At 37.6% G+C, this 72089-nt stretch overlaps 3 protein-coding genes across 3 annotated transcripts; 2 read left to right on the top strand and 1 right to left on the bottom strand.

Moving 5' to 3' along the window:
- Window positions 1–31364: 31364 nt before the first annotated feature.
- Window positions 31365–41677, top strand: LOC149797757 (cGMP-dependent protein kinase egl-4-like). The gene is made up of 4 exons (XM_089960802.1): window positions 31365–31530; window positions 32953–33038; window positions 40083–40170; window positions 41534–41677. The coding sequence occupies exons 1-4, from the start codon at window positions 31399–31401 to the stop codon at window positions 41675–41677; spliced, it is 450 nt and encodes a 149-aa protein (XP_089816928.1). The 5' UTR covers window positions 31365–31398.
- Window positions 41678–43156: 1479 nt separating this feature from the next.
- On the top strand, window positions 43157–53508 carry LOC149797756 (cGMP-dependent protein kinase 1-like). The gene is made up of 6 exons (XM_089960476.1): window positions 43157–43236; window positions 44618–44759; window positions 47381–47544; window positions 48606–48734; window positions 50075–50189; window positions 50864–53508. Exons 1-6 carry the CDS (start codon window positions 43190–43192, stop codon window positions 50966–50968), a joined length of 702 nt encoding a protein of 233 aa, XP_089816602.1. The 5' UTR covers window positions 43157–43189; the 3' UTR covers window positions 50969–53508.
- A 9347-nt stretch (window positions 53509–62855) lies between these two features.
- LOC149797755 (uncharacterized) lies at window positions 62856–67009 on the bottom strand. Its single transcript, XM_089960801.1, is given in 4 exon segments — window positions 62856–63364; window positions 63396–63627; window positions 63805–63937; window positions 66963–67009. Coding segments are annotated over 4 exon segments (921 nt in total).
- Window positions 67010–72089: the final 5080 nt, after the last annotated feature.

Raw genomic sequence — 72089 nt, 5'->3', positions numbered from 1 at the left:
AGATGCACCTGGAATATGCCAGGCGGATAGTAAACGAACTATCAGCGGAGGCTATAGTAGAAGAAGCAAGAATAAAGAAGGAAGAAGAGGAGAGAAGACAGAGGGAAGAGGAGGAAAAGAAAAGAGAAGAGATGATGTCGTTTAATATTCCTGAAAAAGAGGATTGGGGTGCTGAAGCGAATCATCCTCCCTCTGCGCTCCCCAGAAGAAAGGTGAAAGAAGACTGGGGAAGAAGATGCGTGTGCGGCGCCAGGCCAGGAAGGTGCAACCATTAGATAGGTGCATCTGGAGTTTAAAAAAACAGCCCTTTTAAGGGCTACCCAATACTCTAGAAAAGAAATAACTATTAATTTGCCAATGTGTGTAGGTAGAGTAGTGTGAAAATAAACACTAACTCTTTATTAATAGTGGAAGTGTATGTGTTTGTAAGAGCTAAGGTATGTTTGTGTGAATAGTAGATTATGGGTTTTTTAGCAAATGTGGAGAGTATAGTTAGGGTTATATTATATGAAATGAGAAAGTAGGGGGATGTTTTCCTTCACGTCCGCGCGATGTTGGGTCATCATCTAGGTAAGATCCATTTTATGTTTTAGAGGGATGTTTTCCTTCACGTTCGCGCTTTTCGTATAAGAACCCACAGTATTCGTCGTTCAAACCATTCTGCAAAGAATACAAAGAAGATGGCGTCAAACGAAATGGACAAATTACAAACCTTGCAAGACGTTTTAGACAACTTAGGAATAATGGAACAGATGCTATTAAGACTGGTTGAAGACCATTATTCCTATAGTCCCCATCGTGTAAAGATGGAAATTAACAATTTAAGGAAAGCAAAGGACAAGATTAGTGGTGTCATGAAAGAGATCAAGGAGGAGAAGGAGGATGAAGAGGAAAAGATAAGAATAAGAACATGGAACGAAAAAATTGAAAAAGAAGAGGAAAATGAGAAGAGGAAGAAAGAAGAAGAGGAGGAAGAGAAGGAAGAGAAGGAGAAAAAAAAGAAGAGAAAGAGTGTTGGAGATAAAATAAGAAGTTGGTGGAGGAAAAGAAGAAATTAGAAGAAGAAGAAGAAGAAGAAAACCCAAAGGCCCTTTTCAGGGCCAGCCATATTTCTCGAAAAGAGATAGTCTTTGAATTGCCTACCCCTTTTTTAAAAAAATTTTTTTTAAAATTTAAAAAAAATCCCATGTTAAATTCCCCTTGTACGTAGAGTGACCCACGATTTATTCCCATGTTAAATTCCCCTTGTACGTAGAGTGACCCACGATTTTTCGCCATGTTAAATTCCCCTTGTACGTAGATTGACCCACGATTTTTCGCCATGTTAAATTTCCATTGTACGTAGATTGACCCAGGGGTCCCTGTAATGCTAATTCCCATTCTACGTAGGGTGCCCCACTTCACTACTTATGGTGAGGTCGATTTCTGATAGTGCACCTTTGACTGGGTCTAATCTTGTTCCTGCTCCGTTGTTAAGGATAACTAGATTGGATTCAGTTGTCCATTTTTCAGGCAGTTTTCCCCTTAGATTTTGCGTTATTCCTCCCCATATTACGTTATGGGCGTTAAAATCTCCGCATATGATAAGATTTTCCTCTTTGACAGTGGTCATTTTCGCATAGTGATTAATTGTTGTTGGATTATCTCCCCCTGGGTTATATACGTTTAGCAGTTTTATAGTATGCTGGCCAGCGTTAAACATGATGGCTTGAATTTCTGTTTGTTCAGATGCGTCATGGTTTTTATCTGGGGTAATTTCTGAGGTGTTTGGAAGTGAGTCAGTAATATAAATTGCTAGACCGCCTTTAAATTTACCGTTTGTTCTATTTTTAGTGTATACAGTTGAGAATCTTAGATTTTGGGTGTGATCTTAGAGGCCTGAGTTAGATGGGTTTCTTGTAAGCAGATAATGTCAGGTTTAGGTTTGTCGGAGTTTATTTTTTGGATTAGCTCGGGGATATTCTTAATGATCCCGCGGCAGTTCCACTGCCACATTATCAAGCAATTACGTTGCGGGGGATACATTTTGATTATTGATATTTAATACTGTTATGATTTTGGTATGGTTTACTATGATCTTGAGTTTTGACGGGGAAAGAATTTGTTTAATAATTTGGTTAGCACTTGATGAGTCATGTCGATTGGCACATGATCTTTCTTTGTATTTTCTACAATGCTATTAGCAAATTCACTAATAAACCGGAGGACAACATTTGTAGAGTACCTTTCTGATTTGGTGGCTTGATTATTCCTTTCCTCTGGTGTGCTAGTGGATTTGGGTAATTGGTTTGTTTAATATCTGGGTGCCTGATTATTATTATAATGCTTACTAGAAGTTATTGTAGGGGGTGTGATTTGTTTGGGTGGTGCTGTTTTGCTTATGCTAGTTTTCCTGGTTTCTTTATTCTCATTTTGGCTATTTCTTTTTATTTTTTTTTTGTGGTGGGGGGCTGTTTTGTTTGATTGATGGTAATGTTCAGTTCTGAATTTGCGTTTGTTTGGGGATTGCGGTTTTCTGATTTTGAATGATATTTAGTCTTGCTTCTTTGCATGATGTGTGGTTCGAATCCATACGTTGTACTATAGCAAATTCGCAAGCAGTTAGGGGGGCATTCATATGATTTAGGGTGGAGCGGTCCTGTATAGTTAGCGCATTTAATTTTGTTCCTCCTGCACCGCCCCTTATGCGTTCCCCCACAGTGGTCGCATTTTAAATTGTTTTGGCAAGAGCTAGTGAAGTGGCCCCACCCTTTGCAGTTTCCGCAAAAGCGTGGTTTGTTTTTGTATTTTTCCAGTTTGTATAGCTTTCAGTAGCTAATCTAACCATTGGTTTTGGGTGGGTATTCAATTTGATTATAGCAATTGGTGTTTCCTGTTTTCGGGCATTCTTGAGTTTGTAAACCCTGTTTATATTAAACCCGTAATATGCAAGCTCTTCTTCGAGGTGTTTGATTATTTTGAGTTGTTGTTCTCTGGGCAGCCTAAGGACTTTTTTGTATACTGTTGCTGTACTGTTTTGGGTTGTGTTTTGACTGATCTCAGTACTAGTGTTTGCAGTTAGTGTAGGTTTCCTGCTTCCCATGTTTTCTTTTATTGCTGCATGTCTAGTTATAGCAACTCTAATTTTTGCAATTTGTTCAATTTCCATATACTTATTTACTTGTTTGATTGTGCTGCATCTGATTATTATATAGTTTGTGTTGGGCTTGATGAATTTTGAGTTTTTGTTAGAGATAAAGATTGTGAGATTGATGGGGTGAAATCTTTGCCTATGTCGTTTTGCTCTGATTTTGGGGTAGGTTTTGGGTCTGGTTTGGTGTTTGATTTTGTCCCCTGTTTATCTGTTTGGTGTTTTGGTAATTTATGGTTTGGTTTTTGTGGTTTCTGATTTTGGGTTTACCTGTTTAATTCATTTTCGTTAGTGTTGTTTGTGGTTATTTTGGTTTGATTTTGTTCATGATTAGTCAGTGTTAGTGGGTTTGTTGCGGGTTGTGTCTCTTTGTTTAGTTCTTTCATGGGTAGCTTCCCTTCACCTAAGTATGTTTGCTTAGTCACTTGTGTTTTTTTAACTTTTTTGTTCCAGAATTGACTATCTAAACTATCTAAGAATTTTGTCTATTCCCTTTTGTTAATTTTGTTCTATGGTTGTGGTGTCTTTTAACGGCCCTGGAGTTTGGCTGCAATGAATGGTTTCTTTTTTTTTCTGTTTGTAAGTTGTGTCAGATTGTGCGGTTGTTGATTGAGAGATTGATTCTATTGCTGTATGATTTTCCTTGGTTTCTGGATTTTGGATTTTGTAGGTTGGTAATTTTGATTGTGATTCGTGATTTTCCGGCGGGTGTTAGTGAAAGTTTTTGGTTGATTTCGTCTATCTTGCGTTTGACTTGTGTTATTTCTGTCCTTGCTGAGTCATTAATTAGAATCGGGAGTGTGTCATTTAGGTCAATATTTTCTGGTTCTGTACCCGGGTGTAATTTGGAAAAAATGAAGGGTGAGATAAAGGGAGAAGTTGAGATTGGAGTGCTACTTGCGGGTTGAAATGCAGCTAGCTTAGGTGAGTTCGTCTGTGGGGGTGGGGTGGCCTTGTGACTAAAATTTAATGTTCTGACAAAGTTGTCCATGGTGGTGGTTGGGCTGGTGTCTATGCTCCCAATATATGTTATGGGTTGATTGTTTGGCGTAGTTTTCTCGTGGCTTCAACGGAGGTCATTAGGGGTCCTGTTTGGTGTTAGGGTTTTGACCGTTTTGTTTGATTGGTTGTTTTTTCTCCTATCCGAGTTAAATTTCATGAATGAGGTTTTATATGTTGGTTCTGGTTTAGACTTGTTTGAGTGCTTAGTATTTTTACTTTTAGTTTTGTTATTTATTTATTAGTTTGTCATTAAAGTATTTATGTGTTATTTATTTATTTTTCAGTTTCATAGTCATTTAACAAATGTTTTAGTTCTTCATATTTGGTAATGTTATATGATTCTTTATTGTCAACTTCTGAAAATGATTTAAATTTAGTTTGCAATCTAAAATATTCTTGTAATCTTTCCATATTTCTTCTTGTACAGTATACTTGGGATTTTTTAAAATATAAAATATGTCACCATTCCAAATCTCATTTTCTTTAATACTTTCAGCAAACTCATCATCAGGTTTCTTGCAATAATAAAATATGGCCCATTTTCTCTTTAGATAGTTATAAAGCAGACTTTAGTTTATTCAAATCACGCAAGCCATTTACATTTAGAGATACAATATTTAACGCCATGATAGTGATGGGTCTATTAAAAGTATTAAATATAGATGAATGTTTTGTCATTTCTCAATAGTTTTTCATAGCATGCTAAACATTTTCAGGTTAGGTACTGGATTAAACTTTCTCCTCCTCCTCTGTACTACCGTGAAATTGTCTATATTAGTACCGTTTTCTTGACATCTCTTAGCATCGTTTGATCTTTCAACAACGTCTTCAACCAACATCCTGTCATCACCTGAATCTGTCACCGATCCATCACTAATAGTATGATTATTGATTATTTCTATATTTCTTCACTGGTCATATCAACTCTGCTTCTTTCATTTTCTTCCCCTCTTTCTCCACCCCCTCATTATCCTGTATTGCATTCTCAACTTATTTGTCATCTTCGTCACTCTGTATCTCCATTATTTCTTCCCTCGTAACATCATCAACCTGCAAATTGTATGTGTCATCACCAAGACAGCAACGGTATATGTGTAAACTGAGCAAGCTGTTCGCTGTAATCCCCAAAGCTCCGTACCCACTGCCACAAAAGAACATGCTCTCACTCACACACACACGAGAGAGAGAGAGAGAGAGAGAGAGAGAGAGAGAGAGAAATGTTTCTATGTACTAGTGCACACATCACAATAATATAAACAATTGTACATTTTTCCCTTGGAACAAAGTTATTTTCGTTTAAAGCAGTAATGCCAACCCAAAACCCGAAAACTACCAATGATACAACAGATACAAGTTAACGAAAATTTTAAAAATTATAAATAAAAAGCACCTGGAGAATCCGGGTATCGATTCCGTTACCTCTCACATGCTAAGCGAGCGCTCTACCATACGAGCTAATTCCCCCTTTCATCTAAGCAAATTCCATGTGTCATTACCAAAACTGCAACGGTATCCATGTAAAATTAGCAAGATGTTCACTGTAATCCCCAAAACTACGTACCCACTGCTACAAAAGAATGCGCTCTCAGTCACATCCGCACACACACACACACACACACACACACACACGAGAGACAGAGAGAGAGAGAGAGAGAGAGATGTTGGGATCTATGTACTATTGCACATATCACAGTAATATAAATAAATGTACATTTTTTCCCTTGGAACAACATGGTATTTTCGTTTAAGGCAGTAATGGCAACCCAGCCCCCGAAAAATATCAGTGATGCAACAGATGACAGTTAAAGAAAGTTTTCCAAAAAAAATCAGTAATACTTGCCTGGAGAATCCGGTCATTGATGCCGGTACCTCTCGCATGCTAAGCGAGCGCTCTACCATTTGAGCTAATCCCCAACTCTTTTCAACAAGCTCCATGCGTCATCACCAAGACAGCAACGGTATCCGTGAAACGAAACAAGATGTTCACTATAATCTTCGAAAAGATATCGGCGAAGCAACAGTTCCAAGTTTTAAAATGACAAAGTTTAGAAAATAATTTTGTATAATGTGGAGAATCCGGGTATCGATCTCGGTACCTCTCGCATGCTAAGCGAGCGCACTAGCATGTGAGCTAATTCCCCAACGGATTAAAACAAGCAAAATGTGTCATCTCCAAGACAGCAACGGTATCCGTGTAAACGAAACAAGATGTTCACCATAATCTTCAAAACTACGTACCTACTTCCACAAAAGAACGCGCTCTCATCATCATACGAGAGAGAGAGAGAAAGAGAGAGAGTGAGAGTGAGAGAGAGAGAGATTGAAGAAAAGTCTCAGAGAGAATACTGGAATAGGTACTGGAATTTTGAATTCGAATGCGAACTGAAGAAGAAGAAAAAAAAAACCATTCGACAAATTTGATCACCGATCTCTCTTTCTTGAAGTACAGACTTGACAGTAAAATATATTTGTAAATCTTTCCTTTACAGACAGTATTGGAAAAATTTCGATGTGTAAAAATATTAACACAAAATTTAAATTGCGAGCTTGTAACAGAAGACTTAAAATAGAACCAATCTGGAGATGTATAATATGTATCCCAACATGCTAAGCGAGCGCTTTACCGGGTCAGCTAATTGCCTGATTCCTGTTTATAGCATAATAAATGTGTCATCACCGAGACGACACATATCAATACTCAAGTTAATTATTATAAACAAATTTGGAGTTAATGAACTATCTTTAAAAGATAGATATTTTATTATCTCACATCAGAATTGTAAAAATAATTATTTTAATAATGGTGTATTTTTACATATCAATGTTCGCGAAGAATGGACACACATAATAACAAGATGTAGGAGAATAAATAAAAACAAATCTTGTTTAATTGTCTTGAAGTACCATAATTATAAGAGTGTTGAAATACGTTCCATGCCTGCATGAGAGTTGTTTGTTGTTAAGAAAACTGTTCTATTGTTCGGTATGAAGAGACAACAACAAAATAAACCGTTAAATATCTCCGCCCTCATCAAAAGTAGCATTCTCGTAATTTTGCATTTTATTACTTTATTTCCTGGGTTACTATAGATGCAGTAACCATGTGCGAAATGAAGCCATTTATTTTGGCACCTCTCGTAATGGTTATTTTATGAATAATAGTAATAGGGTTTCTATTGAATCTTGTATTCTTACACGGTGTAATGGTTATTTAATGAATAATAATAATAATAATAATAATAATAGGGTTTCTATTGAATATTGTATTCTTACACGGTGTAATGGTTACTTAATGATTAATAGGGGATCAAGGTTTCTATTTGATCATGTATTCTGACTCGCTTGTAATGGTCATTTGAGGAATAAGATGAGAAAGATTTCTATTTGGTATTGTATTCTTGCAGTCCTGCAATGGTTATTTATTTAGCCTCTTTCATTCATTTGTAAATTCATTTATTTCATAATTCTCCTATTTGTATCTGTTTTCGAGTCATTCATTCATTCATTCATTCATTCCGGTGAAACAATGCTTTCACAAATGCAACGTATACATGCGTACTCAGGAAAGACAATAATAATAATAATAATAATAAGAAGAAGAAGAAGAAGAAGAAGAAGAAGAAGAAAATCCTGTTATGGTGTCAAGAATAGTAAACATAATTGAGTTTCCTATAGAAAGCTCGTATGAATGAATAATCATAACATAAAGTATTGCCACACCGGCTGATGTGAAAACTAATTATAGGTTGTTTAAAACAGAGCAACACTGCCAGGCGTCAAAGCTAATTATAGGCTATTATGAAGCTACTGGGTAAAGTTACAAACTTATTACCATGGCGCAATAATATGCATATATAAACAATCTGGTAACTGTGTGCTGATGGGTCTATTCCTATAGATCAATAATAATAATAATAGTAATAATAATAATAATAATAATGAGAATAATAATGAGGACTTTGTATAGCGCCTAATCTTTAGAAGCTCTAATGAATTTAAAACATTAGACAACACCTATAAGATAAGAAAGAAACTTAATAATATTATTGCAAAAACAAACAACATGAAATTAGAAAAACATTAAAAAAACAAAACAAAAAAAACCCAAAAAAAACATGCTGAGAATATTTCAGATAGGAAGCATTAATAGGTCTTTAAGTTTGTTCTTGCTGTCGAAATAAATGAGTTTTGAGAGCCCTCTTGAATGTGATCACTGTGTCTTTGTGTCTAAGTTCAGTGGGCAATTTATTCCACGTTGCTTGGCCCTGGTATGCAAAAGAACGCTGTCCATATGACTTTGTTTTCATAGTGGGAATAATGAGTATACGATTGTCAGAAGAGGAGCGTAAGTATCTTGCTGGTGTGTACACATTGGTGAGGTCAGAGAGGTATGTTGGACTAGAGTCCGACAGTGAAATGTAGCACAGAGAACAAATTTTGTGTTTGATTCTGGATCGAATGGATAGCTAGTGTAGGGTACAGAGCAGCGGGGAGGTGTGCTCTGATCGTGGTACTCTAAGTATGATCCCAGCAGCTGTGTTTTGAACTTTTTGAAGTTTCTGGAATAGATATCGAGATGAACCAGACAGATTTGAGTTACAATAGTCCAGTCTTGAAAGTACTAATGAACACACAAGTGTTTTAGTGGCATCAACTGAAAGATATTTGCGAATGGAGCTGATGCGTCTCAGCTCAAGATATGCAGCCTTGCATGTGTTCATGACATGTTGGTGCAATGTGAGAGTACTGTCCAGAGTAACACCTAGGTTTCGTACTGATTGTGTGAATTTAATGTTGGCGTTGCTGATATTTATTGTTTGAGGTAAAGGATGTGAATGAGAACGTCTTTGTGTTGTGATCAGAATGGCCTTAGTTTTATCATCATTCATCTGCAGATTGTTACAAGTCATCCATGATTTCACATCAGAAATGGAGTGTTATCATCATTCATCTGCAGATTGTTACAAGTCATCCATGATTTCACATCAGAAATGCACCTCTCTACACCTTGGATGGTAGCATCAACTTCAGTTGGGTGGCTAGATTTGTATGTTTGGGTGTCATCAGCGTACAATTGGTGAGACAATGGATGATGATCTATGACACTTGAGAGCGACTGAGTGTACAGAATGACGAGAACGGGACCAAGAACAGACCCCTGTGGAACACCACAACATACATCAACTGGGCTGGAGTGTATTCCATTTGCAGATACAATTTGTGTCCTGTTGACCAAGTAGGACTTGAACCACAGTAAGGCTGTATCATGAATGCCAAATACATGCTGGAGACGGTGAAGTAATATATCATGGTCTATAGGGTAAGGACTATAATCTTTCCGCTATCCAACGCAGAAAGAATGTCATTAAATACTTTTAGAAGAGTAGTTTCAGTACTGTGGCAAGGGCGATATGCAGATTGTACATTGCTAAAAAGACTGTTTTAATTTAGATGAGATACAAGCTGGGATAGAACAACCTTTTCTAAGATTTTTGAAATGAATGGGAGATTAGAAACTGGGCGGTAGTTTTTTAAATCGTTATGGTCTAGTGTTGGTTTCTTCAGCAGAGGCTTTCCAATTACAGTTTTGAAAAATGATGGGAATTCCCCAGATGAGAGAGATAACATCAGTTAGTGAAGGCAATACTGGATCTAAGCACTCAAGCAGCAGTGATGTTGGAATTGGATCAAGTTCACATGACTTTGGTGCACTCGTCATCACGACTGTACGTACGAAATCCATAGAGACAGGTTCAAATGCTGCTAATGGTTGCCGCTCAAATTCTGTATCCCAACTGTATGGTGACGACGAGTCAATTGAAATTGTGGTGTCAAGCTTATCTCTAATGGTTTGTACTTTGTCACGGAAGAAATTTGCAAACATGTCCGGAAGATCGACTGGAGAGAAGGTAGTTGGAAGTGGTATTGATTTGTTCCTTGACTTTAGCTTGTTAGTAATCTCGAAAAGCTCTTTGCAGCTGGAACTTTCCATGATCTTAGTAGTGTAGTGGGCTGATTTCGCTGCATGGACTATATTTGTGACATTCTTCTTAGCGACCTCATATATTTGCTTATGAATAGTGAGTCTGGTGGAAAGCCAGAGCCTCTCAGCTTTACGGCGGTCTCTTTTAGCAGTGCGAAGCTGGTCCCTAACACTGCTATACCATGGCGAACACTTTTGAATTGATACTCTGCACTTGGTAGCTGGGGCATGTTTGTCAAGTAATGAACGCAGACAGTTATCGAGTTGTTCCGCGGTAGGAGGTAAGCAAGTTGTTAGCTTAGCTTGGATGTCGTGCATTAGTTTGGTTCTATTTATCATACAGAGGTTTCTCTTAGTAGCAGATAAAGGTGGAGGGTTAGGGACTGATACGTCAAGATGGCATATAATGCAGAGGTGATCTGATGCAAGGTCATGAGATACCAGGGAGGTCCGTAGAATGTTATCATCAGGTCTATGAAGAATCCAGTCTAAAATGTGACCATGTTTATGGGTGGGCTGGTTAACTGACTGTTTGAGGTTGAAAATATTAATGGAATCTATGACTTTTGACGTATTTGAGTTTCCGGGACAGTCAAAGTGAAAGTTGAAATCTCCAAGAATAATCAGGTTGCCACCTATCGAATTTCCATAGTCCAGGAGATTCGGAAACTGCTCCAAAAAGAGAAAGTCAGCCAGCTTGTTTTTTCTACTAGGAGGAGGGCGGTATAGGCAGAAAAAATGGACTGACCTTTGCTCCAGTGTGAGTGTGGTTTGGACTAGTTCAAACGATGTGTAGTCGAAATTGAATGTTTTGGTGTAGTTAAGACGTTTGATCATGAAGTTCTTTGTGATGACAGCAATTCCACCTCCGCGAGAATTACGGGGTTACAACTTGATGGAGTAACCAGTGGGTGTTCGATCCGCACACTTGGGCTCATAGCCTGATGTTTTTAACCACGTTTCTGTCAAGAAAAATATGTCAACGTTTTAGTCGTTGATAAAATTAACTATTTCTGTGCACTTTTCCGGTGGTCCTACTGACTGGTCATTGAATAATGCAATGCGCAGAGGTATTTCTTGGATAGTTAACACAAAGGTTGACGAATTAATTGGGATTTGAATTAGGTTATCTAAATTAACGGTCGAAAATTTTTTTTAATGGTTGTGCCGAAATAAGGGAGATAACTGGAATTCTTCTTCCTGTTCTACGCCGGCCAGCTTTGAAACAACGTTTCTTTTTTCGCTTCTGTTTACATTTAGGTAATGATGAATGTAGTCCCAGTTCGTTTAGTCTAGAGCACAATGTAGTGTGGAGAGCCAGGGAGTGAACATTTAAAGCAATTAATGAGGGTCCATCGTAACATAAACGGGTTGACAGGGGAGTATCACGTGATGGCGGTTTGTTCAAAAACAGTGGAGCAAGACAGCTGAGAAAAAGTCTAATTATTCTCGTTTCCAAAACAAGGAGATGAAGAAACACATACGAATTTAACAGCCATTACAGAATGAACACAATAACGAAGATGAAAACAGGCAAAAAGCACAAATATCATGAAAACGGCACTAAAAATCGGAACAGGTGCTTCAAGCCGGTTAAGCGATAGCGGCCATCTTTCTTTCATGATGAATTTCCAATCATTAATCATTAGTGAGATATGAAAATAACGATAAATAGTAATAATACTTCCCTTTTTCTAAATGAATTTAACATGGTACACAGTCTAAGCTCAATCCCTTCTTTTTTCCGTTTTCCCCTCCCCTCTCATGCACAAGGGACAAAATGCGCATAAATCTGGAGTAAGAGAGAACAAGAAATTGGGCTGGATACAAAAACATTGAAACTGAAATTGCACCAAGTGACCTACAATATCGTTCTTCATAACGGTATGTTTACACTTCCCTTGTTTACATTTCCCTTGGGACCTATCTAAAGTGTTTTTATATTCAATGATACAACGTTGCTATCGCCGGTCGACACAGTCAGGTAAATGTTTTGGTTATGGGGCACAACTATGTACTGCATTTAAAGCTTTGTTGATGCTGTTGTTGTTTCTTAAACCTAATATAAGGTTCTAAAAATCGATTATTAATAGTCAAATATGAAAATATCCAAAGACCGCGCCTTCTCTCTCTCTCTCTCTCTCTCTCTCTCTCTCTCTCTCTCTCTCTCTCTGTTGACCATCGTATCAAGATAAGAGCGAAAATCCACAAAACGACTAGAATAGAGGATTTTCGCTTATGTATTACCACATCTCTGGATCTATGAAGAATGATAGTAAATGTTAAGTCAAACCGACCAGAGAGAGAGAGAGAGAGAGAGATTGGTAATACTGTTAATTAAAGCAGAATAATGACTTAGATCAACTTTAAATATATTAAAATATTTTAATTACCTATTGCTAGTTCGTCGTTTCGTGTTGATTCTGCTCACTCTAATTTTCTTGCGCTTGTACGTCAATGCATTGATGAGAATTCAGTATTCAAGAATATATGTGTCTGTAGGCCTAGTGCTCAACTTTCTTCATTAAAACCATCTTTCATGTATAAATCATATGTGCAATTTATACTGATTTAATCAATGTGGATAAAAATAGAAACTCAAAAATGAAAACAAACAACTTATCAATATGAAAAGGTAATTGTGAATATGCACAAAATGATAGAACTACATTTTGTAGCGGACACACTCGGCAGGGGTAAATGGTGCACTTTCCACTTTCATTATCGCTCTGTACGTCTGGCCATTAGTTCTTCGCTCTATTCCTCATTCATCTTTATACATATAACCCGTCAAAAATCAATTTTTTAAATATCTTCTTTCGTTTCTTTATTCTCATGTTTTGTTTACTCAGTCATTGTTCCTATTTGTGTTTTATATTTCATTTAATAATTGCAAATCTTATATTAAGAGCCTCTTACTTTAACAATTTTATAATTACATATTTTTGTGATCATCCGCGATTTAATGAGGTTTATTCACATGCATTTAGAACTTTTATATCGTGAAAGGATGGTTGTTTGGTGTTTTGGTTACAACGACACTTTTAACGTTTTATTGGCTATATCACTCGGATTATATTGGGAATTAGAGCTAACTAGCAGCGGGGGGGGGGGGGGGGGGGGCGAATCCGACATTTTGTCCAATCGTTATTTTGCTTAATTATTACTTTCTGCACTCAGCGGATCCGGTGTAGTCAGCGCCGGTAAAAAAAGACGACGACGGTCCATCCTACACGACGGTGACGTCATTTGGTTCTGCGAGCCGATCCCAGCGTCGTCAGCGTCCGGTAAACACAGCGACGACCGCGTCGATGTCATTTCCCCCCCTGCTGCTAAGGGGCTATTTACAATGAAAATTATTTACAACTAACCGAATATTTGGTCAAGTCCGATACGATATCGTGTCCGAGGATCATGTAAATTTATCGTTACAAATCCATGTGGGGTCGACTGAGCATGACTAAAAAAGTTTCGAAAACCATTAAAGTCCATGTCACCGCTGCACCATGTCTGCCAAATATTTCGTAGCGTGTGTGTATCAACGCCGTTGAATACAGCAAGAATATTACAGTTGTCTCTGATTACTTTTGGAATCTGAGTGCATCGTTGAGTGACATATATCACGTCGGTGTTTTTATGCCTGCCTCTGGAAAATATCCTAGCTGGGTTTTTTTGATTGTCTAACATAACATCATCGTACACGACTAGATTGTTAACGTCGCCATCAATATCATCAATACCTGGTGCATCATTGATATCTGTAATAAACTCAATAACATTTTTTTCAGCGATCGCTGATGCATTCTCGTTAAAATCTTTCAACACCTCGTAGCATCGTTGATCATCCACGCTAGGGGCGATTAAATACAACTTATCCCACTTCATCCATCTCATTATTAAATTGAGTAACAATTGCGTCTTGCCGGATCCAGATGGTCCGATGATAATCATCCGGATCGAGTTTGGTAACGCTGCAACATGCTTAACTGGTTCTCTTGTTTTAGTCGCCGAAAAATCAATTATATTCATATCTCTATACATAAATTATGGATCTATATTGTGTGAAGTGTAGAGTGCGTACTGGCACAAATGATATGACAACCGTTACAACGAGAAATAACAGATCGGCGCTTACTGGTAAGTGTGCACGATGCGGTACAAAGAAATTTAGATTTATTTCTATTAGACCCGGGGATGCTTTAAAAGCGAGGAGGTGATATTGCAGCCAAGTTATCAAAACTCCCCGGAACACCGTGGGCAAAGTATCCAGGAGAAAAGCACCTCCCAGGATATAGCTACTGTGGCCCCGGAACACGATTAGATATCAGACTCGATGATCAAAATCAGCCCAAACCCGGTGAGTATCCAATAAACGCTATCGATAAGGCGTGTCATGCTCATGATGTTGCTTACTACAAAAGTAGCGATCTGCAACAGCGTCATATCGCGGATGTAAAATTAATTCACGCGTTAAATGCTATTCCTGATAAATCATTCAAAGAAAAATTGGCTTCATGGTTGGTAAAATCGGCTATGAAAGGTAAATTAATGATTGGAAGCGGAGCTTCTCGCGCTGGTAATTGAAAACGCTAGCGTTTATAATAACAACATGGAATCCATCTATTATTCTCCGAGAGGATACTGGAAGGGGAAGGCCGCAATTGGTAAACTCGCAAGCGCTGCAAAGGTAACAAAGGCCACTGCGGCTAATTGGTTATCTAAACAGGCTATATGGCAAATTTATCTACCACCACCTAAACAAATCAACTTCTCGCGCTTTGATGTCAGCGTACCTAATGAAGTTCATCAGGCTGATATACTATTTCTGCCGCATGACAACGGTTACAAATACGCGCTAACCGTAGTTGATGTTGCGAGTCGATACAAACAAGCGGAGCCGTTAAAAACAAAGTCAGCAACTGAAGTAGCCAATGCGTTTGAGCGGATTTACCGAAGGGGTCCTCTGCGCTGGCCAAATCTATTACAAGTTGATCCTGGCAATGAATTTCGCGGCGCTGTTTTATCAACGCTGAAACATCATAGCGTCGCGATACGACGAGGTCATACTGCGCTACATCGTGATCAGGCAATTGTTGAACGATTCAATCGGACTCTTGCTGAACGGTTATTTGGATATCAATACGCGAAAGAATTCATCCAGGAAAAACGATCTCGTGAATGGGTTAAAAGATTACCAGGCGTAATTGCAGCGTTAAATAACGAGATTACCCGAGCAATCAGCATGAAGCCCAGCGACGCGATTAAAAAAAAGTATATACCCGGAAGATCAAAAATAGATAGCGTTTCCAAGCCGATTCTCGGCGATGTCACTGTTAGATATCTGTATGAACCAGGAGAGCTTGAAGGCGGTAAAAAAAGAGCTACTGATCCTATTTGGAGTGTTACCACACATAACATATCAACGATAACACGATCAACTGGTAGACCACCGATCTATAGACTGGATTCAACTGCCCCACAGCGGGGGTTTACACGCGAGCAACTACAAGTGATACCTGACGATACTCAATTGCCCCCGCGTGGTCTTAACTAGCGCCGTTGCGTCTATTGCACTCAAGACAGGTCAACCTCACATTGTTTTTGACATGACCGAGACTGTTATCGATCCTGTCCACGGTAAATTGGCGAGCGTCTTTATCCGAATAACGCCAGCGCATTACACAATTGCAACTCGCGCAGTGATTATTCTGTTGTTGTCGTAACGCAATTATTAATTCGGCATCAATATCAAAACGCCGCTGTTTTTTTTTATCCTGTTGGCGGTAACCCGAGAGTTTTCTATCAATGACGCTAGCATCAATAATGTCATCGTTGTCACTGGCTTCGTCAATAACAATTCTTCGAAGCTGATTCATTCTCCGTACTCTGGACACTGCAAGATAGACTAGATTTGACCATTCGATGCGATTATCAACCATCCAAACAATTGTATCCGTGAGAGTCAATCCCTGCGAGGAATGTATTGTCGTTGCGTATCCTAGCGTCCACGGGGATTTATCAGCACGTAGCGCGTCCTCGACGACGCTGATATCAACGAGCACAATATCATTCAGCACAAGAATTTGTTTTTTTGTCCCTGACGCTGTCGGGCCCGGGATTTCAACTTCAATGTTCTGCCGCCGTGTATCCGCGGGTCTATAACATAACGGCACTGGGCGCGTTGGAAACTTTTCCTTATGCAACGTAAACAACTTCCGCTGAAGTGTGTCTCTGACTATCTTTCTACTCGCTACAATTAAATCGTTTGGTCTCCATGTTTCCCAGAATTCATTTAACGGCGTTTCCGGAATCACCTCGCGGATTATTTCACATTGAACTCTATCCGGCTGTAATCTGATTAATTTTTTAACCTCGCGCAGTTGTTCATCAAGTGTTCGGTAATCAGTATCGGTTTCTTCATAATAGTCCACAAAATTCTTTAACCAATCATGTGGACCCTCGCCGACAAATGGTGGTGGTTGGCCATGGTCGCCACACATGATTACCGCTGTATTCGCGCGCAGCAACCACTCAAGAAACATTTGTAAAGTATCTAACGAAACAGTACATATCTCATCCCAGATGATAACCTCAGGAATAAATTTTTCCCCCATTCGATCAGGAGTCCACTCACCGCCGCTGTATCGAAAAAAGCTGTGATAAGTAACGGCGTCAACATTTCGTTGTTTTATCTCTCGCGCTAGTCTATGAGTCGGTGTAAGCACGATTATACTTGCCCGCGTTCGAAATAATTCAATTGCCCGAGTCGTCATTCCTGACCCGCCACAGCCGCTTAAATAAACTGTTTTATATCTACAAATTGGATCAGAACACGGTGGTGCATTAGACCATTCTGATAAATTATCACCGCGTAAGTAATTGTTTTCAACGGTGACATCTGCTGACGGGGAATAATCGCGTCGTATTTCATTTTTAATTCTCCATATACCCCAACTCTCGTCGGGACTAGTAAACTCGGCTAAGTTTCCCTTGTACTTTACGTCTATATAAAATGAATCAACGGCTACTCTAACCGCGGTGTCGGGAAATCTATTTATCATCGAGAATAAATTGATAGCGGCGTAACCCAACATAGACGCCCTCAAATGTGGATACGCGGGGCTGTCTCCATCGAAGTAGGTAACAACTGTACCCAACTTTGTTCCATTGGACAAGAAAGCTGTTTTGCAGTTCACGTATCTATTTTTTGCCACTGCATCCTTGATTACGAAATCATATTCTGCGTCATCTATAATCAGCCGTGAGCAATATCGTTTGTAGTCGCAGTTTTTTCCACCTTGTGTGAACTTACCGATTATTCTTCTACCGAGATCTTTTGCCTCGCAGTTTCGTTGGTTGAATATCTTTTTGGACCATTCGATGATATATTCCTCGTCGGCATCAATGTGTTTTCTGGATTCGTCAATTATGCTATCTAGACGCTCTGGTTCTGGTAACCAGACTTCAGTCTGCGCCCGATATGATATAATCGCGTCACTGACAATCAACGATACAAGCATGCTACAATCAATCATATACCGTAGCAGCGCTATTGGCAGCCACTTCTTTTCAGCCATGTGTCTACCGATCCAAATATAACAACAGCGATGAAGTCCTGCCGCGAATTCAAATGATACTATGCGAGCGAATCCGGTTAAATCAAAATCAGGCAGTGGTCCATTAATAGCAACACGAGTCATTTCATGTCTGGGGTGTCCAAATCGTTTGAAGTACACAGCGGCGGATCCATACCCGAGAAAACTCGCTGGATAACAGGCAACCATATCAACCGAGATCATAGCGTCGCGGTTGTATTCAGTGTTCCATAGTCCACCGTGATAATATTCCAAACAACTGGATTGTACATCCGGTAGAAATTCCTTGCGCGTTGGTCTCCACGCATTTTTCCTTGCTGCAACATGAGCCGCAACCGATGGAATCGTAAAATAATTTGTTAGCAGTTGTTCATCATGCTCTTCAAATTCCATGGCGGTTTTTTTCATCTTGTTGTGAAACGCTTCAGTGCGATATAATTCACCGTTTGGTCTTACAAACTGATCAAAGGTATCCATGTCGTTTTCAGCGCTGCGAAGTAACCACACTGATACAGGGTCATTTTTACACAAGCAGGCAATAGCATCAAATAGTTTCCTCTCCGCGAGAAAACTATCCTCTCCCAGGAATTCCCCCGGGATATACTTTACTGTTCTATCCCGTGGAAATATTGTGACCGCGGTCGTCCACGCGTGTTCGTTATGATCAATAATTTTGATTGGGGCTCCATTTGATTTATACTTTGATTCGTATAATACTTCATCGGTTATTGTTGTAACGGTTATTGGAAATCTCAGCGACGTTTCTAATCTCGCTATGTCGCTGATGGTTGCTCCTCGCTCGCACACTGTCTCCCCCCATTGGTTTATTTTACTACGTCGTAAATCAGTCAATTTGTTTCCTCGACACGCATTTGTAAAATGCTCTATTACTCGTTCTGCTACACAATTTATCCCCGTTGACTGTTTCATCGGCGCTAGTTTTCCGATATCAGGTTTCTTATTTAACGGGTATATTCCATAGACAACTGCTGTTTCAGGATACGCTCGTTCATAGTATGGTCTGTCAACTCCGGTTAACAGCCCTGGCTTGGAGTCGCGGCTAACAATAACTGTTTTCTTGTCGCTGAGAACCGGTTCAAATTTATCACGTATGATCCAATTACCTGATTCCACCCGGACAATGAATTTTACTCTGAAGAAATACTTTTTACCGTCAAGTTGTGATATTATCGTTGCCGCGCGGTTGTCGTTCATGGTAGCATCAACAACACCATCAATTCGAAATGTTGACCAACTATGAGATGCACCATCGCGCTTGAATTCATTGATACAGTCGCGTATTTTATTCAACAGGGTTCTATCGTTTATTAACGCTTTTGGTGCGTCCTTGAGGACTCTATCGAGATTGAACTTAATATTTTTCCAGGGCTTAATTGGTGCTAATCTCTCGAACTCATCCATATAATTAAAACAAGTATTTAAATGAAAGAATATAGTATAATGAATCACTGCAAATGGTTGATGATTGGGTCGACAACCCCGTGCAATAAATCATGTAGAGGTGAATTCTGCGGGTATCATTTACAAAGCGTTCGTAATGGTTCTCTTGGCCCCCTACCGTGCTTGGTTTGCCACGTTGGGGTGCGTGGTAAATCACAATTATGTATCAATTGTGGCGGCAAACGATACAGGGAACTAAAACGTTATTATGATAAACGAATAAAAAATGCCGTCATTGACCCCACCGCTGACTCAGTCATTAAAACTCCTCAGGACTACATTGCAAGGTTTATAATTAAACCAAATAATGAATTAGACATGTAGTATTATTATACAAATGAACCAAGAATTTCAGCCGCATCCCGTGCTCGTTAATTACGAGGAATCTCGCGACGGCGTTGTTAGAAATTGTAGACTGAAGAAGCCGGTTGGTACCGTAAATAATCAGGGGTATTTGATGTTTGGTGCCGGAAAGAAGAAGTATTATGTTCATAGGGTGGTATTTGAAGTATTCAACGGATTAATCGAGAATGGGCTTGTGATTGATCATATTAATAATAATAAGACTGATAATTCTCTTATAAACTTGCAAGCCATCTCGCAAAGTCAAAATACCAAAAAAGGCCAAACTGGTAAGTTTTCAAAGCAAGCAAAAAGCGTAAAGTCATTTGATACAACAACGCACGAAGAAAAAATATTTCAGTCGATGAATGAGGCAGGAAAATATTTCGATATTTGTAGAGCCTCAATACGATTTGTTGCAGAAGGAATACAGAATTCAGCGATCTCAAAAAAGACGGGTCACATAATTCGATTTTCATATGTAACAGAAATCAGCGAGTGACAAGGTCACCGTGACGAAGTCGCCATGACGAAATACTTCATACTAGATAACACACCTCGGGATTGATACGCGGGGTTCATTTTGTAAAATAATTTTTTTTATTATTTAGAAATCAGATGTTTTATAAGAATATGAATATCGAAGACATCAATAATATATTAACCGAGATTTTAAAATTAAAAAATCAAGGAATTGAATTATCTGATAAGCTTGATAACCAAAAAATATTGTCCGATTATGAAATTATTAACGAGCAATCAAAGAAAGGTCGATATACCTTGCCACGCGAGTATTCTTTTATAAAGCGATTACAATATACGATCAATGAAAACTTGTATGGCAATGACGTAAATGCATTTATTGGACTATTTACTGCCGTTGAGACAGTACGAAAAAAACTCGGACAGGCTTTTGAACGACGTCGAGAAATCTCTAATAAAATTAAAAACATTAGAAGGATTATAGACGAAAACTCCCTGGAGCCCCTGGGACATATCCCCCCGCCACACTCGGCGGGAAATTAGAAACTACGGAGCAATTGCAATAATGGTAGGCGAATCACTTACTACTCGGCTAGCCAGAGAGCGGCTAGTAGCGCTTAAAAAGTTCATACCGTTACGAGACAGGGTCCGAAAACAACTTCAAACGCGGCAACAACTACAAACTGATTTTGCTGTTGGAAGCGAACAGCTCTTTGCTCCGGTAACTAAAGCGACCAAAGATGTTACGGCGGCAACTGTGCCCGTCCTCGGTGCGCTTGAAAAGATAGCGGCTCAGACCGAGCAAACAAAAAAGTCTCTGGAAACACTCCCTGCGAAAATAGCGGTTGCTACAACACGGAGGCCGCCACCACTCGCCATAACGGACCCACAAGAACCTTATGTTACAATAGCCGATGAAGAAGAACTAGGCGCCACCGCAAGAGAACCAGAAGAAGAAATACCGGAAGAAATACCGGAAGAAATAGAGAAAGAGGGGAATATACCCCGTAATGTGCTTAAAAAGAGCACAATAGACACAATTAGAAATCTCGGCTACGAAGAATTAGTTGATTTTACTGTTACAAATTTTGCTAAGGGCGCACGAGATGAGCATGTCAATAGCGGCTACGAGAAAAATATAAGGTCGTTAAAGGACTGGACAAGAATAGTGTATTTGGCAAGTAAATATAAAAATGAATTACCACCGCGTGATAATAATTATATAATATTCCACAATAAAGTAAAAAGTGAAAGACCAAAACACGGAAAAGGATACTCTGTTGGTAAAGACGTTACTTGTCCTGGTAATGTTCTCAGTGATATATCACGGCTAGAAATACTAATCGGAGGAAAACGAGCCGGAAATAACTCTCCGGAAATAATCAATGAGGCCGCTGATATTTGCAGGCGGTTATTTGCCGGTGGTATCATGGACATTAATGTATATCGAACGCTCATAGACGAACTCGTGGACCACGGTCATTACAGCGATTGACCAATCACTGGTGATCAATCACTGGTGATCAATCACTAATTGGAAAACACTGGTGTTTTTTATAATAAAGATGATTATACACTACAATCATGATAAACCAGTCAGCGTCTACGTGGTAAACTCACGATTGCCTGTATACCGCGCGTGGTACGGAGACGGTCTCGGTAGCACCATTGCGGGGTTATTTACAAGAATGGCTCCAAAAGTAGCGCCGTTAGCCAAACAATTAGGAATGAAGGCCATTGATGTTATTCGTGATAAGGGAATCAGCGCTATTGGAGATGTTGCCGGAAAGGCGTTTTCTGCAGCAAAGGACAAACTAATGTCGTTGGTAAAATCCAAGGGATTTTCACGAAAAAGAAAACAGAAACCACCGGTGATGCCATCAACGACAGTGATGCCTGCAAATGTCAGTAAAGTAATAAATAACGCCGTGGAAGAAAAACTAGCGTCGTTGGTAAACAATAATCAAGATGACATCGCAAACATAATAGCGGGAAGTGGTTTAAAACCACGACAAAATTCGAAGAATTTAAAACGACGACGATGATTTAGATCCATCAGCGTATTATTAAATAAAATGTTTAAACGAACAGCTGACCCGGCGTTTGATATGGACGCACCAGTGCACAAGGATGATTCTGTCCGTAATTATCAATTTTATTCCTATCATGCAGTACAACCCAACATACGATCGCGAATTGAACTTCAAGTCCATGATACCAGTAAATACTTTTTGCCGTGTGAAGCGTTTATTGAAATCGAAGGAGAACTTGTAACAGAGGCCGATACTCCTGCTGTACCAGCACCGTATCCAGATGATACCAAAGTTGGCTTAGTCAATAACGGCGTAATGGCGCTATTTGAGAGCGCAAAATATCTCATTGACGGGCGAGAAATTGAATCAATAGAACGTGATGTTGATGTTGCTACAACAATAATCGGGCTAGCAAGATATTCCGACGATTATACAAGATCAGCGGGTCCATCTATGATGTTTGCAAAGGATACTAGAAACACTGCTGGAAACTCGCAATTTATGGTAAGACGACCAAGAAATAATGCTGATAGCGCTGACGCTGATGTTGAGAATATGATTATAAACAGCGATCCTAATTTTAACATCGGAGCTGCAACACGCATATTAATGTTAACAGGGCCGCGTAGATCTTTCTCATGCGCGATTCCACTGCATCATATATTTGGATTTTGTAGGAACGTGCGAAAAGTTATCTACGGAGCAAAGCATACCGTGGTGCTTGTGCGAAAAGGTGATGATAGAAATGCAATTTGGAGAATTCCAGCGGATCTTGCGAATCCAAATAATGACCCTGGTAAAGTCGTTTTAACTAAAATATTATTGTGGATGCCAGTAATGACTCCATCCATTACCACAGAGGCACGATTGCTATCCTTTATGGAGCAGGGAGGAAAATCATTACTAAGTTGGCTAACAACAACAACAGATACTAAGCAATCAAATATCAATGGTATATTTACATGGAACCTGGCATCACAACAAGGCATTTCGGCTCCGCGTCATATATTTGTTGCGTTGCAGGATATGACGAGAGTTGATAATCAACTATCCAGCCATATGATATTTGATCGATTAGGCGCTACTGACGTCTCGCTGAGAATAAACGGCCAGCAGGAACCATCTGAGGATATACAACTTAATTACGGTCAAAACCATATTGCACGCGTGTACCATCGGTTGCTGTCGTATATGAGTCGTGATCAAAACGTCGACACTGGTTTGCAAATATCACAACATGATTTCAAAGAACTATATCCGATCTATTACTTTTCGCTGGAACATCTTGATTTAACAAGACAATCCGTCGTTGATATACACTTCAGAGCTAATGTAACTCGCGGCGTTATTGCCAATTATAGAGCGGTTGCTGTCATTCTCAGCGATAAATCAATGCTGTTGGAAGGCGTTGGTGGACGAATGAGAATCGTTGATGCACCAGTGGAAAACATGTAATTGAAAACATAAACGCGTTTACAATAAAAATGTCGTATAATGTTGTCGATGTAGAGTTGACCGATGGTCAAGTCAAGAAATTACGATCAAAGTCGGCTAAACAATGTGGAACCACAATAACGTTAAAGCCGTCACAGATGGCAGGTGGTAATCATAAGATATCGTTGACGGCGCGTCAAATAAAACATTTCAATGATGCGATGAAGAATAAAAAGGGTGTTCAAATAGATTTCTCGGCCGCATCGATTAAAAACATGGAAAAGACCGGTGGGATATTTCCGCTGTTAGCTGCGATTCCAGCGTTGATTGCCGCGGCGGCCCCAGCAGTGGCGAAGGCGGCGGCGTTGGGGGCCGTTGGTACCGCGGCGGGAATGGCATTGAAGAAGGCAACCGGGAAAGGCTATAAAAAAAAACGACCAGTAGCCGGAAAGGGTCTAAGACTACCGGGAACCCCGTATTCATGGTACTCGGGGAAGGGTCTAAGACTACCGGGAACCGTTTAATGACTCCTATGTCTAATTTTGATTTAATAGATGCCGCAAACGCGTTAGCGATAAAAAACTTCAGAGGTGTTTTTATGAGGGATCAATTACCGACAAAACCAAGGAATATTGAAACCAGTATAATTAACCTCGATAAATCCTCCGGAGCGGGGACTCATTGGGTTGCGTACGCGATTGATCCGCGTGCGATCGTCTATTTTGATTCATACGGGTTAGCCCCGCCAAACGAGTTCATGCGGTATATCCGGGCGTGTTCAGCCCCGGTTTTTTATTCCACGCTGCCAACACAGCAATTAAGTGACCCACCGATATGCGGCCGTGAGGTATTGAACGTACTCGCGGCGATTTCATCATCGCGGAAACCACCTCATGTGGTTGTAAACGAATACACTAGTGGGGTCGTAGAGGCCCGGCGGGTTAATTAAAAACTGGTTTTTTTTACAATAATAATGATTGATATCTGGGGACGACCGGTTTCGGCGCTGAAAAAATCCACGGAAACGCTCGCCACCGATGACATAAAAAAACTAATTGAGGATGAAATCGCTGATACGTTAAATTTAACCAGTGTTGACCCGGGCGAAATAGTTGTATTTCAAGACCGCCAGGGTAAATTGAAATCCAGTAATGTGTCGCTGGATGACGTTTTAATACGACAGCGTGATGCCGCCGAGAACAATATCGCGTTGTATACCGATGACGGACGACTTAAATCAGGTGAATCCATCTTGACGATAAATGGAAAAATAAATACACTTGGCGACAATTATATATCCGTGTCGAATTCGTTAAAAAATTTCTATGATAGACTTAATGCGCAAGCAAATCAGTTCGAGGGGATACAAAAGTCTGTCACCGATATACAACTCACTACTGCTAGTTTTTTTGGAACCCCGACGGTGACCGAACCGAATCTTGTGGGGATAAAAAGTACTATTTCGGAGTTTACAACGCTGTCGGGCCAATTTTACACGTTACGAAAAAATTTTAACAGGGCTGATAACACCATTGATAAATTCTTTGGTAAAAAAAATACCAGACCGGATGAAATTACAATAACTATAAATGATATCACTGCGTATGGACAGGAAATAGAAACAATCAAAACTAATGTTGAAGCGAACAAAAGGAGTGTAGACGTGCATGAGCGGGAAATAGAAATAATCGGCGCTAATGTTGCAACGATCATAAATAATGTAGACTCGCATGAACGGAGAATAGAAACAATCAAAACTGATGTTGCAGCGAACAAAAAGGGTATAGACGCGCATACATATGAAATAGGAACAATCAAACTTGATGTTGCAGCGAACAAAAAAAGTATGACCGAAAATACACAGGAAATAGGAACAATCAAAACTGATATTGAAACGATCAAAAGGGGTTTATACGTGCATACACGGGAAATAGAAACAATCATAGTTGATGTTGCAGCGATTAAAAACAGACTACCGGAAATGACAAAAATAAAAATCCCTCATGGGAACACCATCAACACAGTATACACGATTCGGTATGAATCATTCGATTGGACTCCTACACAGAATATAATAAATATCATCGCAACTGTTAAGGGCATTTATCGATTGACACTGGTTTCAATGATGCAGTTTAATATATCATCGTCGAGTTCATCCGGGGTTAACAATACAATATCAACAATTATAGACAAGGACGCAACTGAACCGTTTACAATTAAAGCCGTTGATAGAAATTTAACCGGGGCAAACATTACATGGTATGTGGAATTTGTAGCGGATCTAAGTAATTAAAAACACTAGCTCTTTTAAAATAAAAATGACCACCAAGGTAATTGAATCAGAGGTATCACCGACGTCACATCAATATCGATTCAATACCGTAAAAGAATTCTCCGCGAATTTGAAAACGCTTTCCGAACAATACCGTATAAAAATAAAAAAATACCGCCGAAAAATAACCACCATCGACGCGGTCGTGTACTCGGTGTCAGGTATAGTAGCCGGTACCGGTGTTATTTTATCCACGGTGACCATGATGGCCCCGATCGCTGTTCCAATCGCTATCTCCGCGGCGACAACAATTGCTGGAGTCGCCAACGCAATCACTAGAAAGATATCATCGTGTTCTCAGAAAAAACTCAACGAGTATACAGTAAAACATCAAATAGTATCCGACGCGTACTCGAAATTATCCGGGTTGATCTCGTTGGCGATAGATAATTCGTTTATATCCGATGCTGAATTCTCCACGATGGTCCAGTTGTATGACTCCGCGATGTCAAAAATCGAGGATTTTCAACTGGAAGCTGGAAACCACGTGGCTGAAACCACTTCAATGGGCTTAAAACATTCTCCTGAAACCACTTCAATGGGCTTAAAACATTCTCCTGAAACCACTTCAATGGGCTTAAAACATCCTCCTGAAAACAAGCAGGTTGTTAATATTCGGTGTTGAAATTAAACACTAGAAACGACGAATAATAATAATGTCGCTGAACCCCGAAGGGTTTCAATTACTTCAACGGATCGCGGAGAACACCACTCCGGTACAAACAAATATGATATCGATAACATCAACGAAGCCAGAATTCAGTGTAAACTTCCTTTCTCCGATTCCAGTGAAGGAAATAGCGCTGGCAAAATTGCGAATATATCACAGTTGGCCTAATATCCGAGCGGAAGCATTTAACGGACAACAACCTAATAACTCGCTGGTTTTTGCATGGACAAATAAACCCGATGGGACCCCAGACTGGAAGGAGGTTACAATACCAACTGGGTCATACCAAGTAGAACAAATCAATAAAGAATTTCAACGCAGGATAAAATCGATTGCAGGAAAAGAATCAAAAATCGATATTACGGTTCATGAACCGACGTTATCGTCGACGATTGAAATAAGCACACCGGGGTATATGGTTGATATTTATAACAGTTCAATAAGAACCATACTAGGTTGGCCCGAGAATCCACCTAATGAAATCCCCGCGGATTTGCACACGAATGCGCAATCGTATCATGAAATTAATCCCAGTTATCGAGATGGTTTGTCTATTATGAAAAGCACGTTATTACCCAGTTGGTTTATATTTCAAAACGGGAATGTCATGCAGTGGTATTTTCAGTATGACAAAACCCCTGAATCGTCCGCAGTGTTCACAGTTATTTTAGATGATATCGCTAGTGCTTTTATCGAGATTAATCGTAATTACCAATTGCAACTAGAACAACTACGGAAAATAAAAGCACGAAAACACGTTGAGGTGTTAAATCAACTTATATCAGACATGGAATATATCAATGAACGAATCGTTAAAATAATATCCGATAACAGCGATGATAATAAACAAAAATTCCTAACCGAGTATAATATCACAGAAGCCGATTTACCCGATTTCAAGTTTCCAGAATACAACGCGCCAGAACTAAGAAAGTCTCTTAATGATTTTCTCGGTCCATCAATTATCCTCAGACACGATAACGGAGATGGTGGTAGGCATATTGCTCCATACAACGTAAATATCGCATCGGTGATAGCAATCAATCTAGTGTGTGATGTTATCGAAGGGAGTTACCAGGTAGATACCAAGCAATCAAATCAAGCTCAACAGGGGTATATCCTTTATTCATTTTCACCAACAGCCCCTCCCGGATTCTTAATCGTTGAGAGCCCAATTAATCCGGTCTATATGCGATGCCATAATCGGTTTTTAACGAGAATTAATTTTAGACTTACCGATCAGTCAAATAACCTAATTGATCTACAAGATGAAGAGTTAGTGGTTACTCTATTTGTGAGATCATTGTAAATAACTTCTTAGCAGCAGGGGGGGAAATGACATCGACGCGGTCGTCGCTGTGTTTACCGGACGCTGACGACGCTGGGATCGGCTCGCAGAAAAGTGTATTAAACCAAATGACGTCACCGTCGTGTAGGATGGACCGACGTCGTTTTTTTTTACCAGGCGCTGACTACACCGGATCCGCTGAGTGCAGAAGTATTAATTAAGCAAAATAACGATTGGACAAAATGTCGGATTCGCCCCCCCCCCCCCCCCCGCTGCTTAACTGGTTCTTTCCCAAGGATACGTCAGGGAAGCAGACTCGGGCTGGCCTGGTTGGATTCAGAACCTACAAACCTTGATATTGTCCGACGCTCTGACACCTAAGCTCTCGTCGACAAAGGAGAAGATCATGATGATCCATTAATCTATCTTTAATTAATTTATATTTAAACCCATAAGGACCATGCAAAGATCTGAATGGGTCGAAGCCTTTGCTATGATATGTAACATTAATATCGGTTCTGTCTATTTGGTGATTGTTTCATATAGTAATATTTAAAGATTTATGGCGCTTTGAAGGAAAAGGATATAAATATGACAAGATATTGGACAACCATGCCTCCCTTATTCATTGGATGCTCAGAGAGAGAGAGAGAGAGATAGGGGGACAGGAAGGGAGGGAGGAGGAAGGGAGGGAGACAAAGGGGATGCACAAAATGTCAGTCGATTTCAAACCTTTGCCCATTTTGACTCATGTGTAATGGCTGTATTTCTATTTAAACAATGAACACTATTATGATCACTTAAACCGTGACCTAAGCCTGTCACATAGCAAATTCTGGCGTGGATTGATATTCGATGTTTTCTCCCTATTTCCAAGGACCTCAAGACAACAGTCGCTGTCAACTGAAATGTTTTTTAAAGCGCACATACTACAGTGATTTTTTTCTAATCATCTAAAGTCTAAACATCACGAAACTCTACATATTTCACACTTGTATCGTTTATCTCGTTTCGCGTGTGTATGATTCCTCAGTAAGTTGTTGTTCTAGGGTTAACGCCATTTTTCAGCACAAGATAAGCTATACATGGCGGCCAGTATAACTGGTGGAGGAAGAACCCTGGAAAACCCAGGGAAGAACCACCGACCCACGAGAAGCTACTGGCAGGCTTTCCCACGTACCCACGCTAGCCGAGCCTTCGACTCGAACCCACGCAGACAGAGGTGAGATGGCAGTGATCCGGAACGGTGAGCGCTTTAGACCACTCGGCCACTCGGGGCCCCTCCTCAGTAAGTCTTTCTTGGCCAAATATTAGTGCTGCACGCCATGCAATACAAAACACGACCGAAATACGCAATGCAAAGAAATAGTCCTACTACGTCAAGTTGCTAAACATGTATACCTTACAATACTAAACCTAACGACTAAACCGTACTATACCTAAAAATACTAAAAAATACTAAACAATATAGAGATTATTCTCTAAGTGACAAAATTAGGGAGGGTAAATTTTACGAAAATAATCCATACTGTAATTAAGTCTCTTGAATGTTCTGCATTATGATATTTGGTCATTGATATTGACTAATTGATGAGTTAAGAAATATATTGTAATAAGTTTTTATCATGTACATTTGTTTGTATCTAAGGATGTCTTAGATTTGTCGTTTGATTACATGTTTGATTATGGGAAGTCGGTGCTGGGAATATAGTTCTCAAACCGAAATAATTAGCAAATTAATAGAAGCAAACGTCACGGAGTGAAGTGTTAATGAGTTTCCATGAGTCATGGTTTGCTGTTGGTGAATTCATGTCAGAGCCGTATGAGTGTCCCTGTCACTCCGTAGTCCCTATTAAAATCTAGTTGTGTAAATTGATTGTGTGACTCCAGACGCAGTATTTATGATTGGAGACTGAAAAATTATAAAATGGAAAAAACGCGAAGGAACTGTTCCGTTGTAGACAATCGTCGTTTGTTGTTGTTACGGTGGTAAATATGATTTGGAGTTATTGGCGTAATGTGTCCTAAAATAATTATTTGACTGGCGTAAGGTAGTAAATATAGTTCCCTGTATTAGGTGGTTGAGTTGTATAGCTTCACTGTGTGAATTGCTGTTGGTCCGTTACGGAAAATTAATGAGGATTAACCATGCAGTTGTAAGATTGATAGACAATTGGGAATTTGTGAGATTTGTGGTCTTGTAATAATTAGAGTAAAATTATTTATTGAATGGACACTTTGGACTTTCCAGTTTACAATAATAGTTGTTTGGAAGTCTTTAGAATCGGGGGAAACTTATGACTCCTAGCGGGAGTCGCGCCAGGGTTAGACATCAATCGGTCAAGAAATCCCTTTCTATGTTACAATATTCTCTGAACAACTACTCCCACAATCAATACAAATTCACAAAAATTAAACAAAGCGATAAACTGACAGGAAAATGCAGATAGTACATTCCAGAGGTTTATTACAATATTATCATAGTTTTCCATTCCTAACCCCAACCTCAGAACCATGTAAAGCAAATGGGACTATCAGTAAACAAAATTCAATAATTTAACAACAACGCGAAACACAGTTTTTACAAAAATTTCCTAAAAACAAATTTATTAATAAAACAATATAATAATTTAGTACTATAATTTATTTGGAAATATGCCAATACCAATCAGGTTCTTCCATAAATAAGTGAACAAGTTTTATTGTTTAATATACTACAACTACCATGACCCTATCTACTACTACTACTCCTACTGCAACTACTACTGCTCTTGCTACTACTGCTACTATATTACTCGCTTTGTTCATATTTAAGGTATGTATGTCAAGTTTTTTTGTGCGTTTCTATTCTGTGCATTAGATAATACTTTAAAAACGAGGTTGTCAAATAAGTTTAAACTGGTGTAGTACAAACTCATTTGAAATGAACTAATCATAATCTCGGTACTGGACTTTTATGCAGTGTAAAGGTAAAAGGAAGTGGGTTTTTTCCCCGTCTTCTTTCTTTCTAAATGTAGTACAAAATCGTTCACCTCTACGTATCAATATATCGTGTCCCTTCTATTAAATCATCATATAAACATTGTAGAATTCATTGAAAGCAAACACAGACCTTTGGTCCCTTGCACTAACATTATTCAGTACAGAAGTGTAGACCAATGATTCACAACCACTAGGCCGTGGATCCCCGAGGAACCGCGTGGTTATTGGAAGTCAGCATTAAAGTACAACTATTAGCATGTAGAAGTCCGCGAAATTTCGTTTGAAGTTAAGAAGGGTCCTCATTCTCGAAAAGGTTGTGAACAACGTGTATATATAATAATGTTTCCTATATAACTTAAGTTATCTACACGATGCTGACTTTATTTTGTCATTGCAGAAATTAAATATTGGCTATTTTCTTATTTCCCCACTAAAATACAACAAGTTTGGATTTTTAATCGTGATATACCTATTTTAATAAACTCATAGATGACATTATACAAGCATATGAATGTATACGTTTTCTTGTCGCAGCATGACGTCAACAATACCCGCGCCATGAATGACGTCACGTAGAAGCAGGGTAGTAACCAAGAGAGCTAGCAAGCTTTCAGGTTTGGATTGCATTTGATCATTTGATAAAAGCAAATATATATAGTCATGAAAACGAAATCGATGAGATTCCGATGGATGTCGAATTTGAAAAAGTGGGTAGTAAATAACCTGTGCTGTGTTGTAAGGAAGAAGAACAGAAAAAGAAAGCGATGCGAAGATTTGGAAAGTGCTGTTGGGGTAAGTATGAAAAAATACATCGTCGTGTCTACGCGCGCGCGCGCGAGAGAGAGAAAGAGAGAGAGAGAAAGAGAGAGAGAGAGAATATTGCAAAATGAACACATATTGCAGTTTTTTTTAACTGAGGCCTGTTTTTAAACATTTAGTCGCTTGTATAGCAAGATCATAAAGTAAAGAACGCGCTTTATCGTCCTTGTCGTTAGAATTCTTCAAATATTGCATTTATTTATTTATTTATTTATTTATTTATTTATTTATTTATTTATTCTCATAAGCGGTTATGTCCCTATTGGTTGATTGATTAGCACAGTCAAATCGGCCCTCTCACAAGCAGTACATTTTAACTATCGTAATGGTTCAAGTTGAAATGGGTCAATGTCATATTCTACTGGAGTTAAACAATTTCTAACTGGAATGATTCTGTAAGATATCGTTTGGTAACTGTAAATATTTCATGAAATATGTTAATACAAATAGTTACACATATAGAAATCATTTTAATTGTGTCCCGATTTGTGAAATGAAATTATATTAATATATTTTAGGTGAGTAATGCAAGTTGTACTGTGTAAGTTACATCAAGCTCAGTCTCTATGTTATATACTTCCAATACAGGTTTTATCCCAGGTTTTAGCGAAGGGGGTATACTGATAGCGTCTGTCTCTAATAGTCTGTTCAGAACTCTTTACGTGGTTGAAATTCACAAAACCTAGTACTTAAGTTGTTTATATAATTACCATTTGCAAAATGTACTTCATATTATAACCCCATCCCTTTGTCCTAGGAAATCATGAAAGATGAAATATTTAGAAACATGCATTAGCATTGAAATATTTGAAGATATATTGACCAAATTTTAGATTTTCAAGCAGGCAATGAAAACATACAGTTTATGTCATAGTAAGCGAAATACAATCTCTGGATGACGGTTTGGGACTTGAACGGGTCGGCCGACCGGGGTGGGGGAGGAAGAACTTGTCTAAATGATAGAAGATTGCATAGAGAACTAGGGATTATTAACTGACTGGTGCTAAACTTCACACCAGGACGTAACTGACTCCTGCAGTCAAGTACTTTGCTCAAGACATTACGGCATAAAATCTTTGCTGGTCCAAGCAGTTTTCAGACCGCAACCCACTGTGAGTAATACGCATTTTTTTCTACTGGACATATGAGCTAGACAATTTTTATTTTTGAGACGAAACGTCATGAAGTTTTTATGATGTTTCGACCAAATGAACATTACCAGCTTTTTTAAACTTGAAAATTGGAAAACAGAAAGGACATTTTTCCCTGTTTATATCCAACAGTAAACACTATAGAAATTGTTAAAAGAGCTTACAATTTCAACAATCGGACACGTTCTTGGCATTGCGTCAAATAAATACACACATACTCTATTCTTTCCAACTGTTATTTCAGGATAAATGTGGTGACGTGACAGCCTTTTCGGCGATAGATCTGAGTACGATCACCTCTGCAGACCCAAAGTCTTCCCGTCATGCTGAGTAAGTTAGGAATGGCTCATTTCTGCAGCAATATTTATAACTAACGAATCGCCAATGCAAACTTCATCTGTCATCTACCGTCTATCAGTCAATTGAATACATTATCTCCCTTATCAGCCGGGATTGCCTCCCCATGTTAGGTAGTTTACAATAATATAAGGCAGAACCAGGGATTTATGCATTTGAACTTATTGTAAAGAACGAGTTGCTGATATAACTGTGGAGTTCTAAAATTCGAAAAAATTCAGTGTTGTTCTACTTGTTATTGATATTAAGAATAACTATTATCAACTGAACAGGAAAAAGAGTTCATATGTTTTTTTCCAATGCGTTGTTATACAAATACCTATTGTGGGTAATTCCTTGTTAGACACGGAAACAACCTTTATGATCCTACAAATTATGACTTCTCTCTGGACATCTGTGGATGGTTACGTAATTTCATATGTTGGGTTTCGCTTGTGTGATTGAAAGATAATGGTTTAACACCTAAACAGTTTCCACTGTATCGTATGTAAAAATGCAATAAAAAGTGATTACTTTTTGTTTTTCATGCAAGTAGAATGGAACTATTCGAACAAACCGAAACTGAAACTGTATTAAAGTGATAAAATGGCCCAGAAAAATCCCGTTTTTCAAAATCTGCTACCTCATCGTGTCGACTTAGATGTGTTTATCCACGTGAATCGTCAGTTTCAAAACCACACGATAGCATTTAATTCCCTCTTAACATTGATCAGTTATTTTCTAAATGAAATCAAATTTTTCACTACCATTTCGTTTCTGTAATTCCTATTCTCAGATCATTTATTTTTCTATAATAAACGCGATGTTTATAACGTAACCAAGGTGATGCAAAAGTTGTATCATGAGTATGAGTCGAGTACGGACAATCAGTCGTTTCAAAATGTAGTATTTTATATCGGATAATTAATAAATAATATCAAAGGTACAGGTGCATTTTGCATGTTATTGATTATCCTTCTGTTTAATTGTCGACCTTTTTGAAACATTTTGTTTTACTACAGAGTTAATTATTTAACACCATTTTAACTAAAATGTGTACATTTTATATTCTGGAAATATATTACTCTTTTACCTGATTTTCATTTGTTGTATGATAAAGTGTGTTACTATAAACGAAACAGGATTTAAAATTAAAATGTATTTAAGATATTCTTAAACTCCTTTATCATTTATTTACTATCAGACTTTATTCAAAATGTGTGCAATTTGTAATATAAAAGAAATATGAAAAGACACATTAACTTCATACCTTGGATTTAAACCATGATTAACTCCTGCTGATTTTATATCATACAAAATGACGCCTACTCCAAAACAGATTCACTATTTTTTATCAGACCATGTATTATCATACAAGAATAAATACGTAGGAGATTTAAGGATGAATAGATTCCAACATGATACGTATTTTAATCATTAATATCTATTTTTATTTCAATACCTCGCATGCGGCATTTTCTGCGTATTACATGCAGTATGTCATACATCCACGGAGTCATTGACACCCAGGTTTATCTTGTAAGTTTGAGAAAGCAAATTGTTTTTATTAAGTTATGTTTCTCCTATAATAAGTAACTGATCACATTACACTGGATAACATTTCACTACCTCTGAGTCCAGCCATCTTGGATAAAAAATGTCTTTATGTCTATGGTGTCGCTCTACAGTTCTGTATCTTGTATAGTGTTAGAACGTGAAAGAAAAAAAATTGCCAGGTTTTCCTCACTGGTTATACTGGCTACTTAAATGATCTTGTATTTATTAGGTATTGTTAAAAGAACTTTTGGTTCCCTTTATTTTTCTGTTCGATGGATGGGTTTATTTTGAGTTTTAGTGTATTCAGTTTGGCCTTAGTTCAGATGTGCTGTTATAAAAAATTTTTTAAAAAAAACCAAACATTCTAGCTCATCTTGGTCGTTTTGACTCCTGGACTTCAAAGGCAAATTGTAAAGAAAGGCCGATAACATTTTTTGTTTGATATATATAGGGTAATTAATTCATTTCATTACCATGAACTGACACTATATAGTCTGGAAAAATTGTTTATCACTATTTTATTACTGCTGAAGTTTGTTGAATTATAGACTGGTACTATATAGTCTGGAAAAAGCTAGTTGAATTATAGACTGGTACTATATAGTCTGGAAAAGGTTAGTTGAATTATAGACTTGTACTATATAATCTGGAAAAAGTTAGTTGAATTATAGACTGGTACTATATAATCTGGAAAAAGTCAGTTGAATTATAGACTGGTACTGTATAGCCTGGAAAAAGTTATGTGAATTATAGACTAATTCAGGCTGATTTCTTTTGAGCACAAGGGAACAGTCATTTTGCTCAGTTGTTTGCTTAGATCATGTACATCTTCCATAAGAACAATATCCGATGAAATTTCAGCCAAGGTACATGAAAGTAACATCGAAGCATGCTAAAATTCTTTCCAATGTCCGTGTTGCAAATGCAAATAACTTCACCTTACAAATGTCACTCTCTCAAAAGTCCATTTCGTTAGAGTGCCCCCTATATACTTTAGATAATATTTCAGAGCGCACAAGGGGTCGTGATGTTTCACCTCTCTCGACGGCCCGGGGGGGGGGGGGCCGCGACTATATACTTGTTTCCTGCCTAGTTATGTCAACATGTGTTTGCAATCAAACTAGGTTCTGTCATTAGAATACAATGATCCGTCGGACGGAATTGCATGTTGTTCGGGTCGACGGGGAGGGCATATAGCTCACCGACTGAGGCAAGCGTTGACAGAAAGCAAGACTTATATAGCTGATTGATGAATGTAGACGAGAGGGACTCGAACTTGGATGAGTTAAGCTACGTCAACAGACAGAAGAGATTCAGTTCTTGAAGTAACTTTAGCGAACGTGGTGTGGATAGATCAAAATCGGAAAGCAAGTAGGAAATGTTCTTGTTAAAGTTAATATAGTCTCGTCCATGATATCGTAACGTGTCCAAGGTCATGGACCGGTATCCCTTTATGGTGATGGGGATAATTCCTTGTTTTGAAAGAGAAAGAGATAGAAGTTGGTGGGCTGATAAATGGAGGCAGAGAGTGGTGTGACCCCATTTATGTGGCGGTAGGCGTTAAAACACGCCATTCCCCATTGTTTGAGGAGTTATCTGACTAGTACTAAATTGTCCGAAACCGTACGTCCGCTTAAGTGTTACATCCAATTGCTTAACGCATTGGGAATGGTTTTCATTTCCAGGAGGTTGATGAGAAGAAACGTTTCTTAAAACGTCGAATTGCCACAAACTGTCGTAAAGTCCGGTAACAAGTGTACTCCCCAACACGACAGACTGCCATCTGTACAATCGTTATTTCCGGTTGAGGGTTTCCATGGGTATTCCTCTTGCATGTGACTTCCAGCCTTGCCAACTGAGATTTAAGTTTTTATATGGGTCGAAATCAGAATATTTTGATCAAGATGGCCCGTAAAAGGTCGGCATTGGCCTAGAAGGACCGTTTGTAATCTGGTAGCAAACATGCCGCCGCATTGAACAGGCATAGGAGCTAAAGTAACTCGTTCGCAGCGAAAAATGTTTTGTTTTAATTATTTTCAGATGCATGAACGATGTTTTCGATTTTGGCTGGGGTGGAGGGGAGACGTACGAGACTGAGGTATGTGAACAAGTCCATAACAAGATGTATAAAATGTTCAGAGGGAAAAAGGTCTGACATCTTGACGTTTATTATCTATCCTAATTTCCGAATGTAACACACCGAACTAACTCCATTATTTTGAAGGATGTTTTCCAGTTACGCCTCAGACACTGTAGAGGATGTCGTCTTAAATAAGAAATTACAAAGTCTAATGTTTCTGTGAAGGCCGAAAGACTGAGGATAAGGCCAATAGGAAGAACACGGAGTTTTTAACGGATAGGAGAACCGAAGCAATTTGCGCGACGTTATGGATTGGAATGTGAAAATACTCACCGGACAGCTTCTAGCCGATCTCGTAGTCATCATGTCGCCATGAAAAACAGTATGACTTTGGCATCTCATTATTGAATTTCGGGGTCAGATTGAATTGGTTGAGGCTGCAGAGGTCGTTGACAGGTCCCAATTTGCCGTTGCACATAGTCACCAGAACCAGTCAAGAGTAATATTCTTGAAAGTGTGACTTTAGTACAAGCTTCACCGTTCTCTTTATAAATAAAAATCGATTTCCTACTGTAGTATATCCACCTTAATTTGATCGTATGGGATTTTCGTCATGAAAAGGGGTGTCAGAAGTAGGCAGGTATGATCAGCTACATTATGAGGCCCTTGGAAACGATTTGGATCATACAATAGTTTTGCGGAAAGAGCTCGATCGATGCCTGATGAAAATGAAGGAGTCTGGCGCGTATACTTGAAGGGTGGCGGGAGCTTGGTGGAGGAGAAACGTTGTTTACTATCCTCCTCACTGCCTGACGGCGACATGTAGCTGTGAATGGTCGCCTATAATTTCACCTGACCACGGCAATTCTGTCATCTTTGGGAATTGCCTCTACTGTATCCCTGCTGACAACTGTCTATTATTTGGAACGATCCCTGAAGAAGACGCCTGGAAAAGGGAGAATGCGCTGACAGATGTAGTGGCAACCCTTGTGCCACCTAATTTCTTACCTCATCCGTTTGACCCCCGAACTGGTATACCGAACCAGATGGTGCAACAGTATACCTAATAGTGAGACGATGCAGGACGTTCTCATGGCGTTAGCCTTATTCACTGCCTTGGGGATTCGGACGTAGGCTCGATACGGTAGATTTCTTCTATTTCTGCCTTAATGCTGAATAAATTCGATTCCATTCTTGGAAGAGATGATTCGTCATTTCCATTTCATCCCATTTGTCTAGTTGGGGTTGTCCTCCTCTTGTAAACCTTGGAGCAAAGAGAAGAGGATTCTGTATGACAAAGACAATGCAGAAGCTGTGGAGTGGATCATTTTCCCCACACAATCTGGCGTTATAAATGGCAGTAATTTAAAATGCCGTTCGGCGAGGCCGATTTGGCTCGGTCGGAACACTTTTGAATATAACGTGTTTGCTATGGCGTGGCTGGTCGGTTTCGCCGTCCGGTATGTTTGGCATAAGATATTGTTACTGTCAGAATACGTTGATGGTCTATCCGGCCTGTCGCATCGCCTGTCCGAAATGGGTGAGTTGTGCTCAAAATAGTTGAATATCGCACGTTCGTACACCTGGACCGAATGGTCGACAGTCGGAACGACATACGGTTGATGACAAATATCTTCATGGTAGGGATGTACGGCCGTCCGGCTTTATGATTTAAATAACACGTCTGGCGAGAACGTTGCAATTCACTAACAGAGTACAGGATATATTGACGCCTCACCGGCGGGGATAGGTACAACAAAACACCCGCACGCAATTTGGCATGGTGATGTTTGTTTTAGGATTGTCACGTCTGGTTTAGGGAGCTAAGGTCCAATTCAAAATGGGATCCTGCATCGACATTCTTGACAATATAGTCTTATTTATATTAGAGATTCCAACTCTTGGATGGAAACCTCTTTCTTTCCATCATTAAAATCTAGCGCTGTCTTTCGGATGTTCATGGGAGGTGGAGTAAAATGTATCTCAGTGTCCCCCATGAGACTTACGAGGATTCTGATGTTGGACGTAGGCGCAGCACTTCACGATGAGAAGAAATAGATAAATGTAATATTTTGAGGCCGTTGATGTGCTTGTTAACGGCAAAAGACCGTGTATTCGTTGTCCACACCTCAGACACTTTGTAAGAGTGCCATGAAGAGTAATTGGTACAGAGCAGGCACTTTTCGTCAACGCCATCTTCTACTTTGAATCTCTTACATGTACCACACACACACACACACACACACACACACACACACATATATATATATATATATATATATATATATATATATATATATATATATATATATATATATATATATATATATAAACATGAATATGGCGACTAGAGACGTTTGACTGACATTATCACAGGTGATGAAGCATAGATTTACTTTTTCTTAACACAAGAGAAAATAAACAAGTTTGGACCGGATAAAGTGAGAAGAGATCAGATATCGCTCGACATGTGTCAGTGTCAAGTGAAGTTTATACGCATTATTTTTTCTCGCAAAATGCGTATAGGAATCTTCTGCGTAACTTTGCGTAGCTCTGCTGTTGAGCACTACATCATCACTCTTTCCCGCTTCCGAACCCAATGCATCCATATACTCCATGGGAACGCCATCTTGGCGGACTTCCTAAAGAACGACAACATCCAAACTTTGAAATATCATCCAGACGGCCCCATTTTAGATCCAAATCACTTTTAAACTGATTTCAGTTTTGAACGAATTGCAGAAGTGCAGAAGATATGAAAGCCACACTGTGGTTGTGCAGATTTCCATTGCATGAACTACATATCAAACGTGAGTACAAATTGGCATTTAATAATATCCGCGATATAAAAAGAGCTATAATTAGAGGAAATGCGTTAAGAGTAAAGATAGCGACCTGGAAATTCCACCAGTGAAAATGTTGATTGCCGCTCGAAGTCATATGTAAGGAAAATGAATCAGTACGATAATGTTAAAAATATTTATCAATTGTCCGGAGTTTTTAGAAAAATATTGTATGCATTATATCAAACAACATTTGGACTTTCTGTACCACTGTAAATGTGAGTGAGATAAGTTTAGGTTTAAAATATATCAAGATTAATTGGTATGTTCGAAGGACAGATTAGCACAGGGCAGCGAAAGCGAAACTTGGTTTTAACCGAATATAAGGGTGGGCGCCTGGCGGGTGGAACGGGGAATTAACCTTTATAAGTTGCTTCCAGTTGTCTACATAACCCATAGTCAGAAAGGCATTTTACGTCTTTCCGGGAGGAGTGATGTTGAGGTAGGAAAAAAGTTATCCTAATGCAACATGATCAGTAATATATTTGTCGGAGATATGAACATTTCTATTATTTTTATTTGTTTCGTTAATAACCTTCTGCTGTTTCGTTCTTCTAGTTTAGAAACAGAAATGGCAAATTTGAAGCTACAAGACCTGCATATAGTAACACCGCTGGGTGTTGGAGGTTTTGGAAGAGTAATATTGGTAAGTACTTTATTCTCCAATTTGTGTGTCTCCTCTTTTTGTCCCCATGTATACCCCTGCATGTCGTAGGAACAAATAATGAATGTAGGGGACGCGGTGGGTCATTCGTTTGGCGTGAGAGGCTCTAGACCGAAATAATACTGCTTCGAATCATACCATAGGATGAGTCAGGTCGGGTACATTGTATTGTCCTTGGTCAAGGCCCTTCACTTCAGTGGCATCGTCAGTAAATAACCTACATGCGTTGTTATGGTGTAAAATATCAGATCCACCTAAAACCTCGTATCTTTGAAGAAAAGTGGGATATATCAAGTTTGTTCGTCTGTCCATCTTTCACTCTTTTCCAGGTTGGTAGCTTTTAATCAATATACAATAACAGAAGTTGGTTGATTCACATATCATATAAACTAATTCTGGGACATGTATTTTGTTCCCAATCGGTTTCCATTGCTTTTCGATCAAGCTTTCACTGTATCAACTGCTCTTTTAAGGTTCGGGATCAAATGTGGCAATGGCAAACAAAACCTCCAATTAGTGGTTCAAAAACATTTGCAATTGCTCGTCCTTTATCCACTGAAACGCTAACCCTGTTTTGCACATAAATAATATGGCAGGTTTTTCAGGGCATGCGTACCTTCGTAAACTACATTTTCTTTCGACATTTTGTATTAGTGTAGTTGTTATTAGGATAATGGTCACACGAAGCAAAAGCAGGGGATCTCGCTGGAAATGGATGCGGTCGAACTGCGTAGAAAGCAATAAGAATGAAACGAAAAACATAAAGCACGTTTGCGTAATACATTATGATGGTGACTCATGGCTAGCAAATACGTTGATATTAATCTGCCTAAAAAAAGAATAATACGTACTACGTTAATGCAGACTTTTTTTTTAATGGAATCCGCTATGTTGACGTCAAAGGGATGAAACTTGGAATTATAAGGATTAAATGATTATGATTTGGTTGGATTAACGTGCATATTTTATTAATCGCTCACAAATCTAACACAAACCACTCAAATTTTATTTTTTGGCGACTGATTAGGTACAAGTTACACTTCGATAAATACTCATCGATTAAAATTTGATCCTAGAGGGAATTTTGAAAGTCAACGGCAAGAATAGGCTGGTGGATAATGTGCATTGATTGTAAGGGACTTTGGTTGTAGTAAGTTAACATAGCACTGCGAAAATGTACTACACAAATACAAGCCTTGAGTGAAGACAATACCTTTAAATTGTACAACACAAATAAAAGCCTTCAGAAAAGACAATACCTTAAATCATAGAACATAAATGCACGTCTTGAGGAAAGACAATACCTTGAAATAGTACACATATTACGTATGTGAATAATTTTCAGGTACAGGAAAACAATAACAGCAAAGAAACGTATGCTCTAAAGATCCTCAACAAGCAGCACATCGTAGCAATCGGCCAACAAACACAGGTGCTGAACGAAAAGAACATTATGGCGGAATTGAGATCAGATTTCATTGTAAGGTAAGATTATGAATTTTATTTTCCATGCTCCCACTGCTTGTAGTTGTCCTTAATGGGAGATGTTGGTATCGTTCTCTTTGTCCAATTGTCACTTTTATTATGCTCTCTTTAAGACGATTGCCAAAATAAAGAACGAAAGAAATACAATTGCAAGAGAAAGCTGTAAGCATATTTACACACACTTGGAAAGGATATGAAAACTGCTTATTCATCATTTTGAACTTTCGTTTTAACACAATCCTTGTTAGCACGAAGAAGCAAACTCCGTTCCAAGTAGACGAATAAAACCGGGTACGCACGTTATATTCTTAGCATATTTAGTACATGATGTAAACAAATGAAATTTGGTAAGCTTGTTCGTATGCATTACGGAAGACCGGCCAAGTGTTTCATATAACTTGATCATTCTCAAATTTGGAATAGTTTTTTTTTTAACTGTGTGGGTCTACACATTTTTGGGTTTGAATTGTTTGGGTCTATACTTGTATTGGTTTGAACTGACTGGGTCTATACTCGTATTGGTTTAAATCTTTGGGTCTATACTTGTATTGGTTTAAACTCTTTGGGTTTATAGTTGTATTGGTTTGCTATTGAGCCATACGTATTATCCAGACGAAAACCGAGTTCATTTCACATCGGATCCCATTTGTACAGTAAATATATTCTTGGTTGCATTAAGTTTTTCACTTCAATGAACACTCCATGGTATACATGCATTGTTGTCAATCTAAGCTGGACAAAATAGTAAGTGAGCAGTCATTTTGGGGTCAGACGGTACATTTTTAGTTGTTATGCTTATTTCGAGGCAATTTGCTTTAGAGAGTTTCAGTCTATTAAATAGGGATGTTGGATAGAATGTGTTCATTAAGAAACAGTAAATTTGTAAAAGGTGAGTAACATTAGATTACATTAACTATTATGATTGTGAAAATACTGAATTAAAAGAAATGAAGAAAAAGTACAAAACACGTGAATCACGTTTGCATATTGCAAGGAGATCATGTCGAAAAATTACTTGTCCATCTAGATTCACCATTGTCCAACACAAATTAATCTTCTCATGTGCTTAAATTCCACAGGATGAGAGACAATAACAATTAAGCAACCGTGTTATATTAAGACATGCAATCCTTTCCCTAAAAAGACATTACAAACAAGTCGGGTAAGATATAGTATAATTAAATGCATTTCTTTTAACAAGATATCGATTCTCATGTGGAAGCTGCAAACAAATAATCAAACTCATGCAAATGACAAAAGTGTCATGAAAAATATTAAGGTTCTTATCGACATTTAGACCCGACGAAAATTCAGTAGCTATTGTATCCATTTAAAATATTTATAATTAAAGCATCTTCAGCTGAACATGTTAATACAATTATAGTACTTCATGGATGATAGTTATAAGGTAGGCATATTCAAGCAACGGATATGGAGCTATTTTTCTTTCACAATTTTGTTTTTATTTTCCAGGTTGCATAAAACGTTTAAGGATGATGAATATCTGTATCTGTTAATGGAACCTTGTCTTGGAGGCGAGCTGTTCACGTTGTTAAATGAAGAGTAAGTTAAACAATTTTATACACTGCTAATGTAGTTTTTATTACCGTAATTGTTTGTTTGTTTTTGAAGAAAGCTAACACATAAAGGATGGTGTTTTTTTTCCTTGTATACTGTTTTTACCATAAGTTTCCTGTTGAAACAAACATTGGCTACGTGTTACATTCAGGTAATTTCAAGTGACCCCTTATTTAAATGAGATACAAAATGGCCTTTATCCTTAAAGTTTAGGACACTATTAGCAGTACTGGCCGTGTTTGTAAATATGCTTATATCATTTTATAAATTCATTATTGATGGGCTTTCTTCAAACTTTACAACTCGATCACGGGGATTAATTAAGTTCTGGAAACTAAATTTTCTGTCAAATATAATCTCGATCCGGTTGTCTAAGTAATCTACACGCATTAGTCACATCAGTTGTAACAAATACTTTTTCCAAGCTTAAAAGTTATCCTTGTAAACAAAATTAATTAATTTGTTGTTATTTAGATAAAACACTCATTGAACAAATGTGACAATGTTATGTACTTTTATTCCTCGTATTTTCTCACTAGTACAGTTTGGGTGCTACGACTCGGCCTCCTACGTCACGGCCTTAATTAACACATACGTATTAGTTACAAATATTTTGAACTATTATCACGTGACTCTCGACGTTATCGCTTCAATACACAAAACACGTAAATATCACAACTGTAAAATTGCATTTCTAAGAGTTGCAGATGTTGAATTATTCTGGTTATATAGTTATTTAGATTTTCATAATTATTTTTAGACCCTGTGAGAAGTAGAAACGGCGAGAAAATTAAAATATTTGATGAATACCGTGTTTGTTGGATCCACTAAACTATATTCCAGAAGATTATTTTTAAATCGAAAAAATACATATTGGGGAGAAAATTGAAGAAAAAAAATGGTGTTTTCCCACCGAGATAAGGAAATCAAAGTCGAAGGAATTTTCCAATGAGATAAGAAAATCAAAATCATACGTTTACATTATTTGTCTCCTCGGGTGGCAGAGCCTCGCGGGAGACAAATAATGTGATCCACCTAAATTGGAAGCGAGATCCGTCAATTTGAAACCTAATCATCTCAAGTTCCCTCCAGAGATTTAACAAAATTCACAACTTACACATGTGTGTCGAATGGATGAATTGCAATCACTGCTATGACTTTTGAGAAAAGTTCACGTTTTGTCTTTTTTGAACGAAAAAAAATATTTCTGTTCGAGATCTTGGTATTCTCTGGAAGGAGATGAATGCCCGAGAATGGTCTGATAGCTTTAATATAAATCTTCACAGAACTCAGTGTATGTCGATTTTGACCAAAGTCTAGTGCTATGTTCGTGTACGCTTCTAAATTTGTTGATTTTTTGTTATAGAAAGAACTTTAGTCATACAGCAGCAGAATTCTACACAGCCTGTATAGTAGAGGCAGTCAGCTTCATGCACACAAAAGGAATCATCCACAGAGATCTAAAGCCCGATAACGTACTCTTGGACTCCAAAGGATATGCAAAACTGGTATGTATACCTACTAATTTATACTCTCAAATACGTACTCCTGGGCTCCAGAACATATATATATATAATAAATAGTTTTAATTTTGTATTCTATTATATGCTATTATAATGTAAATTTATTCACTGGAGATGATATTTTTCCTGAAAATCAGTTGACCTGAATCATTCTTTCGTAAACACCAGGTGTTGACCTAGAACCTGACCTTGATTCAAAATTAGTAGCAAACGCGTAAATAAGTTTAATTTTTACTTTAAAATTATTGGTTGTTCTCAAGGTCATGATTCAAGATGTAAAGAATTTTATTTTATTTTATTCTAAGAGTAAAACCATTGGTCTAATCAAGGCCACATTCTGTGTACGTGATTTTTTTAAACATATAAACACGGTCACGTGGCCCTGTGTTTCTCAATTCCGGTTTTTCCATTCCTGTGCATCCGTTAGTTTTAATAAAGATGCGTAGAGAGAGATTTCTCAGTATTGGGCTTTATACACCGATGTTAAGTTATTTTGTTGTAGCCACATTCTGAGTTATAATTTTCTTCAGATCAGTTAGATTTCAAAAGAATTAGTTCTTTTTTCTCTGGAAATATTTTGAGTAGTGCTCACACAGAAGTTTTGAAAAGACATTGCTTATAAATTTAATTTGGATTTCCGAAACCGGTGTGATAAATTTTATTTCTATAAGTAACTGTAGACTTCAACACTACAGATTGTATCATACGTCATCGTCTTCCATCTTGGATTCTTCGTCGGGATTCGAACGTGAAATCAATAGAACATTTTGTTATTAGAACTCAAAAATTTTATTCTTTGATAATTCTAGGATTATTCTGCCATTTAATTCTATAAAATCGTAAGTTCCATTTTTTATATATTTTTACAGAATTTTTCCAGGGAAATAAATTATTGTACTTTTCTAAGCTTGTTGTTTTCACTCTTTCTTCTGTTACTGTTTATTCGAGCCTAAACAAGTGACATAAGAATACCTCTATATTTTACTTTCAAATACATACTCCTGGGTTACAGAGGAAGTGTAAAAATAATATGTATACCTCTAATTTTACTTTCAAATACATACTCCTGGGCTACAGAGGAAGTGTAAAAATAATATGTATACCTCTAATTTTACTTTCAAATACATACTCCTGGGCTACAGAGGAAGTGTAAAAATAATATGTATACCTCTAATTTTACTTTCAAATACATACTCCTGGGCTACAGAGGAAGTGTAAAAATAATATGTATACCTCTAATTTTACTTTCAAATACGTACTCCTGGGCTACAGAGGAAGTGTAAAAATAATATGTATACCTCTAATTTTACTTTCAAATACGTACTCCTGGACTCCATGGCAAATGCAAAACTTATTTGTATACCTATACATTTTTACTCTCAGATTCGTACTCTTGGACTCCAGAACATCTGCAAAACTGGTATATATACCTCCACTTTATTACTCTCAAATACGTCCGCTTGGACTACAGAGGAAATGTAAGGCCATTTTGAATATCTCTTGATTTTACTCCCCAAAAATAATGACTTGTACTATCCCCATTCTCTGGGGTAATTTACAATCTTCTGTCGGATTGAATTTTAAATGATCATTATAACTGTCTCAATATATATCACGAGTTGACATGAAGTTGCCGTTGTGATAAATATAAAAGACACCGTAAATCAAGAGCATGAACATTTCTTGTTCGGTTTTATTCCTTTTCCCCACTGCCACTCCACCACAACCTTGTATGTAGCTAACGCTTTGTTCGTTTGTCTCCACGTAAACCCTCTTTGTCAATTCTAAGGTCCGGAGTATATCGCCAAAAAATCGATGTATTTCTAAGAAACTTGGAACATGTATTGGACTAGTGGCTCATATCTGCCTTACGGTTTTCACAGTGCTTCATTTTCAATATTTGTAAATCTTTCGGCAGTTTAGTCTGTTGATACATTTGTTGTTTATAAAGACCTTTTCGGATCACAACTCCAAAGTCGTTTGAGATTTATGAATGATCTTTGGTAAATATCCCAGAATCGTAATTCGGTTGTATCTTCTGCATTTTACAAATATCAAGTCTTAGTATTGTAATGTTTTCATTAATTTATTTGTCATGCCGTCCATTATCCCCGATTTAGTTTAAGCCTAACACTAAGATCCTGTCCAATACGTTTATGATACACTTACTGGACAAGCGTTATAAAGGTACAGTTCCATATTCAAAGTTCTTCGATTAAATCAATTGAACATTTATCTCCATTTATCAGATCATTCATCCATCAATCACACATCCATATTGTTTGTCCTTTTCTTCCATAGATTGGCAACTGTTTGTTTCATAGCCCTAATTTAAGTGTCCAGTGTCATACACAGTTTAACAGGGGTTTTGTAAAACCTTTAGAGAAATAATTTGCAACACATGTCGGATTGATATAAATCGCATTCGGTGAATCAGCGATAGTTCATCCCTATCATCACACATGGGTTTGTTAGGTAAACATTTCACCTTTCATTACTTGTGGTGGATAATTGTCAAGTTAAGGTTACTAAGTTCTTACCGAATACAATCTGCTTTTCAGCTACATATGACACATACCATTTTATGCGTTACTTTTTCTCAATAGATTGACTTTGGTTTTGCCAAGAAGGTGAGACCAGGAAAAAAGACCCAGACGTTATGTGGAACGCCAGATTATATAGCCCCTGAAATCATTTTAAAAAAGGGACACAACACGGCGGCAGATATTTGGTCCTTGGGAGTTCTTGTTTTTGCTATGCTTTCTGGCCGGTAAGAATTGACGAACACTGTGTACGGTAGTTATAAACAGTTTGCTGTGCACCAAAACTCGCCTGTGCCTGCAATACATGCATTTAAACAGTACGCGAGCCTCTGGCGTTTTTACAGCTGAATTCGCAATAACGCACATGTCAAAACAGGTACAGCTGCCGCGATCATATAAGAATGATTAAGTTACGCCTCTTCGTATAAATAATATAATATGCTTACTACATATAAAAAGAATCTAGCTATCTACCTACGTTTTTCTTTTACAAAAACGTACATCTTTTATATCTGAACCGAAAGTAACGAATAAAATAAAACTTAAAAAAAAAACTTATATAAATGAAAAGTTAATTTATACCGACTTTCTATTAACCTTAAGAAAAATTTTAAACTTTAATTCATACATTATATAAGTTATTTAAAAAAAATTAATACAACGGCTGTGATTAAACTTATACCCCGTGGATGATAAGTAATACAGTCATGCAATAGTATTAATTAATATGTAATGTGAGAATGTGTATGCGTCTGTATCTAATGCATTTTTTGTTACTTCAACCGAGACCGCTACAGCAAAATTACTTCGGACAAAAGACAGTAGTTGAGTTATTGCGACTGCTGATCGTATGCACTACTTTATATTCTACCTAGTCATTTGATGGATGCATCTGTCAGTAATCATTTTCAGTTACCGTTATCGCATGCAGCAAATGGTAAATACGTAGTTAACCTGTGACATCGCGCACAATCATTGAGCCTTCGCAAATACAATTGTAAAATATTTAGTCTCTGTTTCTAGCATGTGCTAATTTATTTCATTATGTGAGATAACTCGGAGAGGAAGAAGAAGACACGTGATGGAGACATAATTATTGGTTAAAACATTTCAACAGATATCTATTGTCTTGTATCTCAAGTCAAGGTCGAAAATTACTTGGTCCTTAGGAGTTCTTGATTTTGCTATGGTTTCTGTCTGGATAGGTTATCATTTCTGTACCTATTTATAAGTACCTAGTCAGTACATGAAGTTGTTTATCTTTAAGCAATTGTATTTCTTCTTCCAGCTCCTTATTTGCAGACAAGGATGATAATGACATGCAGATATTTAATAATATCTTAAAGGGGATCAATGATGTTGTCTTCCCAACCGAAATTAGAAAGATCGCTGAAGATTTCATACGGAAATTATGCAGGTAAGAAGGAGAGATGCTGATGTCTTTGCAAATAATATAAGAAACATTTCTGAAGGTCTCTTACGGAAACTACACATATCTGAAAGGGATCGATGATGTTGTCCATCGAAGTGACATAGGAACACTGTAGATTTTATATGGAAACTATACAAGGAAGAAGGTATTTTCATCTTTGATTTCAACGTACTAGCTATATACCAGAAATGCTATTTCAAAGGAGTTGAACGATGGCTATAGTCTGATTAATATAGGCACCGAGAACATAACGAAGACAACAAACTTCTAACCTCAAGTACACAAAACCAAAACCTACTCGATTTTAAATTAACACGTTTCCGAAGCACAGATTTAGAGATTTAAACACAATCTATGATACAAAGAAAATAAATTAATAACTAGGTATGTCCGAGTAAATGAGACCGGTGCACCAACTAAGGATTCTCTTATCTCACCGCAGTAGATATATAACTCTGCCGCACGGGTTTCAGTGTTTGTATATGTGAAACTATATCTCTATGCTTTCATTTGCTTCTAGACAATTTGAGAAATGGGAAAACACGGTTGACCAGATCACAATATATGAAGCGCTAGGCTTAAAATTTTTGTGGAACTGTAAAATTCACCATAGATTTTCTTCAAATGCATAGAGAAAAACATAATGTTTGCCACTTGTTTTTGCCGTAAATAACTAGTAGGTTGAACATCTGTAGCCAAACGTTTCCGTACAACGACAAAGTGAATAAGAATTTTGCAGCTATTTCCTTATTATCTTATTTGTCCTTTTACAGTTGTTATCTAATCTGTCTGCCTGTCTCTATATATAGAGATTTGAAAGTTAGCCCGAATTTCTCCATGTCCCTGTCTGTCTGTCTTTATCGATAGATAGACACAAATTTGATAACGGTAGATTATTCACTCGTGCTTGATCAGAATAGTATTATCAAGCATTCTCTTGCTGATTCCAAGGATAACACTTTCCATTATTGACATTAACAAAAAAAAGATATCAATATTTACAATTTTACATATCTCTCTCATAACAGATATTTAGAAATGCGCTGTTCCTTGAGTCTCACAGGGGCGTCAGCCATTTCAAATAACGTGCGAAGAATGGAAAGAATATAATGCTTTTGTCTGTTGTATCATGGTACAGTGTAGAACATAATTGAATGTTAATATTTATAACAAGGTATTGCTCATGAACCAAACTCATAGCTAAACATTTAAACATTTAAATCCAAAAGAAACATGCCTATAATACCCATGCGCCCTTTGTATAATTGATATATTGATTAATTTCATTCAAGCATTAACTGTATTCCCTTTCCTTTCTTTCCAAGAACTAATCCTGTCAAACGCCCCACCGCGCAGGAAATACCAAAGCTTGGATGGTTTAACGAATTTCACTGGGAGGACCTACGAAGCAGAATAATGGAACCACCTTTTATTCCAACGGTTATAATCTCTCTCTCTCTCTCTCTCTCTCTCTCCATTTTATTTTCTGAACCCTGCCCATCTCCACCCCCAAACAAACAAACAACAAAGAAACAAAGTCACAAAAACACCAACATGCAGAAATAAACGAACTGCAAGATAATTAATTACTGTGAATTGGCTGTTAATCTTGAGATACCAACTTTATTGGATTACGTGGTTGCTTTAAACAACTGATTTAAGAACCCAGGTAGCAACAACCCATTAATAGAGGCAATCGGAAACTCATTGCCATCCGATGCATATCCATATTTAAGCACCGGCTAATACTACACTTTCTAAAAACAAACAAACACACATTATTTGGTACCAGCAAAAATGAACGGCTTAGTGGTAATTTCGTTCCTGTCTCCCATAAGACGATTTAATACAGGACATTATTTTTATATGTCATTTGTCCCAGTTATCTTGCTCTGACATCTATTTATACTTTAAGACAATATCTGCATGTATGGACAGGTTATTGTGGATCACGTCAAGTAATATCATCGAAAACTGAGTGAATCGTATTTTGGCCATTGCCACTGTTTTATATTTTTTGTCTATCTATCTCAATATTTTTTTTTGTGGTTGTTCCTTCGTTGATTGTTTTCTAACTAGATATTAACCCAAGACATGTGTGTTTCGTTATTCAGGTCGAATCCTCAGTTGATGCTAGAAATTTCGATTGTGAAAGCTTCACAGATGAGGCAGATTATCCACGCATTGATGACATAATAAGCTGGGACCCGGATTTTTAGATCAGTTCTACTATTCCCACCTCGCATTTGTCAACTTCTATTTTTCCCCGATGAACATAACTTTAGTAGCTGAGAAGCAAGTGAATTGATTAAAAGTGAAATCTGATGTTGGAGACTATCAAGAACGCTTACCAAGCGCAGAATCACTGAAACATGCACATCAGAGTGAAGGGTTATGATTTTCAACAATGTCTACAAGCATCTGTAAAGAAATATTTTGCTGGACGTTTTTTAGTGATGGCCATCAGCCACTGGCAGTTGCACATACTTGGTATCTCTATACAAATTATATGCATATTACAGGCCAATTGTTGGCAAAAACAAACACAGTAATCGTTCATTTTATATTTTAAAATTAACACAATTCAAATTTTAAGATGATGATCAAGTGTTTAATTGAATATTTTATATTCTTTTCATTTTGTGAATGAGAAATCTGAGTACCGTGTAATCATACATGCTATTTGATTTTTATGGAAGCGCACACTGTTTTTGTGGACACCTTAAGTTCCATCCTAAGCATATGTGGCATGGTTAGCACTTGACAGGCGTCCTCTCGTAAAAACTGTTTTCGATCCTTGAAGGTTTAGTTATTTAAAGTGACAATTTTTTGCTCGAGGTTACTCTGATGGTTGTATGGTTCTCTATTCACCTCCCTCCAGGTATTTTACATGTTGGTCATCTTTCCTTCTCCATTCCCCCTTTCCTGGTTCTAATTAGTTTGACTCTTACCAGGAGTCATTTTTGTAGACATACTTTGTAATTTTACTTTATATGTTATTGTTTCAAATATTACTTTGGTGTAGATGTTTCAAATCATACAAGGCCGCTTTCTTTAATTTAAATCTGTTTTGTTTTATAGTTGGTGTGTTCGTGTGTGCCTCTCTCTCTTTCTCTCTCACCTCTTTCGGTTGCACCCCTCTCTTAACCCTGGTCTCCTTTCAGAAGGCAATTGTCCATAAAGGGGCTGGCCTCAGTTTTTTGTTTGTGTGTCACTGCTTCAGTATCTAGTTGGTTGTTGTTTCTATTGCATCATAGTACTTCCTTGTGCTTTACTTTGTTTTAGCCTTTATCTGTTCATCCATACTTTGAAGTGTTGAGTTGTGCTCGATTTGCGGTAGATGCATCTGCTTTTCTTTACTAGTTTTCTTGTTGGTTTGATTTCTAGGTGTCTCTCTGGCTTCAAAGTCTTTTCCCTGGCTGTTATTTGGATTTGTAAGTATTTCTATGGCTTCTGTCTGTTTTTGTAGTAGTTGGTCCGGTTCTCTGGCCTAATGTTGGGTTAGCCTTTCATCTCGTGAGAATGTAGTCTTCGTTTCTCTTGCTTCAATCTCACGTAAACTAATGTTTATTGTTTCCTTTGGAAGTATTCGCGTGGGTACAGTTATGCTCTATCAGTAGTGAACGAAGTTACATTTGTTAAAAAAGACTTGCGGCGAGTAAATGTAGAAAGACGGTGTTCATCATGATAAAAGAACACGACTTCAGCTCCTTTTGATTAGTAGTGAGTCGTACACTGTGATTCGTGAGATAGATATGTGCCATGTGACCTAAATAATTTTGGTTGGTGGAACTCTGGCGTTGGAGGGTTTCCAAACTGTTGTTTACTGATTGGTAAATTTACTCTGAAGGTTTGAATTGTCAGCTGGATTCGTCATCAGGAAAGCCAGGGTAATGTGGCCCCTTGGTCTTACATGTTTATTGAAAAAATGTATGTTGATTCATTTTGGAGTCATTTCCTTACTATTAGCTGCATGTAAAATGTTCAGTGAAATGTTAAAGCAAATATTGTTTAATTTGATACTATTTACAATACCTCAAATAACTTTATTATGTTTGTTTTTAAATATAGAACGGAAAAAGAAGTGACTGAGCGTCACGAGGCCAGGTATTTCCTGACATATGACCTTCGCCTAGAATTTCGCAAAACCAACGTCAGTTTATATAAAACAAGTGTGATACCATTATTGACATTTCTTACAAAAGATTCAGAAATATTTATACTTCTATAAAACCCTCAATTGTATGGCAAACTTCCCAAGGAGTACGCCTCAATTTACAATAAATATAGTAGTCTTATATGAGAATCCTAATCATATGAGAATCCTCAAAGGGAAGCTACTCTTCCAAGAAATTTTTGTCATGGTCATCCATGTTCAGCTATGATAATTTTATGTAACTAATGCCTTTTTCCTCTCTTACTTTTTCCTGTGTTTGCAAAACACTGTAAATAACATCACTAGTTTAGAATTATGCACGTCAATGGCAGAAATTCAATCATTTAACATATTTTATATGGCCTGAAAAGTACCTGTATTTCCTCCAATATTCCAATATTTAACTTAACGTCATAGTACTGTCACACTCACGTGACCATCACTATATTTTGCGTTGCCCAAGTATTTCTACTCTAGTTTTGATTTGTTATTTGGTTGTTTCGGCTTTTTAAATTGTTTGCTTTGTTTTTGATATTTTGTTGATAATAATTGTTTGCCTTTTTTTTTTTTTTGTTTCCTTCACATGCGAAAAGCGTGCTTGCATTGTTCAGAAGTGCATCCCATCAATCGGAATAAAACATTTTCACAAATGTAGAGTCAATTTTCTTTCAGCATCCTACAAACATTTATAGCCATTATTATGGAGTTATATGCTGACTTGATTATTTTCAGAATACTGTTACTTACAGGTAACATGAGATATTCCTTGTGTGAACAATTCGTCAATTCGCCTCAAAAAGGGTGCCATAATATCATTTACAATTTAGCTTGCCTCAGTGAAGTAGGGTATAGTGTTTATAGTACACGTCACGTTAGGTCGCCAATGTTCCGATATGATAAACTATCTACAGACAGGGTTATCTCATCGAAACTTTGACTAGCAAATATAAATACACGTCATCTTTGGCATCAACGTATACATAATAATGAACATGCGTATTAATTCTACATACGCTTGTATTCCCCCCCCCCCATGCATAATTGCATCTTAACTATTCTTTTTTCTTAGGCATTTATCCCCTTCCCACAGGACGGCTCAAATGAGATACTTTTAATAATATGTATTATATCTATATTCATTCAGAACATTTTGAGGTCGGTCCTGTTTTCTGGAAACAGGTACACATATTGTTATACCTGGAATCTTGAAAGTTCACCAGGAGATGCATGTTGACAAGTGTCGCACCTTGACTAAAAATATAGATCACAGTGACGCAGATATCGTGTTGCAGTGACCTTGGTTAAAGTGTGCCTTATATTAATTTTTAAAATTTCATTTCATGCTAGAATCATGAAGCTAGAAATTGTATGCATATTTATTAGTATCACACCTTAAAACCAGAGGTCATTGCGACCTATATTTAATATTTTACCGCCTTAGCCTAAGAGTTTGCCTTAACTGGTAATCATATAGGTTTCCTCCAGTCACGTTGTATACAAACAGTTATATCTGGAGTATTATAGAAAACAAAGATATAAAGAACGAATCCAGTTTGAAGTACTTTCACAAAATTTAATAACAATAAAATGACAAATAATGTAATAATGTGCCTGTATACCTGATTTCTGTACTAATTTAAAGTGCTTCCATACCCCCTGATGTGTGTGTGTGTGTGTGTGTGTGTGTGTGTGTGTGTTTGAGAGAGATATTTGGATTTTTCTGGTAGTTCTTGTTCATTCATATCGCAGTTTATAGTGATGTCTAGAACTCGGGCATCATGCCGCAGACATGCAGCATCATGTCCCACACAGTCACTTTATCCTGACACCAGGCCGACCAGTCCTAAAACTAACCTCTTAATGCTGAGCCCCTAATGAGGCAGCTGTTAGTACCATTTTTATAAATCTTTGGTATAGCTCGACCTGGGTTAGAACCTCTCTAATCATTAGGCTTGAAGTATAGAGATGCAGTCGAGACATGACTCCAGTGATGAGGACTATAATGATCCTGACTCCAATTATGACGACTATAATGATCCTGACTTAAACGATTCTGACTCCGATGATGACGACTATAATGATTCTGACTCCGATGATGACGACTATAATGATTCTGACTCCAATGATGAGGACTATAACGATCCTGACTCTAATGATCCTGACTCTAATGATCTTGACTCCAAAGATGACGACTCCAATGATGACGACTATAATGATTCAGAGCATAAAACCCGAACTTTCGTAATATATACATCAGATATGTGTGGCTAACTCTATCAAACGCATTTTCTTGATCAATTTTTAAGATATTTCCCTCAAAATTATCTCTCTCAACCATATCTATAATATCTCTTACTGTGACTATAGCATCAGCAATATCTCCCCCAACTATACAATATGTCTGGATTCGGGATACAATTTTGGGTAATAACAGTGTTAAACATGTAGACAAAATCATTGCCAAAATTGTATAATCTACATTAAGTAAACTTACAGGGCACTCATTCTTCAACCTTCCATTATCTCCCTTGTTTTTATAAATAAGCGATATAACCCCAAATAGCATTGATCTCGACATAATATTGTCATTCTTAGCACTCTGAAAAATTTGCAACAGAATATCGTATATACAATCATAAAATGTACAATACCACTCTACAGTCAATCCGTCCTGGCCGGGCCTTTAATTTTAGCCATTCCTTGTATAGCTGTATGTATTTCATCAACTGTTGTTATGGCATCACACATATCTTTATCCTCGTCAGGTACAAAACAGTTTACAAAATTTAAAAGTGAATCTTTACAATTATCATCAATAGATACCGAAGAATATAAATGACTATAAAATTGATATCTCATCCAAGATTTCACTCTGTGTGTGTGTGTGTGATTTGGATTTTTTAACGTATGTCACGTATTTAGGCTCGAATAAACAGTAACACAGGAAGAGTGAAAACAACAAGCTTTTCAAAATTTAACAAATAATTTATTTCCCTGGAAAAATTCTGTAAACAATAAAACAGGAGAAGAACTTTTACGGTTTCAAGAATCAAATAAAAAAATAATGAAAGAATAATCCACGAATTACATTGCAAACATCCTAGTAAAAAATGTCCTAATAATTTCAAGTTCGAATCCTGATGGAAAATCCAAGATGGATGACGATAACGTATGTTGTAGTCTGTACTGTGTTGTCTTTTACAGTTCCTTGTAGAAATTCAAATAATGACACTCCTGTGTTGGAAATCCAAATTAAATTTGTAAGCAATGTCTTTCCAAAATTTCTGTGTGAGCACTCCTCAAAATATTTCCAGAGAAAAAATAATTAATCCTTTTGAAATCCAACTGATCTGAAGAAAATTATAACTCAAAATCTGGCTACAACATAATAACTTGACATCAGTGTAAAAAGCTCAAAACTGAGAAATCTCTCTCTACGCATCTCTATTAAAACTAACAAATGCGTAGTAATGGAAAAACCGGAATTGCTTAATCGTGTTTATGACACGTGCACCAAAAATGACCCTGACGAAAACCAATCATTTTAAAATAAAACAAAACTTGTTTACGAAAGTTGCTATAAATTCTGAAACAAGGTCAAGATTTAGATCAACACCTGGTGTTAAAAATAAAATCACCATCTGGCAATGGAACTGCAGAGGAATCTTTAAAAACTGCAGAACAAACTGAATAATACGGCCGTAAAACCAGACGTAATCTGCCTACAGGAAACCCTCATAACACAAGAACACAAACGCCTGCCCAAACTACAAGGCTATACCCAGAGAATCTTTAAAAACAGACCCATGGGGCAGAAAAGGGGTGGGTTAGCAATTTTTTTTAATAGATACACTAATCTACTATGAAATAATAGAAGTACCCCCTAACCTAAACATCACTAATAGCATCGAAATAATGTCAGTAATGATAAATATAGGAACCACAAACATTCAAATAATAAATGCACACAACCCAGGGGGTACCTTCTGCCCTACCAACCTAATCTCACTAAAGGCAATCACTAATAACAACAACAACAATCTAATCATCTGTGGCGACTTCAACGCACACAGTGAATTATGGGGAGGTAAAAAGAAAGATCAAAGATGGAAAATGGTTGAAAAATGGATAACTGAGAACAATCTGGTCATCTTAAATGACGGGTCGAACACTAGATTAAACCCTGAGGATGGCACTCTCTCAGCCATAGACCTAACCATCACTACCCCAAAATTGGCTCAAATCACAAATTGGTGGGTGGATCAAGAAGATACGTTAGGAAGTGACCATTTTCCCCATCACAATCAATATTCAAACAAAAACTCAACACATTCCAAACGAAACCCCACCTAAATGGAGGTACCAACAGGCAGACTGGGACCAATTCCATTTATTACTAGCTAGAGTAAATCCAGATAACTTAGAAAGCCCAAGTATTGACATGTATTATGATAACATAACAGACACAATTATAGAGGCAGCTAACCGATGCATCCCAAAGACAACTAATATCCAAAATAAAAACCCTGTACCTTGGTGGACTAAACAGTGCACTATAGCACATAAAGACAATAAAAGGGCCTTAAATAAATATAAACGCACCAAAAATTCTATATACTTTCAGCAATATAAAGATAAAGAAAAAACACTAAAACAAACTATAAAAACGGCTAAAATTAATCTATGGCAAACATTTTGCTCTAAACTGACTCTAAAATCAAATTCAAAACAAATATGGGACAAGATAAAAGTCATCAAATGGAAAGCAACTACCTCAGCCCCAAAAATTAAAAATGCCATAACAAATAAAGATAAGGCAGACCTCCTAGCGAAGCATTTTTCGAACATGAGTAGCAACGATAATCACACCAGAAACTTTCAAGAACACAAAAAACTAACAGAGGGAACCCAACCTCAAATGTTTCAAGACGAAGGAACAAAAGAATCTCACCTAAATAGCGACATCACAGTACATGAATGGAAGATAGCCCTACGTTCCAAAAACGAAACATCCCCTGGTAAGGATCAGTTAGGTTACATTATCTACAAAAAACTACCTATCAATATAACAATAGCCATAATCAAACTCTTTAATAGGATATGGGATAAAGGCCAACTACCCACCAAATGGAAACAGGCCATAGTAATATCAATCCCCAAGCTAGGTAAAGATCCCAACAACATAAATTCGTACCAACCCATCTCCCTTACAAACAATATTTGCAAAATAATGGAGACAATAATCGCAAATAGGTTAAAACACCACTTAGAAACCAATAACCTACTCTCCATAAATCAATGTGGCTTTCGGAACAAACGATCCACCACTGACCAACTTCTCAGATTGGAAACAGATATCAAACTCGCTTTTAACGCACATAGGAAAACCGATCGCAACCTCATAGCGGGTTTTTGAGACCTAGAAAAAGCATTCGACCTAGTATGGACCAATGGACTAATGGTCAAATTAAACCAATTTGGAATAACTGGACGCTTGTTCAGTTTGATTGACGATTTCCTCACAGGCCGAAAAATTACCACAAGAATAGGCAACACCCATTGGGAAGAATTTTCACTTGAAAATGGAACACCGCAAGGCAGTGTAATAAGTCCCTTACTATTTAACCTAATGGTAAACGACCTTGACCTCAATGCAGCCTCCGCAAAAATAAACTTGTCACAATTTGCAGATGATAGTGGCATATGGAGGAATGGAAATCCTGCCAATAACACAGTAGTTAAAGAAATCCAGCAAAGCCTAGACAACATAGGGAGATGGGCGGACAAATGGGGTTTCAAAATATCTCATGAAAAAACTGTGGCAATCATATTCAACCCCAAACGAAATAACAACCTAGTCTATCCAAACTTCTATATACAAAATCAATTAATCAAATACGTAACAGTAGTAAAATTCCTAGGAATGTTCTTTGACAACCACCTCACATGGAAACAGCACATTGAACAACTCACCCAGAATTGTAACAAAGATCTCAATTTACTCAGGAACATCACAGGGACTGACTGGGGATCCAACCAGGAAACCCTCCTCACGATATATAAAAGCCTAATTAGATCAAAACTGGATTACGGTCGCCAAGCATATAACTCGGCTAAGCAACCTGTACTACAAAAACTTGACACTATCCAGAGAAAAGCCTTACTGTTATGCACAGGAACACTCCCCTCAACATCATTAGAAGAACTACAAGCACTAACAGGAGAACTACCCTTAAAATTACGTAGGCAAGAACTGCTCCTCCGATACTCCATTCGATTAGATACCCACCCAGACAACCATCCCACCAAAATAGCTATAAATAAGTGTAAAGTTGTCTTCAAACCCAAAATCATACCCACCACACCAAGTGGCAAAGTAATCCTTGAACTAAGAGAAAAGATACCTCTACTAAAAAAACAGGTGACAATCAATACAGACCAGAACAAATCACCATGGTTACAAAAACCACCAAGGATTAACATTGAAGCTACCAAATTAGGCAGTTAAGAAGGACAAGAAAACTTACTAAAACCTGTACTAGTAAACGAAATCAACCAACAATACCCGGACTATGTTAAAATATATACAGATGGATAAAAAACAAACAACCCACCAAGAACAGCAGCAGCAATAGTCATCCTTGAATTCAATATACAAACGGGATCCAGATTACCTGACTATTGCTCCATTTACACCACTGAATTCTGGGCTATACTTGAATCACTACAATGTATCAAAGACAACCAAATACCTAAAGCAGTCATTATAAGCGATTCTCTAAGCGTTATCAAATCGATCCAGAATCGCAATACACACTCTAGGGAACAATTCCTCGACAGAGCATGCCAATTAATCGACGATATCGCCACAGCACATTCATTAGTCGAGCTCATGTGGATACCGTCGCACACTGGAATCTCTGGCAACGAAACAGCAGACAAAGTTGCAAAAACCAAACTAGGAGATCAAAACTCTATCAAGCTTAACTATGGCTCTACAGAAGCAATAAGCTTCGCACAAACATATACAGACCAAACATGGCAAGATTTTTGGAACTCCTCCACAAAAGATAAAAAGCACCATGAAACCCAAAGAAACGTAGATAGGAACATACAGCTACCTAAGGGTACCTATTTAGAACAGAAAACCATAAACAGGATAAATAACTGGAAAAACTAAACTAGCAAGCAGTTTTGGAAGGTTTATAGGACCCAAACCAGCAACCAGTAACTGCTTTAACTGCCACACCACCGAAGATCTACACCACGTATTCAATATATGCCCAAAATATCAACCCGCTCGGAAAATATTTATCAAAAACCAAAAAGAGATTGGATCACCACACACATACCCAGATTACTTATGGACTCTAATAAAAAATAAACAATCAGCATATAAAAATATAAATCAATTCATAGACTCAGCAGGACTTAGGAACAAAATATAATTACTATCCCCACAAAACCAAAAGACCCAGTAACTAGCTAAATAAATTTAGAAGCCACCACATAAAAACCCATAGCATATCATTCAATTTTATAAAAGTCTTAATAAATAATTCACTTACGAAGCACCTATAAAAAACTAAGGACACCGCAAAATCGGATGTCCTAGATGTCCTTAACGAACCGAGTAATCAGCTAGGATTCCGGTCCTAGATGTCCTTAACGAACCGTGTAATCGGCTAGGACTCCGGTCTCTTGCTAAATAAAGTATAAATAACATTCAATCTCTAAAAACATTAATTAATAAATAACATAAAGAGGTAATAGCTAAAAACTTATAAATAACATAACGTAGGAAGCACACCCTAAACACCTCGACTAGTAATACCATAATAACCTTGAAAATCTCTCTTCATACATGATTTCTACTAAGAACCTCTATAAACAGCATAGAATATTACACACACACACCCCCATTAGAACATTTTGAAGAAGAAAAATAAATCGAAAAAAAATAAAATTGCAAGAAACACCAGGCAAATGCAACAAGAAACCAGCGATGTAAAGCAAGCAGGACCGTTCCCGAGCTCTCCTTCCCACTAATGACAGCCAAACATTCAACTGTAAGGGACCTTTATGGACCCACAGATTGAGGCCAAACTATCAAGGTTCCTTGAATCCATAAAAGCCTGGGGGAGGTGGCACCATTCCCTTCCCCAGGAACAACTAGCAGGCTGCGGTGCATTCAGAAAAAGTGGCACATGCACAACTGTGCGCACGCCACTATAATTAAACTCAACAACAACAACACCTGGTGTTTACGAAAGAATGATTCAGGTCAACTGATTTTCTGGGGAAAAAAATCATCTCCAGTGAATAAATTTACATTATAATAGGATATAATAGAATAAAAAATTTAAAACTGACAAATAATTGAATTAAAATAAATAAGAATTAAATCAGATATATGTAACACGTAGCTTTAACAATTTTTCAGTCACATCTCTACGATGTCTGCAGTGTGACAGTTTATAGTGATGTCTAACACTGCCGCAGACATGTAGCATGATGTCCCACCAAGTCACATTATCCTGACACCAGGCCGACCAGTCCTAACATAACTTTTTAATGCTGAGCACTAAGCAAGGCAGCTGTTAGTACCATTTGTGTAAGTCTTTGGTATGACTCGGCCGGGGATTGAACCCGCGACCTCTCGCATCCGAGGCGGATACTCTAACCACTAAAGTCCGGAACGGTTGTCCAATAACTGTACAAGCCCTTTAAAAATAGTAGCAAATAGTAACCAGCTTACCAGCCATTTGCTACAGTGTATAGGGAGCAGCACTTGGTCGGTTGTTCGGTTGATAAAGCATTGGACTAGTAATATAAGGGTCACATGTTAGATACCTGCCCCTGTCAGATCCCACCGAGTGTCCCTGGAAAAGGCACATTCAAGTTCCTCATCATGATATAGTCAGGAATATAATAAACGTGCAGTTAAAGCCAACAAAAAGGTTACATCATTATTAATACCAACCAAAATATGCAATTATTACAATGTGTTTTCTTTCATAGATGCTTGACCCACAGTGCATTCAAATGATATTGGTTTTGAGATTGTTTTAAATAACTTGAAACACATGAGAAGAATGTGTCTACATCTGGAACACACGTCATATAAATAATATATATGCAGTAGTATTCAAAAGTACTGGAAAATATCCATACCTGATCTGTGTTTTCCATCACATGAGTTTGGAACAACTTCCATTGTCTTTTCTTCAATGAATTATATAACAGTATAGTTTATGTCACTCATACATTTTGAAAACTAACGCAAACAGTTTGTAAAACAATGCGACACTAATATGGTACTTACTGCTTTCCTGTCTCATATGCTTCAACAGGAAATCTTAAATAACTGACAATAATCTTAAAAATTAGGTATATATTAAGTTTGTACACTTCATGCGGTTATTAAATATATATTGATTTAATCCAGTAATTTCAAATAAAACATATGTTCAGCAAAAATATTTCATAATATAACATTCTATGTTGATATTTAGCTGTAAATATTTACTCACAGAATTACTCATATAATGTTGAACACAGAGCTAAAGATTCACTTACTATATAAATTATTGCATAAATGCCAGGAATAATATTTCTGAGCAATACTCATGGGTCGCCAAGTTGGCTCACCTCTACAGGCACGTTTAAGATGGCATTCAATCTGATTTAAATCAGATCTCTGTTGTCCTATGTGAAGATCTGACGACGACCGCTTAAGGGTCTATTTTTGATGACCTTTGAATTAGCCAATGGCAATGCAACTTTCAAACATCTGAAAGTTAATCAAATCGTTCGGTACTCATTCATCCTCTTCATCCACACTGCTCAATCTCCAAACGCGAAGATATGATTTTACCTGCTTAGTTGATAAATTTAGCGAGTATGGTAATATAAAAAGGGTTACCAGAACACGACTCTTCAGCTGTCTGTCAGACCTTCATGTATAACAGTGGAGATCTGATTTTAATCAGATTGGATAATATTCTCATGTGAGAATGTGTTGCATGAACTTGATATATTCCAATGGTGCGTGAGTCGCATGGCTGCAGGAACAGTGGCTGCAATCTCATAAGCTCTGCCAACCAGGTTATTGTCGTGTTCTTCATCTTCTTCATTTGTAACGGCAACAACTTCACAACAGGAAGAATTGTTGATTGTGTATTCATTATTTGGCCCCTAAATTGGATGGTATCAAGGTTGTCTAGCTCCCCAAGCCTCTTGACAATCTGAGCTAGTGGATTTTTCCATGAACGAATCATTCTCTTCAACTGATGAAGGTAGTTTTCAAACGGGAAAACACTACATTTATCTAGACTGCCATACACTTTCACGTCAGAAGCAAGGTGAATCATACTGTGTATATTGTAAACAAGAAATTCTTCTCCATACACATTACGCCCTTGTATAACACAATACTTCAAACATTCATCGACATATGCTCTACGACGATTTGCAAGTCTTGGACAAACACGAATCGACAATGAATGTCAGACAATGTTCAAACAAATCTGGTCTTGGAATAACTCTCAAAACAAGTTTTCCAGAATATAAAAGAAACGGTCAGAACTCCGTTGCCTTTCATCGATCAATCTCATAAAGACTTCTGGGTTTTCGGGCAAAGATAGCTGGAATGCATCTCCAAAGTTCAACTAATCTCCTGCTAACCTCTTGAACCTGACCTGCGGATATTTTAACTTCCTTCTTTCCTCGCATCCGGATTAACAACAATCACTTCATAAACTCCAAGCATGACTGGTGCATGGTGTCAGTTGGAATCTGCTCGGTCATGTCAATCGGAAGATTGCAGAAAGGTGACATTCCATGGTGGTGCTCTTCTTGAGCATGTGTTCTGAAGAACATATGTGTTCTAAGAACTACATTTTCAACATCTTGATACGTAAGTTTTCCCAACCACACTCCATTCTGGGTGTATCGGTCACAACGATAATAACTGGAGTACCATTTTATGTTCTTCACCATGGCTCTTGCCGGTGCATCGCAAATAATACGCCTTTACCTGACCTGTATGACCTTGTCATCACACTGCAAACCATGATGTAATTAATCGTTTATATCTCTAATGGTGTCTTGTAGAAATACTACATTTGTTGGTTTCGTGTTACCAAATGTTAGTACAATGGTAAAATTTTCATTGGTTCTAGTCGAATTGCACAAAAAACTGGCACAATGATTGGGCTATGAAATAAGTGAAGACAATCAATGCTTAGAGAAATATTTTAAACATTTTCTCTAGCTTCTAATGGATATTTTCTGCAATTCTGCAGAATTTCATCTTGTGATCCAAAGTAAATATTCTCAATGCCAGATCTGGTTTCTGTCTCTACACTTATGTCTGTTTTAAGTAATGCCCTTGCTGTTAGTAGCAGGTTAACAGGCCCATGGTTCTGTATCAGCTTGAGTAAATGACCTACTGCATTATGCTTTGCCTGAAACTGATTAGATCATGCTGCCGAATCATCTGTCAGTGAAATGCATGAAACAGGTTCAATTTCCATTCCATTATCAGATATGAAGAAACTGTTGCATTACCATTATGAGCAACTAAGTCCTAAATATCTCTATCAGCATCACCATCAGAGTCACGTACTTCATCATCATTGATGTTAGTGGAACATGAGTTAGGTACTTCATTCGTCGTTCGAGCCTCGCCACCATCATTTGACTGCAAATCTACATTGTGACTAGAATCTGTAATATCTGGATTAGTTTCATGCTAACTAGTGATTTCGTAGCAAATTTCCACTTTGTCCTGTACTGTAAACGTTCCCTCTTAACCTCATTAATTATGTAAATAATAAGTAATAATGTATCAAGCCACATGTAAATCATGCTTTAACTTCTACATTCTTCTGTAATTTTTTCAAACGACAATAATACAAATCGTCTCCGAAGTTCATAATCAGTCTTTAAGAAGCTTTTTATCTTTCCAATATTTTAAACTTTGGTGATTCAGTTTGTAAGTGGTTAAAGCCGTTTGTAAATAACACTAAAAGTTGTGTTATAAATAATGGAAATAAGTCATCAGCTTTTAGACTTGAAAGAGGGTGTCGTCAAGGGTGTACTCTTGTGCCTTGATTTATTATCGGTGTTGAAATTTTAGCTATAAACTTAAAGTAAAATGTGGATGTACGGGGACTCCTCATTGATGCCGGAAAGTATAAATTAGGTCAATATGCCGATAGCGATTTTATTCTACTCGATGAATCTGAAATTCTCTTAATGCCACTAGCAATATCTTGTAAGACTTTTTGTATTATCTGGAGTTGAATGCAACATAACAAAAACAAATGCTATTTGCATTGGAAACAAGACATTTTCCAATGTCAAAATATGTCCCGATATGGAACTAAACGTAAAATGGACTGCTTCCAACTTTACACTCCTTGGCATCGATTTTTCTTTAGACTTACAGCAAATACTGGAAATTATGAAGAAACTAATAACAGCAGATATAATTCTGGCAAGCTGGAGTCAAAGACATTTTTCATTAGTAGGTAAAGTAATTGTTGCAAAAATTCTGTTTCTGCCCGTATTGAAACATTTTTTCTCAGCACTTCAAAATCCATCAGCAAACCTTAAGCAGAACTAAATCGTACCTTATTTAAGTTTGTATGGGGTGGAAAAGTAGAGAGAATCAAAACGTGATTTACTAGTAACCACTGATAATGAGTGAGGTTCAAATATAATATACATTTATTAATTCACTAGGTATATTAAGATAAAATGGGTTAAAAGATTACTGGAAAACAAGGACTGAGCGTGGCAGAACCTAGTCAAAACAGCTGTATTCAGAAAACGAGGGATATGTGGAATTCAGGTAGGAGAAAATTAGAGAAAATCGGTAAGCCCATTAAAAAAGTTTTGGGGAGATGAAATTTTGGAGTATCGAGTTAGAAAGAGGATCCAAAAAATCCAATGATGATTTTTTTAAAAAAATTTGTTGCACCTAGTAAGTTTTATCAATTCAAATCCCGGCATTGACATAGATAATGATTTGGTTGATGATCGCGGTAATTTAATACATTTTGAAATAATACAAACAAACAAAAACGGGTGATAACATTTTAATAAAACACTTTTCAGTAATATCCGAAATTCAAAAGTCTTGGAAAGATGCAATCAAAGACCATTTGGCTCGCAACATGTTTGATAAGTGGGAAGATAAAAAAAAATCATCTTGCAGAAATAACTCATTGAAGTTTGTTTACAAAGACTGTTCAAAATAGGTAAAGAGACAACACACTGCTAAGCAAGAAACGTGGATGTAATTATTAAATAAAAATATAAGTAGTGAGGAGTGGTCTGAGATTTATAGCAGTTCGAAACTTTGTACTGAGGCGACAAAGTTGATCTCTTTAAATTTTGAATAATTTATATAATAATTTTCACTACATAGTTTTGACAAGAATTAGCATATTAGATAACGACAAATGCCCTTTCTGTAAGAGTGAGAACGAAAGTATTGAACATCTATTCTACTACTACAATATGACTTCACAGCTGTGGTAATCGTTTACTAAATGTTTTGCACCTTGTTGTAAAAATATTGTCCAATTGTCCAATGAAGAAATATTTTTCGGAAGTGAACCATGGGACATTTTGTGCAATCTCTTGCTTATTGTGGCTAAATAGTATATTCACACTTGCAGATTCAACGTTCAAAATCTTTCCATGTATGTTTTCAAGCAGATAGTACTTATAGATTTGGTAACTTATAAATTATAAAGGATAAACTGACTTTCATGCTCAGTCTCAAAAGACAGCATCAAAGGCCTAGTGGATAGAGAGTCAGTCTCAGATGCAGGAATTCGTGGGTTCGAACCCCGGCCGAGTCATACCAAAGACTTATTAAAATGGCGCTAGCAGCTGCCTCGAATAGCGCTCAGCATTAAGAGTTTAGTATTAGGACTGGTCGGCCTGGTGGGTGGGACAACATGTTACAAGTCTGAGGCATGATGCCCATGGGCGCCCGAGCATAGGTCAATGGGTGACTCTCCCGACCGTGACTGACTGACCCATCTACCTGCAAAAAATCCTGCGGGCGCCCATGATGAAGCCCCATTGCTAGACATCACTGTAAACTGCCATACTGCAGACATCGTAACGATATGACTACCAAATTGTTAAAGCTACGTTAACAATCCAAAAACACACACAGACACACACACAATCTCAAAACAGAAAATAATAATTGTCCTATGGTCTATTTTTATACCTCGTAATAATTGCATTTTTGTTTTAAAAATTTACATAGGTAGATTTTAAGTCTACTTTCAGATGTGATGTTATTTGAAGCTTTATTAGATTTATGGAGACAGGCGCTTGTTATATCGCTATACTGCAGTGATTGCAAATGTTTGCCGGTAGAGGTAGGAATTTTAAAATTAAGCATTTGTTTACTTAACCGCAAGACGGACTATAAGGGACATGGCTAACTTCAATTTCAAAGTGTCACTGTTAAACTTGGAAAATTTGCAGAAACTGTTAGTACAAAACCTGGAAGGTCAAGTTGACCCCAATTTTGGCGACTATATAAAAGGCGGTACATATATTTCATCCTGATTGGTTAATGTAAATAAAGGGCGTGCTTCCCACGAAATGTCCTAGCTGTATATATTCACCCATCGAAAAATCTAATTAGCCTAAGCTTTGCTGCAAGAGTAAAGGGACAGGGGACTCCGAGAGTCAATTTGAAAGAAATTCTCCCGTAAAACATTTGTCCAAGGGACCGGATGTCTGGAAGGTCGACGGACAGAATTTTGGCGGTATAAACGAACAACGCTCGAAAGCATGGTAATATAAAATAATTCTTATATATCCTCCGATGCCTCAAAAAATGATCCTTCCTTCCTAACACAGCAAACTAACAAAGATACAGTGGATACCCATTAAACTAATTCTAGGTTAACAATGGAGCTTTCCCTCTTTCATTTGCGCTCCCCTTCCAACAAATTGTGAAACCTTAAAGGGACAGGGAACCTGCAGGGCTAAGTCACATGGCGCCACGCGAAGTGAAAAGGTCTTGCAACAGAGCCTCAGAAAAAACGGTATACAGGAAATGGACACTCAGTTCATATATATGGGGATAGGATACAAACTAATACAACACGTGGGATCCAATATAACCATAGGGAACTAAAGACTTTTTTTTAATCTTTTCTTGATTTAGGCCCTTTCGGACCAATTTCACATTACGTAGAGAATCTACCGTTCGAGACGGCAAACAAGGTCATGCACGCAAATTAAGAGATGCGTGATTACAAAATAAAGAGAATTCGGCTCCTTATATAAGGCATGGCCTTTTCACCACCAAACAAGTCCGAGGAAACTATGAGAATCGCCACGCCATAAACAAGTATCTAAAACAATAGTTCTTTTTTTTCTCTCGTTTACGACACCGATTCTCACTTTTAAATTAAAAAAAATTTGAAAAATGGAAATTCGATAATAAAAAAAATCTAAATCTAAATAATGAGGAAAAATAAATGTACTGTAAGACAACTTGAGGGAAAATTTTGATATAGATGCTGTCCTAACAAACAATCTATCACATACACACAATATAGCAAATACACATATAACATACACAGGACGTCGGGGCCCCTTAGCAAAGGTCACTTTCAAAACAGAAGGGTAGGGATTCCGCCTAGGACAACGAAGCCTGGTTCGGACAAACAACCTTCAAGATACACTGGGGACTACAAATACCCCGTCAAAAAATTTAAACATTAAACTTTTTTGATCAAAATTCTGTTTTTAACAAATACAAACATACACACCTAATGGGGCAACACGAACACATAAAAACACTTTTCTATTTTATTTTAATTGGGGGGGGGGGTGATATCTATCTGGCGCCCTCCAAAAAGAAAGCTAAAAAAGGTATTTGCGTCAAATTCATGTAATTCTTTGATACCAATATAATATTTTGCTTGAATTATTTGATAATATGTGCATGAATTTAGTTGTTTAAATTCGTAGATCAATTCTTTTGATATATATATATATATATATATATATATATATATATATATATATATATATATATATATATATATGAACGTGTACAATAATATATTTTATATGTGGTTGTAAGGTTGTCGATTTATTTGGATTTGTCGTCTTGTTTGTATAGGAATTAGGTTATAAGAATTTAATGTATTACTTTAGTTGTTGTTGTGGGGTTTAACGCCATTTTTCAGCACACGATGGCGGCCAGTATTAATGGTGGAGGAAGAACCAGGTGAAACCCCCGGAAAGAACCACCGACCCACAAGAAGCTACTGGCAAGCTTTCTCACAATCACATACCCACATTGGCTGAATCTGAGACTCAAACCGGCGGAGACAGAGCTGCGATGGCAGTGATCCGTAACGGAGAGCGCTTTAGACCACTCGGCCACTTATTACTTTAGTTAATATGAGTTACGAGAAGGCGTTTGAATGCACCGATCTTAGGTAATTTCATGTATGCTAAAGACTTTAATGTGTGTATTCGCTGAACATTAGGTACTGTGAGTCAGGTAGTGAATTTCATTCATTCATTTGTGAAATTGAGACGAGAGCGGATCTTCTAAGTCTCGTGTGTAAATGCGAAATGATGATGATGTTGTTGTTTTTTGTGGGGTTTAACGCCATTTTCAGCACACGATAGGCTATGCATGACGGCCAGTATTAATGGGGGAGGAAGAACACGGGAAAACCCCGGGAAGAACCACCGACTACTGGCAAGCTTTCTCACATACCCACATTAGGAGGTACATTAATCTTATGAAACTAGGATTATTTTGGTCTGCCAAGCCTTTGGTATCTGTTTCCGATAGCAAGATCTGATAACGAGAGGGGAGTAACGATCTATCGTCAGTAGAATAACCGACAGAAAATTTAGGTTGTTCGATGTTTGTTTTAAAAGAGGTAAATAGCTCTTCAGACATATTCCCAGAAGTATCCTCAGATGTACCTACGCACTGAGGTATCCACGAATCTATGTATCTACATGTTTACATATCCACCTACCCACATAAAGTATGAGGGCCAAAGGGAGGCGAAAAAGTAGGAAGGTTGGAGAGAAAAGGAAAAGGAATGGCGAAAGGACAGAGAACAGCTACAGTGAAATTGGAGTGAACCAGAGATAAGCAAGTTATGCAATTGTATAAAGCAATGACTTCGATTGTTCACTCGATCGTATGATGAACTAATTCTACCAGTAAAACGGATCGGCTATTTTTATAATTATATTTGTATTTTTGAAATTCGGTGAAAGATTTCTTCCAAAAAGAAGTTGATCTTCCTAATGTATTGTGTTATCACCATTGTTTATGTAACTGATTAAATTTTGATTTTCTATGTACGAGTCGTTCTGTTCTATATACCTGCTCAGATCTCTATTCATTCTACCTATAAGTTTACTCGATCCGGGCAATAACACCGAGGGCGATCATCTCCTAGATAACGAGAATCGAATAAAGCGGACACCTTTAAAGAAGGTACAATCCACCAATTAACCCTCACCGTTTACAAAGAGAGGGGGCGTTTTACAATTTACAACAAATTATAATTCATGTCTTTAATTATATTATCAAAATTTAATTATATTTTAATGTGTATTTTCTTTTGTCTATATATCAGCATATGTATACATGTCTAAACTTAAATTCCTTTAAATTTCACTTGTGACTGATTTCTGTTTATTATACTTGGTATTTTGTTTTGCAAATGTTTGGTCAAGAACGATAAATCTTACGCTCTTGAGCTATGCGCATGTGCAATTCGAAATCTTAGCCTCATTACAGGCATTTTACCACGTTAACCTATCATTATCCTCGATATGTTTCTTTCCAAATATGTACCAGTGTAATAATATAATTTACTTAATACGAGTCGGTTAAAAGTCACAGAAATATGCCAAAAAGTTAGATCATTTTATAAGTTGAACATGTTGGCTGATAGTCCATTTTCTTTGTCTGAAAGTGTGATAGCAATGACACTACCTCGCGCCTCATGGCAGTTTGCATGCAGAGGCGGCGTTAGGAGTCCGCGGGGCCTAGGGCCGACCAAGACCGCCTGTATCAGCGTTTCCAATCTACCGGAAAATATAGCTTGACAAACTCATAAGGACGACCTTAGGCCTGAAGCGCGGGGATCCGTCAAGAGCGGGGTCTGGGGCGATCGCCCAACTTGCCACCCCCAAAACGTCCTTCATGTTTGCATGTCCATGATTCAATCAACAGACGAGATAGAACAGTCAGTCAATACATAAACGTTACTTTCTGCACACAAAAAATTTCATTAACTATTCAATGTTCATACCTTGGCGGTTGAAAATAGCTGTTAACAGGAGATAGGTCACTACCACAAATGCAATTCGGCCGGTACAGGATGAGCTAGACGTCGGTTCGTAGATACTTAAAGGAGACCAGAAATAAAACTTTTCCGTTTCCGTACGTAATTCTCTACAAATTTTAATTGGACTGTGATATTTATAAATTAAATATCGTAAGCAAGTAGTGATTATATCGCGTGAAAGATAACATGATTCCGTAAATTGCTGAGTTTTTATGAGTTTTGATGAGACGACAGATCACGTGGTCCCGTGACGCAATTCTAGCCTGTCCTCGAATATAAAATAAGCATGGCGAGCAAGACAGACAGTATTAGACCAGATTTGGGTTGCACATTAAAAACTAAATGCAATAATTATATGTAATGATTTTAAAAATAATGACACGGGGGGGGGGGGAGGGCGGGGGGGGGGGTTGCAACAATTATAAAAAAAATAAACAGGGAGCAAGTTGGGAAAGGTTTGACGAGGGAGTGGTTTTTAAGGGACGCCTACTACACATAAAATTACAACACTTTCACATAATAAACGTATATATGCCAGCAAATAGAAGCAAGAAATTAAATTTTATTGATAATTTATTTAAGTATCTGCAAGAATTTTCAATGTAAAACCTCTTTTTGGGAGGTGATTTTAACTGGGTAGGGAATGAAATCGACAGAACAACCGATCTAACAACAAGTGATAAGATATATAGGACAGAAATGATAAATCTAATGAACAAACATAAACTATATGACATATATAGAAAACTCAACATTTTGAAAAAGGATTTACTTTCGACTATAAACATGAACATTCAA

Source organism: Sinohyriopsis cumingii, chromosome 6 (genome assembly GCF_028554795.1).
Source record: "Sinohyriopsis cumingii isolate HCF-2022 chromosome 6, ASM2855479v2, whole genome shotgun sequence".
Classification (NCBI taxonomy): domain Eukaryota; kingdom Metazoa; phylum Mollusca; class Bivalvia; order Unionida; family Unionidae; genus Sinohyriopsis; species Sinohyriopsis cumingii.
This window is presented reverse-complemented; position numbering and strand designations above follow the sequence as displayed.

What these genes read in the sequence shown, in the direction of transcription:
- LOC149797757 (XM_089960802.1), top strand. Translation starts at nt 31,399, where the DNA reads ATGAAAACGAAATCGATGAGATTCCGATGGATGTCGAATTTGAAAAAG. An exon ending in AAGTCTTCCCGTCATGCTGA is followed by an intron (nt 33,039 to 40,082) that starts GTAAGTTAGGAA and finishes TCGTTCTTCTAG; the next exon opens with TTTAGAAACAGAAATGGCAA. An exon ending in GTTTTGGAAGAGTAATATTG is followed by an intron (nt 40,171 to 41,533) that starts GTAAGTACTTTA and finishes AATAATTTTCAG; the next exon opens with GTACAGGAAAACAATAACAG.
- LOC149797756 (XM_089960476.1), top strand. Translation starts at nt 43,190, where the DNA reads ATGGAACCTTGTCTTGGAGGCGAGCTGTTCACGTTGTTAAATGAAGA. An exon ending in CCAAAGGATATGCAAAACTG is followed by an intron (nt 44,760 to 47,380) that starts GTATGTATACCT and finishes TTTTCTCAATAG; the next exon opens with ATTGACTTTGGTTTTGCCAA. An exon ending in TTTGCTATGCTTTCTGGCCG is followed by an intron (nt 47,545 to 48,605) that starts GTAAGAATTGAC and finishes TTCTTCTTCCAG; the next exon opens with CTCCTTATTTGCAGACAAGG.